At 45.9% G+C, this 70,519-nt stretch overlaps 3 protein-coding genes across 8 annotated transcripts in view; 2 read left to right on the top strand and 1 right to left on the bottom strand.

Annotated features, from left to right (window-relative positions):
* Positions 1-13,692: 13,692 nt before the first annotated feature.
* MYLK3 (myosin light chain kinase 3) lies at positions 13,693-49,510 on the top strand. The gene is made up of 13 exons (XM_008702668.2): positions 13,693-14,169; positions 20,258-20,348; positions 21,286-21,691; positions 25,565-26,040; positions 27,987-28,092; positions 28,581-28,674; positions 29,099-29,208; positions 30,138-30,279; positions 38,008-38,078; positions 45,827-45,955; positions 47,152-47,304; positions 48,224-48,356; positions 49,303-49,510. Exons 1-13 carry the CDS (start codon positions 13,693-13,695, stop codon positions 49,360-49,362), a joined length of 2,448 nt encoding a protein of 815 aa, XP_008700890.2. The 3' UTR covers positions 49,363-49,510.
* A 5,505-nt stretch (positions 49,511-55,015) lies between these two features.
* ORC6 (origin recognition complex subunit 6) lies at positions 55,016-62,502 on the bottom strand. 6 transcript variants are annotated; one of them, XR_571475.2, is made up of 7 exons: positions 60,585-61,397; positions 59,164-59,327; positions 58,854-58,943; positions 57,209-57,321; positions 56,681-56,749; positions 55,873-56,062; positions 55,016-55,490 (listed from the first exon to the last, which is right to left on the bottom strand). XR_571475.2 is itself a non-coding variant. In XM_008702669.2 (7 exons), the coding sequence occupies exons 2-7, from the start codon at positions 60,804-60,806 to the stop codon at positions 55,935-55,937; spliced, it is 786 nt and encodes a 261-aa protein (XP_008700891.1). In that variant the 5' UTR covers positions 60,807-60,820; positions 62,093-62,502; the 3' UTR covers positions 55,496-55,934. The 6 variants fall into 6 exon arrangements, 5 of the variants coding, with proteins under 5 accessions (XP_008700891.1, XP_008700893.1, XP_040489183.1 ...); XM_008702669.2 differs by lacking the exon at positions 55,016-55,490 and adding an exon at positions 62,093-62,502 and having other exon boundaries at positions 55,496-56,062; positions 60,585-60,820; XM_008702671.2 differs by lacking the exon at positions 55,016-55,490 and adding an exon at positions 62,093-62,502 and having other exon boundaries at positions 55,496-56,062; positions 60,585-60,714.
* A 119-nt stretch (positions 62,503-62,621) lies between these two features.
* Positions 62,622-70,519, top strand: part of VPS35 (VPS35 retromer complex component) — a 27,932-nt gene continuing 20,034 nt past the window's right edge. The window contains exons 1-3 of the mRNA XM_008702673.2: positions 62,622-62,726; positions 69,020-69,118; positions 70,352-70,448. Coding sequence (XP_008700895.1) covers positions 62,724-62,726; positions 69,020-69,118; positions 70,352-70,448 — 199 coding nt within the window. The 5' untranslated portion in view covers positions 62,622-62,723. The remainder of the gene's footprint in view (positions 62,727-69,019; positions 69,119-70,351; positions 70,449-70,519) is intronic.

Genomic DNA, 70,519 nt, shown 5'->3' with positions numbered 1-70,519 from the left:
CTTTTGCCTTAGGGTAGATGCCGTGTGCCTATACTTGCTGGGTGTGTGTGCAAGGGACTGGGGGATGACAGGGGGTGGTAGAGAAAAGCAGGTGGGTACAGTTGATCCACCATCAGAGCCTGCCCGGGTCCCCTCAGGCTGACTGGCTGCCCTCCTCTGCAGCCCTCATACCTCCGCTCTCTACGGTGTCCCTGACCTATTAACCCTCTGCCGTCAGCTTCCTGGCTGCCAGATATGCGCCCACTCTCTCATCCCAATATGAGATTCCCTTACTCTTTTCTCCCTCAGGTATGGGTTATTCCTTTGTGTACTTCTGTTCCTTTAATACAGAGTCAAGGCAGAGAGAACGTGTCTGGTTCACTAATAAAGGTCAAACCCCCCCCACACATTTACTGTTTGTTATCCCACAAGTAATATTTCCAGCAAAACTCCTCTATATTAATGAAATATTTCCATTAAAATGATTTGTCTTTCATGGCTTAAAAAAGTAAACTAGTAAGGTACAAAAACATGCTCCTCATAAAAATGCAAATACAAACGCATGTAGACTGAAAAGGGAACTTGGCTTTTCCCTTCTTCTTTTTCCCTAACTCAATTCTGCTCTTTGCCCCGGAACTAACTGCTATTAATAACTGGGTGTATATCCTCAACCATTGCTAATGGATTTACTATCTCTGTCTCTCATCTGGTTGTCAGGGTATTTATCTTTTTAATTTAGATAGGATCCAGTTTTATGTGGTGTTCTGTGAATTTTAACTTGACAGTGGATGTAGAACTATCATTCTTTCCCCTACTGGTTTACATTTAAGTAGTTTAGGGTTTTTCCTTTTGTAAAAAAACAAAATCTATTACGTCCTGCTTCACACTTTCTACCCAAATTGAGAAACCCTTGTCCTATCACAAAGAATCCCAGCATATTAAACTAAAAAACCTGATTGGATGAAATACAGCAAGTTGAACATATCATAATACATGACAACATTTGGAAGTGCAGTACTAAAACTTCTTTGTTAAACTTCATGTTATCCTATCCCAGCTAAATAATGGAACAGAACCAAATCACATTTATTTTGCTCATTGTCAAGCAGGCAAACGAGTTTGCATGGCGTCTCTCAAATATAGTAATAACAAACACCCAGATTCAAATGTTCTTGTTCCCCCTCTACTGTTCTCTCCTACTATTTCCTGCCTGTTTTTCCTAGTTTATTCTCCATGCTCTTGATTTACTTAGTTTATTCTCCATGTTCTTGATTTACTGGTCATTCTTTTTGCTGTAGGTCTTGAAATTGGAATCAGTTTACCTCAAGACGACCATCAGAGTGTGAATTTCCAGATGAATTCTATTTATAACAGTGTGTAGGAATATCTATTGGCAAAACTACACATTTTGGGGGCCCAGATCCCTATTCTGGAGAAAGATCATATTCTCCACTTTTGAAGAGCAGAAATCCTTTACATAGCTAGTTCTGGTAGGTCTTTATATTGTTCCATGCCAAATGGTTTTGAAAGTTCTATGTTTCGTTAGCACTGACTTTCCTTGGCTCTGTGGCAGAATTTACTTTTCTCCTCATTTTCGTATTTCTTCATCTGTAGAAGCCTGGTGTTCACCAACCTCCATCTGCAAGGTTGGGTCAGAACTCCAGCTTAGACCTCGCTTTTAAAAAAAGGACAGCAGTTACAATTCACTGAGCTCTAAACTGCATGAAGGCACCATTGTATGCATTTCACATTCATTATCCCATTTAATCCTTAATTAACACTAGGTTGAGAGAGGGTAAGTTGCTTGCTGAAGTCATACAGTAAGTGGTGGAAACTGGGCTTCAAACCTAGATCTGCCTCGCACACCAAAGCCTACGCTCTTACTCTCGAGGCTCCAACCCCCACTTCAGTGATGAATCTTCATGAGCCCGTGTGAAGGGAAACTTGAAGGCACTACCTACTAGATAGTGACTCATAGGCTAGATTATGGCCCCCCCCAAAGACATTCACACCCTAATTCTAGGAACCTATGACTGTTGCATTAGATGGCAAAAAAAAAAAAAAAAAAAAAGGACTTTGCAGATATGATTAAGTGAAGGACCTTGAGATGCAGAGATTATCTTGGGTTATCCAGATGGCCCTAAATGTAATCACATGTATCATCGTAAAAGGGAGGCAGGAGGACGCGCACAGAGGAGCAGATAAGGCAGTGAGATCATGGAGACAGAGACTGAGTATTGTGGCCATAAACCAAGAAATGCCAGCAGCTACTAGAAGCGGGAGCTTCCAGAGGATGCCCAGCCCTACCGACACCTCGGTGATACTGGTTTTGGACTTCTGACCTCCAGATCTGTGGGAGAATAAATTTCTGTTGTTCTGTTCTGTTGTTTAAAGTCACTAAATTTGTGGTAATTTGTTATGGCAGCCATAGGAAATCAGTGCAGTGATTTCGTGACCTCTCTGGGCCAGTTTCCTTATCTGCAAAATGAGGATATTAATGGTAATACCTAGAACTTGAAAAAACTAATGAATGTAAACTGTCTGGCAGGGTACCTGGTACAAGGTGAATGCTCGGCAGAGATTAGGTGTTACTATTACCAATGGGCTCTGATAGAACACCTGTAAGGTGCTTTGGAAGCGTATGGGAAGGAAGAGCAACTAACGCAGCCTCGAGTTCATATGAGGCACATATTTTCCAGTAAGGTTAACAAGACAGTGTAGAGGTAAAGAAGTTGAAATTAACTGAAAGTTAAAATATATGGCATTTACTGACCATAAAAAGATTCTCCACCCCCAGTTTCTAAGAATGACTGCAACCATCAGAGAAACACTTTTCAGGTAGTTACTCTTGCCCCTCGCAGGTGCCCCAGCAACTTTCTTATTTTTCTGGATCTGTTCCTGAATGGTCATTCCAGGACGCATTAATTAATGAATGAAACATAAGAATAAACACTGCAACTGGGAATTGGAAGTGTAAATGCAGTGGCCTGTCCGGGAATGTAATCCACAACCATCACACTTTGCTGTGCTGTCCACAGAGATGAACAGAGGGCGGGCTGTACTGATCGAAGGGCCTGGGTCCCCGGACTGCTACGGATTATTTCTCCCCGAGGGCTGTGCCGGAGCGGGGCTGGAGCGCTTGCCTCTGAGCTTGTCTCCATTTGTTCACCCCTCTCTGAGAGACGTCATCGCCGGCACTGTGGGTTGCTCTGGGCTGATGATGGAGGAGTTAGCAGCGTGGCCTGGAGTGGCTCTCGGTGGGCTGGAGCCAGCTGACACACGCCACTTAGGTTTCCAAGGAGCCAAGCTGTCCCCACTCACGCACGGCTGATGCACTTGTGGCTAAATGCGTTGCAGCCGGGGCCCGGTGCCAGATTCAGGGCAGGAAATAGAACGCCACCTCCATCACCAGGGAAACAATGGTCTGCGTGCCTGATTTAAGCCAGGGCCAACGAGAAAGCTCAAAGGGGACGGTCAGCAGAGGAAGGGAGGAAGGGAGACCAGAGGGCAGCTTGCAAGGATTTTGTCTTGGGTTATAACCGTTGACAAGCCACTTAACTGCCCACATATTTAAGTTTATCTGAGCATGAGATGGAGGCAACAATATTTACACATCTCACTGGGGACTTAGGAAAACAATATTTCTGACAGACCACTTGGGATCCATGGATGGAAGGTTCTATGTAAGTGCAGACGATAAATTTACTGTGTGTTTGTGCTTTTAGTGGGTGCCTTAGGGGCATGGAGACCCTCCAGAAAACACTTTTAGAATCTGACCAAAACCCACAAGCGACAACAAAAGCTAACAGTTTTAGGTGCATGGATTTGTCTTTGGTTTTGTGCAAGTTTGGGGAGCTGCATGTATGATTCAGACTTCGGAACCGTGTCCAAACTTACTGCTGTGATTAGTGCTTACAGGTCCTTCAGTCCTTTGAAAATGCTGTCGTTGGGGATTGTTCCCAAATGTGTGCCAACTTTTCTCTAAAAAAAAAAAAATCCCAAATTACTTTGACCGTGTAGTTTCTGAGTTGCGCGTGGAGTCTGGAACATTTGTTTCCAAGTCGCAATGGGCCAAAAATCTGTTTCGAAAACAGAGTGCGAAGATGACTTGTTGCTCTTCCCGCCTGGGGTTTGCTGTTTCTGAGGAATCCTTCCGAGTCTGCTATACCTCCTGCCTTCTGTCCATTTAAGGCTAAGCAATTGATCTCAGACCTCCGTATAAGGTTAATAAATGTTGTTTTCTATCGGCTAGGGACCCGAGGGAGTCTATTACCCTGTTCTTGGTTAATTAAACCTCTCTCTGGTGCATATTGTCTCTCTAGTAATTCCTGTGGGTCCACGTAAATGGTGACTATTATAGAAAAACAAACTTGTTTAATGACACAAATACACATTTAAAAATTTAGAATAATTATATAAAAGCAATATGGAAAACAAAGATCATCTACAATTCTCTCATGCAGAATTAACCATCCTGGCATATATGTATATTTCAAACAAACACGGATTCTAATGTGTGTACCTGCTGCTTTACGGCCTGCTTTTGGGGTGAGGTCTTCACCTGTTGGATCTGGGGAGAGCATCATAAATCCTTCGAGTCTCCTCTTGGGGCGGGGGTGGGGGGAGGTTCCTGCTTCTATTGCACGTTAGAGGCTGTCGGGGGAATGAGGACCTTAGAACTTCAGTCAGCCCTTGCTTTCAAAGACTTTCAAAGACTCGTTCTCTCAGAGGTCACTCCACTTCCTCAGCACTCCCGTGTTTTGGCAACAGCGTGCACCCCAGAACTAGTGAACACTTGCTGGTTTTAGCTTCTGTGTGGATGCTGATCCTGTGTCCTTGCAATCCACTTGCACCCTGCTGTCAGGGGCATTAGTACCCCCCCTTTTTTCCTGCTAGCAGAACCTGATTAAGGCATAACGTACATAAAATACAGAACACAAATCTTATAGCCTATTGAATACAGCAGACCTGTATGCACATATGCATACACCAATGCGACCACCACTCAGGATATAAAACATCTCCAAAATCCCCAAAGTGACTTTGTGTCCTCTCCGAGTCGGTACCTCCCGCCCCCGCCTAGGTAATTATCCCATACCTTTTTAAACACTAATTTAATCATGTTATTTCCTACCTAAAAACATTTCATAGGATTGTTGTCCCTATATCTTGCTGCTTTGGGTCTAAATGTCTCTGCCTGATCTTCTGGGTCCAGTGTCTTTGGGGTCCTGCCTGCCAAATCATTTGGGCCTCCATCGACACCTCCTGACCTGAGGCTAGTCTATGTGCTGTCGCTCCCGCCTGCCAGGCTGCATCTGGAGCTCTGTTCACTCTGAGTCCTTACGAGAACGGCTCTTTCTTTGGTCTCCCCAAATCTCACCCTTTCACCAAGGCTCAACTCAAGTCCCATTTCCTCCGAGAAATCTTCCCTCTTTGCCAAAATTTTTTTCCAATTTCTTTGCTTCCCTCTTACACCTGAATCAGTTAACGTCATGTGACTGAGTTTCTGCAGAGACCCGGGGCCATGGAGCCTTGCCACTATGCTGTTCCTCCTTAGGGTCCCTGATGAGCATTTCTGTCCTACAGGACAGTCTCCCAAAACCTCCTTTCTTTTCACTCCCATTCTCTTGCATCTTGGGGCTGCTCCAGGTCCCCACTCTTCAACCCCAGACGCTGCTCGGTATCTATCTCTCCCCTTTTTTCTTTTTCTGCTCTTGGTGCTTTGCTCCCTAGCTCAGCCAAATCCGCTCTTCCAGACCTCAGGTCTCACCTTACCACCCATCCTTCAGATCTGACACCGAAAATCCCGAAGCCAGGCTTTCCTCAGAGGGTAGGGCTATACTAAGAGGGGAGAATTTGAGCAGATGAAGAAGGAATTCTTTTTATCAGACATGGGAGGGCTGGAAACACTGATGTATCTTCCAATTTACCCCATTACGCCCACATCCTTTGAGTCTAGGACTTAATGACTATCTTACTTTCTCTGTTATTCCAAGGTGTTAACTTTGCTCCCGTCCAGACTTGCTGAGTTCCCACAACACAAGCAGGGCTCTGAGCTCACAGGGTTGGCACGGTCAAGGGGTTTAAATAAGATATTGCCGCTAATTGCTTAGCACAGGGTCTGCCTTTGGTAAGGCTCAGAAAAGTGAGCTATTATCAAAGGCCTGCAACCCCTTCTCTGATTCCTGTCAGTCAGGCCAGGTGAGTTAGGGTCCCAAAGTGATGTGGGTACGTGTGTGTGGTGGTGGTGGTGGTGGTGGGGTCCAGAAACCCTGCCCACTGCTGTGGACACAGGCCCTAGAGCTATAGAGCCAAGTCCAAGGTCCAGTTTGGCACAGACTCTGACCGTGAGAGCCTCAGCCTCTGCATGGGGAAAATGGGGACCATAATCCATCCACCTCAAATGAGTGTAAACGTAAGCACATGTTGAAGTATTTTGCAGGTGGTTGCATCTTACTGTGTGAGCTGGTAGAAGGGCCAGCAATGCAACGTGTTGGTATGAAACTGGTTGGCCTGATTCCAACTTGCATATATAATGTGTTTCTCAACTGGTAGTTGGCAAATGCAGCCCCCCAGAGACAGAGTCGGGTTCTAGACCGCAGATGTTTTAGCTAGACTCTTTTCAGTTGTAAGCTGACTCGGAGGCTGCCTGCCTGATGTATATACAGGGTCTTATGCTGACTTCGGAAAGTGGCTCAAACCTCAGTATACCTGTCTGCGAAGTGGGGATAATAGTCCCTTCCTCTTATAAGTGTTGAGGGGCAAAAGGTCATTATATAAAGTTGTAGCCCAGTGCCTGCCACAAAGATGTGCTCAATAAATATGAGTGCTTTTATCATTTCCTGATAAGTATTGCTCAATAAATGCCGAATGAATGAATGAGCAAATGAATGCGTGCTGGTCTGAATTTGGCTCCTGCACGCGCCTTTTGTTCTTCTCTGGTATTTTCAGGCCGGTACCTTGCTTAGGCAGGCAATAATTTGGACTAGGCATGGGGGAGAGGAATTGACCAAATAAAAGGACTTCAAGCCAGGGTAGGAAAGCTGACCACAGAGGACAGTGACATCCTGGGGACAAACCCACTGGCCACCCGAGAGCTTGCAGGGGACCCCTCAAGCACAGGCCAGGTTCCACACAGCTGTCATGTCCCTCTCTGCTTCTTCAGAGAGGCCAACTTGACTTTGGTTTTATCAGTTCCTGGATTCATCTTGGCAGGACTGTGGCTGTTGCTTTAGGATCTTTCTGGATAGCCAGGTGAGAAAAGTTGTAGATATTCTTCTATGAAAGACTAAGCATCTAATATTGCATCTGGGGGCCCGAGCCCCTCTGTCCCCTCCTCATTTCCCCAGACAACTGTCAGAGTTGAGTCTGTGAGGCAGAGGCTGATCTGACTAGACACACACACACACACACACACACACGCACACACACACGCACACACCCCTCATAAACCCACAGAATGGGGCAGGAGTTCCATGGCCACTCCGAGGGCGACAGTTTTTGCTATCTGGTCCTGTCTTTGCCACTGACTTACTATGTGACCTTCAGAAAGTCCCTTTCCCTCTCTGGGCTTCAAATTCTTTGTCTACAAAATGAGGGGGTTGACCCTTGTGGTCTCTGAGATCCCTCCTGTCTCTAAAAGTGGCAGGATTACGTGAGTTATAACCACGGGGTTGGAAGTCTGGCCCCATTGCTCTCTGTGCGGCCTTGGGTGAACTATGGAAGTTCTAGATTAATCCCCCTCTGTAAAATGGGGATGATAAGTAGTAATCTACCTTACAGGGAAGCAGTGAAGTTTAGTAAGATACCGCCGCTGAAAATGCTCAGCGCCAGGTCTGCCCGTGGTCACGCTCAGAAAAGGAAGCTAATGGTAAAAGCGTGCGTGCCCTTTCTCTGATTCCTGTGAATGAGGGCAAGTGAGTGGGGTCCGAAGGGATGGGTACGTGTAAGCATCTGTGTGTGTGTTTGCCCGGGTGTGCAGAGGGCCCAGCCTCCCACGGGGCACTCTGGGAAGATCTGGACAGAGAGCCTCCCTGCAGGCGGGGGCTGGGTTGGAGCTGGCACCTCACTGAGTAGGAGCTGTAGGTCACGTCTTCTCTCTCACTGCAACATGCTCCAGTCTTGGGGGCACAGTGTGTCTTTGTTGCTTCCTGAAGAGCTCTACTTGCAGAGGAATGGCTGGACCCTCCTAGCCTGGAGACAACCAACTAGGTTCCCAGCCAGGGTGCAAGCAGCCCCCGGGGAAGAAAAGCAGGGCCCCCAGCCCATTCTGGCTGATCGGGGCTTTCCTCTATCCCGGAGGGCTAGCTGAAGGCAGCAATTCGCCGCTCATCTCCTGGGCCCTTGCACTGTGATCCTGGGTTTTGAAATCAGGTCAGTTCTGCCCTAAGCCCCCTCCCTTCTATCCTCCCTCCTTGGACCACACGGTGTTTGTTTCACAACCGGACACTTCACGAAGTGATGCAGGAAGTAGGCCCCTGGGAAGCAGATACGGCCTCGCAAACCAGATAACTGAGCGAAGCCTCTGGATGCCTCTGGGGCCTGGGGCAGGGTCAGAGATAAGCGGAAATGCCAGGCTTATCACTGCTGCCTGAGTTCTAGAGAAATCAGCCTGGCCGGCCAGCCCACCTCATTCCCAGCACTCTGGGCGGTTGGGCATCTCCAGGCAGAGTAAACATCGAGCTGGCACCGTGGCCGCAGCCGCAGGATGAGGACTCTGTGCCCCACTCCGGCACTTCGCAGTCCCAGCGCCAGAGGCCAGCAGCGGGCGTCAGATTACATCCAGATATTTGCGGTAAGGGCGGCTCCAGGCCGGTCTGCTTTGAAGTAGGAGCCCTCGGGGACAATTGTTAGGGTCATGGGACTAAGGGAGCCTTGGTGACAATGACCCCCCAGACTTAGGTCCTCTTGCCCGGGGAAACACAGTCAGCAGGAAGCTTTGGTGGAGGGTACAGCCAGGGGATGGTCAGCGTGGGCCTCCCCCAGCTAAGGCAGGGTGTCAGGGGCAGACAAGGCCCCGTGGCTGCTAACCCCCAAGTCGTCTGTGCCGAACCCAGCGAGGCTTTCTGGGGTTCTGTTTCCCCTCTGCTTTCCTTTTCTGAATAAGCGCGGCTTGACGGAGGACAGGTGCGCGCTTCTTGAGTGCACATCCGCTGAGGGAGGTGGCCTGGGTGGGCCGGGTGCCTGGGGGACTGATTTAGGACAGGGGCAGTGCCTCCTTCCCCTCCTGCCCCCAGCCCACAACGAGATGGCTGCACACGCTGCTGTCCGCTTGGCTGACCGTTGGGGGCGGGGGACGGGGGCGCGGTGGTGAGTTCGAATGTCTCCTGCTTTCATGGACTAACCACGGACCAGGCCTGGTGCTAAGTGTTTCACTGACATGAGGACTCAGCCCGCGGTTAATGCGAGAGGTTGAGTAAGTTCCGTGTAGGCAGCGGGCCCCTCCTGTCCTTTTGCGTCAAGTAGAGAAGCATCCTTCCCTCCAGATACATGGCCTCCATCCTGCAGAAAATGGTCATATTGGATTCTGTTAGAACAAGACCCTCACCGCAGCATGCTGCGACACGTGTCATAAATACAGACCCCCTCACGCGTCGTACCCTGACCTCTGCAACACCTGCTCCCCGTCCTGCTTCCCAGCGGCAAACACCGGGGTCTTTCGGCTCTTTCTCCTGGTATTTGCCTCCACTTTGCTCCTCATCAGTTTGGTACATTCTCTGTGTGCTTCTTGAGAAGAGCAACGATTCAGCTTCGTTAGTCTCCCCGCCCCCCTCCCCCATCCTTACAACGTCATAGTTTTAACTCTGTAAAGCGTTGACCCCATTATGACATCATAGTGTGAAAAATATTATGCAAATACTCGTCACTGAAAAATCAATCATGCACTTTAATGTCCTTCTTTCAAAGAGTGTTTGCATTTTTTACACCTCCACAAGTCTTAAAATGCTTCCCGCTGTCCTCGAACAAAGGTGCCACGTCTTCAGATCTCTGACCTAGAATTCTACAGCCAGCCTGTGTTCCAGCCGCAGGCCGTTTTAAGGATGAGAAGTCTGATGTCATCCTGATTCTAGTTCCTTGTTATATGATTTTTTTTCTTTCACGTTTTGGGGAGATTTTGTAATCTTCTCTTTATCCCTGTGTTCTAAAATTACATAATGACTGTGCTATTTCTTTGATAAATTCCTTCCCTCTTTCATTTCTCCTCCTGAAACTCCAGTTAACTAGAAGTGGGCCCAGATCCATTGCCTGTTCTCTTATCTTTTCTTTCCCTGTGTAGGCATCTACTTTCTGGGATATTATCTTAACTTTCTTTTCTCATCTCCATATTGGATTTAAAAATTTTAACACTCATATAATTTCCAAGACCTCTCTTTTATTCTATACCTGTTCTTTTCCCGTAACACCTTCTTTTTTAATGGATGGAATAGCCTTTTGCGCTTTTCTTTGGCAACTCTTGAGAGCCTTTTTGAAACTTTCTTCTGTTTTTTGTTTTCTCTCTTTCCTCCACAGTTGTGTTTCTGTTTTGGGGGGGGCTCCCCTTTTCATCTTGGGAGCTTTGTTTGAATACCTAGCGATAATTTTTTATCTGTGCATATTTCAGAGTAAGGCACAAAAAACTGGGTGAGTGGTTGAGGCTTGTTGACTGACTGGCTGGCTTGTTGAGGGTGATGAGGTGAGGAGCTTGCAGGGATTGCCAATGCCAGTACATAGAACTGTTGTATTATGGACCATTGAGTTTCTCCAGAAATAGACCTCTGATCTCCAGGGAGGGTGGGGCCTCTCCTAGCCATGTTCATTCTGTGCAGGGGTGGGGAAGGAGGGGAGTCACTGCCTGGGAATGGACTCCTTAGCCTTGCATTTCTGCTCCCCTCTTATTCCACCTGGGGCCTCAGGGTCCACAGCGCCTCTGGGGTTGCACAGGGAAAACTGGCTGTCACCAGAAAGGCCGGGGAAGAGTCTTGGGTTCAGTGCACGCTGATCCCAGCCTATGGCAAAGAGAGGTCAGTCTGTGTTTTTCTGGGAGTGCATCAGCTGTCTTGTCACCCAGGAAAGATGAAGTGTCATTGGATTTGCTACTCTGTACCCATCCAGCATGACTGCCTCTTCTCAGGTCTGTGTTCACTTGACTCGAGGATGGAATGCCTCTCCTCTCCCCTGGGCGGGCGCCATGGACCAAAAAGAATTGCCCACAGTTCTTGCTGTGCCCTGTGCATCCGGCAGAGTTGGAGAGAAGCCATGCCTCGTTTCTCCTCTAGGCAGAGAAATGAAAGGGATTCAAAGCTGGTCCTCCTGGCTGCTCCTTTTCATCAAAGCAGCCTCAAGGATTTCACCTGCCGGCATATTCCGAGCTTTTTCCCAGAAGGTCCTGGAGCTTACTTCTGGGAATTGTGGAAGTGTCCTGCCGGGTACTTTTTTGTTCTGGGAAACCCCAGCTGCCGGCTCCTCCTTCCACAAGTCTCCCGAAACTCATTCCAGCCTCCTGCTCATCTGGGTCCCCCTTAGTTCATTCCTTCCGTACGGTCGTGTTGAATACCCACCACTGGCCAGGCATGTTGGTGCACCTGGGCACTGAGGCCAGCCCAAGGACAGTTACGGGCTCAGGGAACTCCAGGGAGGTTCTAGAACGGTGGAGGATGCAGTGGCCACGTTTCTACTCCACCAGCTGCCTTATAATCACTTGTTGCTTAAGGGAGACCTAGGGACAAATCCTTTTGTAATTTAAATAATTAGCTTTTGATATAGATATGTGTCTGGGACATTTGTTTTTCTTTGGGTTCAGCTGGACTTTCAAGATATGTGTCCAGGCTTGATTAAGCCCAGGCTCGGCTGCATGTAGGCTGCTTGGAAAGTCCCCGCAGCAGCTGCCTGTGGCTCGCACTGGTGGAAACTCTGTCCCCGAAGCTGGGTCTGTCTCTTTAGATTATCCATACCTGCTGTGGGACAGACATGGAGCTGGTGTTAGACCCGGAGATGTCTCTAGGCAGCCGCTTCCCAAAGTGTGGGTCCCACAGAGCAATATGAGACGCTGAGTGCGGGGAAGGAGTGATTCCCTGGTCAGGTGCTGGTTTCTTTCTGTGGCAGATGAGGTCCCGCTGAAGGGCGTCGTGAATCCCCAAGAGGAGTGGAGCACAGTGTTCCCCAAATTTCTTTTTCCCAGGAGAGTTTATTTGTGTGTATTTTAAATCACAGTCCTCTAAGAGACTAGTGTTCCTTTGAGCAGGCTCCAGACCATTCTGCCACTGACACCCAGGACTGTGCCCCCGGAAATGGGTCTGGATTCCTGCATGGACGGCTGAGGGCCGCTGCCCCAGTAGAGGGACGGGCAGTGAGGGGGTTTGCGGGCAAGCTGCCCTTGCGTGCACGAGTCACCTGTAGCTTAACATAGCAAAATGATCTAAAGGTGTTTTTAGACGTCAGCGTTCCAGGTCAAAGTTTCTTCTCATGATTGCTTTTATTCAGAAGGAGGAAGCTTAGCAGGAAACTAAAGACCCCCCTCCCTGGGGCCCGGCATTGGCTAAGCTGTGCTAGCCTCAGCAGGCCTGGCGCCGGGCGACCTTGGACACATTCCCTCCCCCTCAGTTTTCTCTCTAGGAGGGCCTGGAAGAAAATGGTGTCAGTCAGTGGCTCCCCAGCAGCCTAGGGAGTCTGTGGGCACCTCCTGGCACCCCACCTCAGGGTCAGCCTGAGCATCTCCTTTGTCTGCTTTCTTTCGTGAAGCTTCTCTAACAGTTCCATTTGAACCAAGGGTTTGAAGATCAAACGTTTGGAAACTACCAGAAACACAGGCACCCTTGCCCTCTAGGCAGCTGCTACGCCTGCTTCAGTGTAAAGAGATGGGGTGCCCGATGCCTGCGTGTGTGGTCAGTGCTGGAGGGGGGGGGGCGCAGCAGGAGCCCACTGGCAGATACGCCCCAGAGGGCTCTGTGAGGAAAATGACCTGAGGGATGGCACCTGGAAGGAAGCCTGAGCCGTTTTCCCTCACTTCTATTTTTAGGCACAAGCAGCTAGTGACTGAGGGCCCCTTGTGGGGAGGGAGCTGCAGATTCACCCCACAGGCAGCCCAAACACTTATTTGGGGCACCTGCAAAGTCGGGACACCAAACATTTGTTTTTAATTTGCAGAAGCATCACAATTTTTATCATGGCAAAAATCAGCACGGCCTCCCATTGATTCCTGGTCTTGCTTTTCCTCGTGAGTTCAGTGTGTTTGCGGCAGGCAGGACGCCGTGTGCTCCTCAGGGCTTTGGGCCGCTAAAGGTCTTATTCTGCCCTGGGATCCCTGAGGCCCCGTGTGAAGTCCAGTGTTCTGGTTCATTACCTAAGGGACCCCCTTTCTTCTAACCTTTTGTTTCAACTACTCAAACCCCTGCCTGCCTGGGGCAGATTCTTAAAATATTTGCCCATCAGCACCCTCTCAGAGAGGAATGTTAAATGCTGCCATGATGTCAAAAGGGCCCCAAGGAGAAGGGCCTTGCCAAACCCAGCCTGTCACTCATGGCCACCGTGGAGCGGGAGATAAGCAAAGGCGAAGGCTCAGAGAGAGAGCCTGGTCCCCGGGGCTCCCTAAACCACTCAGGCTCTCCCTGTGGGTCGGAGCTGCGGGGTGAGGCTGTTAGCTTTTGAGAACAATGAACTTCCAGGGACCGCTGCCCAAGTGAAAACCGGGAGTCTGTGCCTGTTCTGATTCCTCGTCCTTGTCAAGCCCACAGCAGGATGTCCGGAGCCTCCAAGGAGGGTCTGGAGACCAGGGGGCTGCCGGTGTCAGGCAAGGCCTGCTTAACCACCATGGACAAAAAGCTGAATGTGCTGAACGAGAAGATTGACAAACTCTTGCATTTCCAAGAAGATGTCACGGAGAAACTGCAGTGTGTGTACCAAGGGATGGGCCACCTGGAGCAAGGCCTGCACCGGCTGGAGGCCTCTCAGACTCTGGGCCCGGGTGGGGCTGACCACACACTTCCAGCTGCCTCACAGGCTGGGTGGCCGGAGGTCCTGGAGCTGGCGAGGGCTGTGCGGCAGGATACTGCCCAGCAAGGCACCAGGCTTGAAGCCCTATTCAGGATGGTAGTGGCCGTGGACAAGGCCATCGCTTTGGTGGGGGCCGTGTTCCAGAACTCGAAGGTGGTGGATTTCATCATGCAAGGGAGCGTCCCCTGGAGGAAAGGAAGCCTGGCTGACGGCCCTTTGGAGGTTGGTTCCTGCTTCCCCACCCCGGTACTCTGCTGGCTGAAAGGGAGACCCAGTGGTCCTGGTGGGGACACTAGCCAGACAGTTAGGATCAGGAGTGCTAGGAACCGTTGTTCCTTTCCTGTGTCACCTGTATGACCTGTTGACGGGGAAAAGGAGAGACTGAACCTGAAAGGTCATAGGTGGATTTCCAGACGGGTCACGGACCGGCTGCTCTCGCCAGTGAAAGGAAGAGGCAGTGCCTCGGTGAGGTCTGTGGGGCCTTGGGCAGCTTCAGAGCACCTACAAGTGGGGGTAAAGGGGCCATTAGGGAGAGGAAGACAGGGAAGTTTATTGGACATTCCAGTGACTTCTTTTTATTCTGTTGTACCTAGAGTAGGAAACAGGTGGGAGCCAGTTGACCCCAACAGAACCCCCTTTTAGAACCCTCCCCTTCCTGTCCCCAACCTTGCACTGGGTCCCAGAGTGGGTGGAGTGTGCAGCTGCTTGTTGGACGATGAGTGTTGACAGTGACCCCTGGGGGACACAGGCCATGAAGGAGCCGGAGCCTGGGGGTGGAGTGTGGCATTTCTGGGAGAGGCTGTTCCCAAGGATTGCATAATCAACCCCGCTGGCTAATGGAAGTTTGGCTGGGGGGGCGGGGGGTTGTTTGTGTGTGTGCTTGTGAGGTGTAGAGAGGCAACACTCTGTTTGGGAACAGCTAAGAGTCAGCCACTTAGCAACCCTCAGACGGCCCGGAGCCGCCATTTCAATCACTGTCGTTACCCACCAGCCTCTGGCAAGAGATCAGCTGTGCTCTGTGTCTGCTGCAGGGCTGCAGGAGTGTGCCTTCCCTCCTCATCCCCAGCCAGGCCAGAGCTCACCCTGCTGACCCCTTCCCCCACGCCTGCCCTGCAGCCTCTTCCAAAGTATGCCGCTCCCCCCAGCTCCCTGCTTTCTGCACCTCTCCTAGGGATCTGGCCTGCCCTGCCGGGGAGATGTAGCCTTCTGCTTTTTCACTGATAAGCAACCTCAACTTTATTTTTACTTAGTTATTTTTTTAGCGGGGGAGAGAGTGGGGTGGGGGAGGGACAGAGGGAGAGGGGGAGAGAGAATCTTTTTTTTTTTTTTTAAAGATTTTATTTATTTATTCGACAGAGATAGAGACAGCCAGCGAGAGAGGGAACACAAGCAGGGGAAGTGGGAGAGGAAGAAGCAGGCTCATAGCAGAAGAGCCTGATGTGGGGCTCGATCCCAGATCGCCGGGATCACGCCCTGAGCCGAAGGCAGACGCTTAACCGCTGTGCCACCCAGGCGCCCCGGGAGAGAGAATCTTAAGCAGGCTCCATACTCTGCACAGAGCCCACGTGTGGGACTTGAATTCACAACCCTGAAATCGTGACCTGGGCCAAAATCAAGAGTCAGGCTTCACTGACTGAGCCACGCAGGTGCCCCATCAACCTCAGCTTTAAAGAAGAAAATTACTCTAATAGATGCACATGGTCAAAAGCATTCATGGGGGGCGCCTGGGGGGCTCAGCCGGCTAAGCAGTTAAGCGTCTGCCTCATGTGGTATAAAGAGCATCGTGTCCCCCCTACTCCGGCCCCCGTCCCCATGCTGTCCCAGGTGCCAGTTTCCTGCAAAACCTCCCGTATCTATATATAGGTTTATCTATAAGCGTCACCTCTTGGTTTTAACTCAAATATTATTCCTGTTTTTCTGGCCTTGATTTTTTTTTTTTTTTTTACTTAATCTATTTTGCACATTGTTTCATATGTGTACATAGAAAACTTACTCGTTCTTAAAGTTACAGAGTGCTCCAGCTGGGGGACATGTCTTAATTTGTTAACCAGACCCCCATCATTGTCTGCTTATATTATTTCTCATTTTTAGCTATGAAAAATAATGGTGCAGTAAATATCCATAGAAGTGTGAGCTTATCTCTACGATCCACTCCTAGAAGAGCAAAGGTGAAGCCAAAGGGTAAAGTTGTGTACCTAAAGCCAAACTGACCTTCCAAGGAATTATTCCAATTTAATCTCCTGTCAGTAGCATATGGGAGAGCTTGTTGCCTCCCCTTTTGCTGACAAAGCATATTATCCAACTTTTTTACTCTTTGCGTGTGTGGTGATTGAAAACTGAGATCTTATTGTGCATTTAACACTTTGAAAATTTTTGCAAAATACAAACTTTTTTATGTGAAAATTTTCAAACATTTATAAAAATAGAGATTAGTATCACGAACACTGGGAACCCATCACTGGAGGCCAATGTTATTGTATCTATTCCCCACCGACTTTCCTCTCTTCTGGATTATTTTGAAGCCAGTCTGAGACACGGGATCATTTCCTCCATACACATTAGCATTTATAACTAGAAGATAAGGGGCTCTTTTAAAAAAATGTAATTATGATACCATTACCATGACTAAAAAGTAAACAGTAATTTAATATTACCAAAGTCAGTGTTCAAATTTTCCTAATCGCCTTATGCTTTTTTTCCTTACAGTTTGTTTATTTGAGTCTGATTATATGCCTCCTAGTGCTAATTCTTTTTCTTTAATTCATAAAAAACCGAAAACGCTTCATTATGGGAAATACCAAACATAACCAGAAGTAGATAGAATGATAAACCTCACTGTACTCTTAATTTGTATTTCCTTTATTGGAAGTTTAAGCATCTTTCACAGATTTAAAACCTTTTGTATTTTTCTGTGAACTGCCTGCTTGTGTCCTTTTTCTGCTTTTCTATTTCAGTTTTTTGTACGTATTGATTTGTAAGAGCTCTTCATATACTAGTGATGTTAGCCACCAAACATTTTGCAGATATTTGAGCATTTCTGCAGGGGGGAAATATAGAACATTCTCTTTTCTGAGTTCTTGCAACATTTCTTGTCTGTTCTATTCAAGTGGCACGTGACCGATCTCTCTTCTGGTCTTTGGGTTTAATATACCTGTTGGTAACCCTCTCCAGGTTTGGGTCTAGCCCCCCAAACAGACTGTCAGCTCCTTGTTGGTCCATGACACGAGGCCTCTACTTCCCGCTGTGGACCCTGGCCAGGGCGGGTCTCACAGGAGGTGTCAGAGAATGGGTATAATCGCCCCGTCTGTTGAACGCATTGTTGGTGCTGAAAGCAGAGACTTTCTGGAGACCCCCTTCAAGTTTCCTCAGAGGGTAGGGGGCATAGTAATGATTTGTGGAATCGAATTAGGCCCTAGCACTGGCTCCTAAATTTGAAAATTGTGCCAGGCCTGTGGAATTTAAGAAACAAACGAGCAAAGGAAAAAAAGAGAGAGAGAGAGACGAACCAAGAAACAAACTCCTAACTCTAGGTAACAAACTGCTGGTTACCAGAGGGGAGGTGGGTGGGGGATGGGGGAAATAAGTGACGGGGAAGAAGGAGTGCACTTGTCGTGATGAGCACCGGACGATGTGTGCGAGTGTTGAATCACTATACTGTTTTGTTTTGTTTGTTTATTTTTATTTTTTATTTTTTAAAAAGATTTTATTTATTTATTTGAGAGAGAGTAAGAGAGGGAGCACAAGTGGAAGAGAGGGGCAGAGGGAGAGGGACAAGCAGACTCCCCACCGAGCAGGGAGCCTGATGCAACAATCTGTCCCAGGACCCTGGGATCATGACCTGAGCCGAAGACAGCTGCTTAACCAACTGAGCCATCCAGGCGCCCCTTGAATCACTGTATTATACCCCTGAAACTAACATAACACTGTGTGTTAACTCTACTGGAATTAAAATTTTTTAAGAAGAGAGGAAAGAAAGAAAGAAAGAAAGAAAGAAAGAAAGAAAGAAAGAAAGAAAGAAAGAAAGAAAGAAAGAAAGAAAGGAAGAAAGGAAGAAAGGAAGGAAGAAAGAAAGAAAGAAAAGGAAAGAAGGAAAAAAGAAAGAAGAAAGAAAGAAAGAAAGAAAGAAAAAAATTGTGCCAGGACTTTGTGAAGGCCCTCCTTGGGTTTTCTGAAGTGCCCAGTGGGATTTCATTTTGGTTGTAACAATGAATCAGATTAATACTAAAATTTAGGTGCTCTCTCACGAAGGACAGGGTCAGGCTCAGCCAGGGCTGGGCCCAAATCATAGGCAAGCTGTTCAGAAGACACCAGTCCTCTAGAATGGTGTCGAGGGTCTCTTCTCCTTCCTCTGAATGCACGGGACAACACAGGGATCCGAAGGTTGAGCCCTGCAGACACGATGCCGCTGTGCGTGTTTGCCCGTGTGTGCGCGTGTGCTACCTGCACGCAGAGCAGAGGGAGGGAGAGGACACTCTGAGCCCAACAAGGTCTGCCAAAGGACAGTTTGTTCGAGTCCCTCTCTACTGGGGTGAAACAGGAGGCATCCCGTGATAATGCTTCCCGTTCCCCCAGCTACGGGGGTGGCAGGACAGAGTCTGCAGAAAGAGGTCAAGGGAGAGGTCTCTGCTGAGTAAGGGGATCCAGTCACATTGACGGTGCCGTGCTAATCAGGCTGCCAGCAGCTGGTGTGGTTTATTAAGTGCCTGGCCCATGCCAAGTGCAAGCCTAGGTGTCCGCATGTGTTGTGACCCTCAGGAGGACAAAGCGTGGTGTGCCGGAGCCCCAAAAGGATGAGCAGATAGTAGGATTGAGAGAAGTGGGTAGAGTGTAGGAAAAACAGTGGAAGCAACCCTTCTCCTCAGTGCCAGGGAGGCATTACAGAGTCGTGAGGACTGTGGTGCCCCAGGTAGCGGGAAAGGCATCAGCCGATCTTCGCCATGTGGGCTTAAAGTTGCCAGATCTTCAGATTTTTTTCAGGAGAATCTGGGATCCTAGAATTATTTCTAATCAGTTTTATTAAGGTATAATTTACATACAATAAATCGCACACACACAAAGTGGGTACATTTTAAGTACGCAGTTCAACAAATGCACGCACCCAAATCCACACCACCACGATCAGAATATAGAACAATCCTAAACCCTAAAAGGGAACTTAGAATTTTAATTTGAAGTGTTGATAACAAATTTAAAATGCTGTCCAGGCCAAACAAAATGTGTCTTGAGCTCATTTTGGCTTCCCGTTGGGGCCTCTATGGCCAAGGCAAGGGAAAGGCCTTCAGGGGTGAGTGCCTTGGGCCAGGGGTGAGTGTCTTGACCAGACCTGCTGCTGTGATAAGGACCAGGAGGAGCCTTAGGGGCCGTAGCAGTCAAAGTCTCAAAACCTCTAGAAGCACAGGGCGACCCAGCAAGGAGTCCGGTCCTGTAGAAATATTCACACTTAGAAATACTGAACATTCCTACCGTTTCAGGAGAAAGAGCCCTGGCCTGGTACAGACCACTCAGAGTTAAAGGAAGGGCTGCTGAGAGCTGCTCTGGGTCTTATGCAGTGGAGCCATCAGTCAGTCAGTTGGCTTATTGAAGACAGAGAGCTCCCTGTCTCAGGCAGGATAAAATCCCCAGAACTCCTGAGCACTTGCCATGCACTGGGCACCCTCGTCAGGACATCCCACAGATCGACTCCCCCGATCCTCTTACTAACTCTGTGAGAGACTGTTATTCTCCCCATTTCACAGATGAGGAAAGGGAGATACAGAGAAGTTAAGGATCTTGGCTGAGGGGTGAAGATGGGGTTTGAACCCAGCAGGTTCTGGCTCAAGAGTCAAGGAGAGGCTGTGCTTCTGGGCACACTACTGTACTATAAAGAGGTGAGGGTAGGGTGCACCCAGCTCCCCGGCAGGCATTATTAATTGATCATGGCACTCTTCCAACCCTCCTCCCTGTCCCTTGCCGCCCAGACAGGCATGGGTGAATCTGACTTTAGAATCCAAGCCAAGCCAACACTGTAATAGCCATGACTCACTGATCTGAACTGACACTTTAAATTCATTTTCCATCCCTCGTCTAAGTACTTTGAGGTCCGGTCTATTTAGAAGCCCCTGTCAGGTCTGCCCCTTGCGGCCAGTAGGATGGCGCACAGGAAGAACTTGGTGACTTTGGGTAAGCGTCTTTATCTGTAGACTGACAGTAGCAGTATCTACCCTCTAGTACTACTGTGAGACCAGGTAAAATAAATACTGCTACTTTAAGCACATGGTAGGTGCTCAACAAATGTTTGTGGTCCGAACAATGATGATGATTGTTCTTTCAGAACAAAGATCGAGTGGAAGAGAAAGGAGCAAAACCAAAGCATGAGCTGAGCACCAGAGCTGTGCAAGCCGAGATCAGGGGGCCCTGGGAAGGTGAGTGGGACCCCATTTGCTGTATTGCACACATAATGGTTTCGGAATAAAAATACCAATGCCACCACCAACAATGTGATCGCTAAAAAACTGTTGAAGCTTCTTTTTTTTTTTTTTCATTTTTCTTTGACCCTTTATGTATATACCCCTGTGTATTGCTGTTTCAAAGTCACTTGGACTAGCTCCTTTCTGTGTAAGTTATGCCACCAACTCGGATCTCAGGTCTCTGTCACTTTGCTTTAAAGCTTTACGGATTGCTTTTATTCAAGTTTCATTTTCTTTTACAATTTTGTGTAATATTGACATGGTTCTAAAGTCCAGTTGACAAAACCAGGGATAGTAAGAGAAGTCTAGCTTCTATCCTTGTTCCTTCCCTGCATATGGAACCATTTACTACATTTTTTGTCTTATCTTTCTTTGTGTCTTTAGACCATGTTATAAGTGGTTGTACACATGCACCTGCATGTGTGCACGCACACACACACACGCGCACACACACACGCGCATGCACACACGCGCACGCACACACGCGCACACACACATGCACACACACACGCGCATGCACACACGCGCGCACGCTCACACGCGCACACACACGCGCGTGCACACACACACACACACCCTTTCTAGACAAACAGAAGCACACCAGATGCACTTGTCTCCACCTGGCTCTCTAGCACTTACGGTGTATCCTGAGATCGCTCCACAGCCACATCTGGAGATATTCGCGTCTCGCTATTTTTTATGGCTGTGCAGTGCTCCTGCATGATGGGCCATGGTTTAGACAACCAGCCTCCTACCGATGGTCACCTGGGTTATTCCAGTCGGCCTATTAGAAACACGCCGTGCTGAACAGCCTTTGCATATCCTTTGCAATATCTCTAGGAGAGAGTTCTCCATATAGGAATGCATTTTTATGCTGCCTATTTTCCTGCAGAGAGCCAGAAGGTGAACCTGCCAGAGGGGACAGTGGAGAGGCTGACCCCCGTCAATGCTTCAGAGATAGGATCTGACCTCCCCACCCAGGTGGAGGCCCCGCCAGGGCAGGAAGAAGGAGTTCCTGGCCCAGCCCAAGTGCCCCCTGGCCTCCTGCCGCTGCCCACAGTGGCGGAAGCCAAAGCTCCTGGAGCCTCCGCTGAGAACCCTGGGACTGACCTGGAACTGTCTGCAGCATCCAACAGGGTCAGTGAGGCCCCCACCAGCCAGGAGGCTTTACCCGGTACAGAAAAAGGATCGTCATTTAATAGGCCTGACCCGCAGCCCTCAGAGGCAGGCATGAGGCTGACTCCAGGGCTGCCTGTCCAAGCCAAGGCAGCTCACGGAGGTGGAGAAACACCTCGGAGGTAAGGGGAGCTCCTCCCTGCTGGGCAAGGGAAGGAATTAACTGCAGCCCCTCAGCTGGAGCGTGGCCAAGGAACTAGCTGCTGGGGTCGAATGTCCACGGTCTGCAGTGCTGGCTAGCTTCATGAGCGGAAGACAGGAGAAGGCACAGGCACTGCTTTGGGGAATTGAGAGCACTGTTTCTCACCTGGTGCCCATCAGAATTACCTGAAAGGATTTTTAAAATACCAATGCCCAGAGTCTGATTTATTCAGTCTGGAGTGAGGCTCAGGTATCCTTCCCTCCCTCCCTCCCTCCCTCCTTCCTTCCCTCCTCCTTTCTTTCCTTCCTCCCTCCCTCCCTTCCTTCCCTCCCTCCCTCCCATCCTTCCCTCCCTCCCTCCCTCTCTTCTCTCTCTCTCTCTTTTTATACAAGCTCCTTGGGTGATTCCAGTGTGGAGCAGGGCTGAGAACCAGCAGCTCTCAGAGCAGTTGTACTAGCTACAAGCTGGGGCTCACTGCACAGCCCTAGGTGCTGGCATCGGCCAAGCATGTCACAGGCATCATCTCACCGTGTTCTCACAGCATCCCAGGGAGGCGAGTGTGGAAATGAGGAAACAGGCTGAGAGTGCCCAGGGCCACACAGCTAGGGATTCTCAAGTTGAAATCTGAAGCCAGGTTTTTGGACTCCAGAATCTACCCCTAACCACTGCACCATCCCGCCTCCTCAGGTCAGCATTTAATTAGGTCCCAAATACTAAGTTGGGGAGAGAAGGATGGAGATTCAGAGGGAGGTTGGTGTAGCCTGAGTCAATCCTGCGGGGCTTTCAGGACGATTATACGATTATTCGTGGGGTCCTGAAGGTGGGGTTGTGTCCTCAGGACACAGCCTCAGGACCAGCCCGTGGCCAGGGTGAGGACACGGTGCAGGATAACGAAGAGCTGCTGACTGCCAAGCTCTCCCTCGCCCTGTGTGCCCCAGCACTGCGGTGCATCCCGGCCCCCAGGGCGGCCCACTAAGTGTACGGTGCTCCCCTGTCTTAAGGGGGTCTGGTGCCCTCCTGCACCTGCCCTGGGTTGTCCTTATCTGTAGCAGAGCCCCATCCCTTCCCTAGGCTTGGTGCAGGGTGGGAAGCTGGTGTCTGTGTGCTATGGTGACTGGCAGAGCAGCCCAGATCATTTGTGTGCCTTTGTTCAGGAAGGAAATGAGAGCCTCTGGGAGATCTTAACCAGCTAAAAGGAGGGATTCCTGGCAGGCTTCCCTGGATCCTGGCCAGCGCTCTAAATATGGAATCTAGGGATGGGGTGGACTTTCCGTGAACTTGGTAGGGGCCCCCAAAAGACTCTGCACGGGGGGAAAGGTCTCTATGTCAGTTTCAGCCCTGAGCTGAATTTCAGGCACGCTAGACCTGCCATGCGGCTCAGGAAGCAGAGACATCACACCTGCCCTTCCTCAGCTAGCACATGAGTGTATTTTGAGAAAGTAAGTTTAAACTCAAGCATCCGCCCTGATGGGCCGCGGCTGCCTGTACGGGGTGCTGCGGCCCTGGCGGGAGTTGGAGGAACACGGTGCGGTAATTGCTCAGGAGCGCCTGCCCCGGGCGAGCCGTGCCGCGGGAGGGAAAGCCTTGGATCCTCAGCGTCATGGGAATGCATGGCAGTGCTTTGGGGTCATCCCGTGCCCTGCTCGGTGTGAAGACCAAGTGGGACAGCAGTGACTCTTGGCTTTATCAGCTCGCCACCTGACCACCTGGATACTCTTCCAGCAGCTGGCTCCCTGCGGTTCCCGTGTCCCTCCGTGGAGACAGGCCCGAGCCAGGCGTGGATGCCACCCTTCACACCCTCCCCTGTCATCACCAACCCGTACTCACTCCTCCCGGGGGGCACAGGGCTGGGGGGGCTTCGGCGGCCTCCTGCCCAAGGCTGCCTGTGGACAGGCTTGTACCAAGTCCGGTGATCCAGGAACAGGCACAGCTTTGAGAGGACGGCCTGCAGCTCAGGGAGGGCGCTGGGCCTTCAGCTGCTAGAGAAAAGCCTCCCCCTTTTTTTTACTATGGTAAAAAAACATAGCATTTACCAACTGAACCGTTTGTGAGTGCACAGTGCTGGAGTGTTAAGGATATTCAGGTCGTTGGGACACAGATCCCAGGACATTTCCACCTTGCAAATCTGAAACTCTGTAGCCACCGAATAACTCCCGTTTCCCCCACCGCCCAGATCCTGGCCGCCAGGCCACCTGCTGTCTCTGAGTTTGACTACCGTAGGCGCTGCGTCTACGTGGAATTATACAAATGGAATCCCTTTGTGACCGGCTTATTTCACTTAGCACAACGTCCTGGAGGCTCACCCAGGTAGCGGCATGTAACAGAATGTCCTTCCCCTTTAAGACCGAATAATCTTCCACCGTGTGGATTTTATACATTTTGCTGATCCATTCAGCCCTCGTCGGACACGTGGGCGCTTCCACATTTGGTTTTGTGAGTCATGCTGCTGTGAACGCAGGTGTACAAATACCTCTTTGAGACTCTGTTTTAAATTCTTTCGGATACGTTTTAAGAAGTGAAATTGCTGGGTCATGAGGTAGTTCTATTTTTAAAATTTTGAGGAACCACCATCCTGTTTTTCACAGCAGCTACACCCCCTTGGGCCTCATTTTGGGACCCCCGGGGCTTTCCCTCTTTGTGGACTCTCAGCCCTTCTGTGAGGTATCAACGTCTCTGTTTGACAGAAGAGGGAGCTGATGCTGGCCTTTGTCCAAAGTTGTCCAGCAGCATGGTCCAGAGCTAAGACCGGAGATGAGGCTGCTGGGCTCCCGCCCGAGACTCAGTCCATGCCAGACACTCACTTCCTCAGCCCCACCCAGTACACACAGACCCCAGCAGCGGGGCTGTGAAGAGCAGTCAGAACAGGGGCAGCTCTGAGAAGGAGGGTCGAACCCTTGGGGGTCATGGTTCCCAGGGTCAGGTCCTTCCCTCTGAACATCGTCAGGGCTCAGAGGGCCTTCCTGACCTCCAGCTGGGGTCCCAAACCCACCATCGCAAGGTCTGGGTAATGAAAATGGACGTGAAGTGGGCCCGGTGGCATTGCCTGTGTGCAATAGGGTCTGTCAGGAAGGGGAGCTGCTTCTCAGCTATGCAGACGTGCCCAGCACAGCCAGACCTATTTGTTCAAGAGGAATGAGAAGTCCAGTGTCTGTGAGCAGTTGCCTGATTTTTTTTTTTTTAAAGATTTTATTTATTTATTTATCTGGGAGGCAGAGAGCGTGTGCGGGGAGGGGCAAAGGGAGAGGGAGAGTATTTCAAGCAGACTCCCCACTGAGCGGGGGAGCCTCACATGGGGCTCGATCCCACAACCCTGAGGTCAACACCTGAGCTAAAATCAAGCATTGGATGTTTAACTGAGCCACCCAGGTGCCCCGCGGTTGCCTGATTTTAATAAAGCATGTCTGACCTGGGGTTTCCAGTGCGGTATTTGGCTTGGTTCACTGTTTCTCCTAGTAGGAGAGCCCAGGTCTCCGCCTCCAGGCCACAGTCCTCCTGGGGCAGAAGCAGGTTTCTAAGGCCTTCGGAGGCATCTGGTGCCCACAGTGTCCATCACAGGTTACCCCAGCCTTCCCTGGCCGCTCGTCCACTGGAATCCTGAGAGCAGATGGTACCATCTCCCTGAATCCGGCCTCTCCTGGGGTCCTATCTGCACAGAGGTGGTCAGGGGTTGGGGTCTGCTGGTTCTAAACACAAGCTACCTTACTATTACAGTAACCGCAAGGACCCTTTTTCTGGATGAGAAACTGAGGCCAATAGGTCATGATCATTGAGTGGACACAACAGGCGTTTGAACCCAGGTCTGTGGTGACTCGAAAGTCCTTGCTTTTAAGGCCGTATTTTCTCTCCGCCCCAGGATCTCCATCCACGTGCAGGAGACGGATACCCCCGGGGAGCTGCTTGTGACCCGAGGGGGCAGCCTCAGACCCACGCCCCCCGTGGAGGCTCCAGCGGCTGCCCACCCAGGTGAGCAGGACCCACCTGGGCCCACGCCCCAGACCCCACCTGGGCCCACGCCCCAGACCCCTGCAACCAAGTCAGAAAAACAGATCCCGAAAGGAGCCAGCAAGATTTCCGCCCTGCGGAAACGGAGCACCCATGAGGGAGCAAAGGCAGAGGAGAAGCTGGGGCCTGGGGCCGAGTCCACCACGGGACCAAGCGGGGCCAGGAGGGACAACGGAGACGATGCTGGAGCCCCGGGCGAGCAGCAGGACAAAGGCGTGGGAGCAGGAAACCCCGAGTCTCGGCAGGACTGCACAGCCGGGGGTGTGGGCAGAGCTGAAGCAGGAAGGAGGACGCCCCTTGGAGCTGAGGCGGGCAGCGTGGTTCTGGGTAAGTGAACCCATGGCTGGGTGCCCCAAGGTGTGTAGGTTTGGGGGCCTCCTCCTAGGCAGCCTTCCTGCAGCTTCCAGGGAGAAAGAAGGTGGGTCTGGGGGAGTCCGAGACCTGGAACAGTCTGCCAGTACCTGCTGGGGCTGGAGAGCAAGGCGTGGAGAAGCAGCGGGCTGAGTTGGGGGTGACTGTAGCAGGTGGGGAGGAAGGAGCCCGTGTGGCTCAACTGGGTGGACTTCTCAAAGCCACCAGCCTGCCTGAGCTCTCCACCATTGGTGTCGTTCTGGATTGAGCCAGAGAAGGCCCTGCTAAAAAGAGCATCTATTAACTGGTGTTAATATTGGCCACGCACCCAGTGAGTTCTCATCCCGGGGTACAGAGAGGTGTGGTGGGGCTGCTGACCTGCTTTCTGTCCCAGTGGTAGTGGGAGGCATCCTTGTGTTCTCGTGACCCAAATGCCCTCAACTCCTCTGGCGCTTAGGGTCACACTCTGCTTGGTCTGAGCCCTCATCCCATGTGGCGGGAGGAAGGCCACCTTGGCTGATTTCCTGCCCTGGAATTTCAGGAAGTCCCTGAGGAAAGGCTGTCTGTTCTGACAGGTCATACCCTGTCACAGTGACATCTCCAGCTGCTTCCTCTCCACCTGTATGACTCGGTCCACATGTGGACAAAGGCCTCCTTTCATTCCTGAAACGCCGCTGAAACCAGGCTGAGACTCCAGAGTCCTTTCAGAGGGGGGGTGGTGATAAAGCGAATGTGAGCTGAGGGCTCTGTGTGCCGAGGGCTCTGTGTGCCGAGCCCTGTGCCTCTGTGCCGGCGTTTTCCCTCACAGGCCTGTGCAGTGGGGATGAATGGAAACACGGGAGAGGTCAAGGGACACTCTCGGGGTCCCGGAGACAGTGACGGAGCCAGGATCTGCCCCTGACTGGCTGGCTCCAGAACCTTGCGTGCAAACCTCGTGGCTCTCTAGCCACTCACGTAGTGTGCAGCAAAGGAACCTTCGAGCCAAATTCTAGATTTGGAATCTCTGTGACACACACTCTGCTTCCAGGCTCTCCGAGCATCTCTAGGTCCCAGAAAAACAGCAGCAGCAGCAGCAGCCCATGCTCTTTACCTTTGCGGTCCAGGGCTCAGGGTTTGCCCTTGCAGATACAAAAAGGAGTGAGCAACATCATCTCAAGGCAAATTCAGACTTCTACTTGGGGAGCAAAAAGCTGCTCTTCTTAAGATGAACTCGGAGGACATAGCCATGTTTTCATGGCACTGGGTGTATGGTTGCAGAGGCATGAGAGCTGCCGGTGGAACACGCTGAGTGAACCATGACAAGCCCGGAAAAACCCAACCCAAGCCGCTGACTTCCCGCCACGGAGTTTCCCAGCCCTTAATACGCAAACCAGTTGAAGTCATTGTGTTTGGTGTTCTGATTTATTCCTCTCTCCATTTCATGCAGCATTTCTAGGTTCATACTACCTCCGAAGGGCAAGATTTTCCCCAAGAACTTAGACCATTTTTCTCTCCGCAAGTGCCACTGTCCCCTGTTTCCCCTGCAGGCCCACGGTCCACTGCCAGCCCACCCCCAGAAGCTGACCCGCTCCGGGCTGCCTCGTGGGCCGTTTGCCCTGTGAGGGGATCGGAGGCTGCACTGATCCTGCCTGGATCCCCCCTCAGCCTCAGTGAACACACTGGGTAGAACGTCTCCATCTTGCACAGAGCACCACTGTGCACGATGGGAGACTCGGGTTTGAGTACCGTCCGTCACTGACTCACTGTGTGCCGTTGGGCCCGTCACCTCACCTCTCTGAAAGTCAGCTTGGGCCTCTGCCATGCGGGTGACTCCGATGAGGTGATCCTTGAGAAGGGCGACAGGCTTGTCACTTGACCCAAGCGGGTGACCGGGAGGTGGGGGCTGCACGGGGGAGGCTCACGGGCTATTGTCTCCCACACAGATGACAGCCCAGCCCCACCCGCCCCCTTCGAGCACCGGGTGGTGAGCGTCAAGGAGACCTCGACCTCGGCAGGGTACACAGTGTGCCAGCATGACGTCCTGGGAGGGTAGGTGGGCTTCTGCCTTGATGTCGGGCAGGAGCGGGAGGGGTGGGGGCAGACACACCTGGAGACCTGAGCTGCTGGATTCTTCTCAGGGAGGGGCTAATCAGGAGCCAGGGCCGGCAGTGGGGTAGCGAGCACAGCGTGCTAGCCAGTGGGTAGCCCACAGAGAGTGGGTGAGTGCCCGAGAGCCCACACGGTAGGGGCGTGGGAACCACACCCCGGCGGTGTTAGGGCCGTCCGGGTGGTGTGGAGGGAGGGCGGTAGTCCCCTGGGCTGTAGCACAGACCACTTACGATAGGGTGAAGAAGGTCTTCTCAGGATAACCTGTGTGGTGTGGGGGTGATGACTGTCGTACCTCCAGGGTGCGGGGCGATCCCCATGGTGTGTGTGAACAGAGGGCGGGACCAGAAAGCCGGGGGTACGGGATGGCCCGCCTTGCATGGAGTGAGCCTCTTGGGCTCTCAGCCGGCCGCACCATCCTGTCTCGGCAGGGGCCGGTTCGGCCAGGTGCACAGGTGCACGGAGAAGTCCACAGGCCTCTCGCTGGCAGCCAAGATCATCAAAGTGAAGAGTGCCAAGGACCGGGTGAGGCAGCTGCCCTGGGCCAGCCAGTACCTTGGGCCACGCTCAGGGCTCCTATGCTTTCTTCTTGGCCCCCTGGCCCCATGCTGCCCCAGGCCCCGCATGCTGATCAGGAATAATCCTGCCACCTTCCCTGCCTCTTTTCCATGACTCCCGCACTCTGCTCAGCATATCACCTCACACCCTGGGCAGCAGGGTCCCTCTGGACCTCCAGGCTTCCTTCTTGGGCCTCAGGTTTCCTATCTGTGGAACAGGGGGATTGCAGTAAGGTCCCTTCTATTGTAAGAACCTGGTTTGGGTGGTGAGTTGGAGACCTGATGTGAGAGCAGGAAAGGAGGATGTGGGCATGCGTGTGTCTTGGGAGGCACAGCTGGCTCATCTTCCTGACCCATTTCTTGGAAACTCCTCTCCCGTCTGATGCTGCAAGGAGGATGTGAAGAACGAGGTCACCATCATGAACCAGCTCAGCCATGTGAACCTGATCCAGCTCTATGACGCCTTTGAGAGCAAGAACAGCTTTACCCTCGTCATGGAGTAGTGAGTGTCTTGGGAGGTGGAGCGGTGACTTCTCTGTGGGCCAGGACTCAGGACTAGGGCTTGGAGCCGTGGTTCTAGGCAAAACTCTCCCTTTCCCGTCCCCTCTCCGGGATATCCAAGGAATGTCATCACCTCCAATATGGAGCATGGAGGACAAAGCCATTTGTCATAAACCAGCAGTAAACCTGACTGACCTGTAGATATATGTCAGTTTGGCCTACACAATTTTTAATAATTGATTTAGGTGTTAATTGGAAATCGGGAAATTTTACATTGAAACGCAGATATCTTGCTTTTCCTAAAAATGTGAAAGATCTAGTAAAGCTGGACTTGCATTTCCAGCTGGAAATGGTGTGCTGGGGCTTCTACTGACCGACCTTTGTCGACAGGGCAACCAGTCTCCCAGCTGCCACAGTCCCCACCATTCCCAACTACCCCTGAAGTTGAGGTCCAGGCTCAGAGGCCATTTATTTTTGTGCTTGTGTTGCTGTTTTCCTTCTGGTAGGGTTTGTCATGTCAGGTCTCTACCAAGAGTGAAAAAACAAAAGATAGAGTAAGGACTGTATTTTATGAAAACTTTTGTCTCATCTCTGGTCTTTTTTGCCCATTTTGGGTCCTTGTCATGTAAGTACTAATTGGCCCCTGTAGGCAAATGAGTTTATAACCTTGACCCTGAATATCCAGAATGAGCCTGGATTATCAACACTGAAGATAATCCCCAGTCTTCCTTTTGGCTCATCAATTCCTTTTTACCACCCGCACTCTGAGCTGGGAACAGGCCAGAACAAAGATCTCCATAAAACCCCAGATGGCAGCGGCACCCTTAGGCTTACCTGGGTCGGCCTCTTCTGACTCTTGGTGATACGAGTGGACAAGTCCTCTGAGAGCCTTGCTTAGGCCAGCGCTTGCCTCTCTCTTTGCCCTGGCAGTGTGGATGGGGGTGAACTCTTTGACCGGATCACAGAGGAGAAGTACCAGCTGACCGAACTGGATGTGATCTTGTTCACCAAGCAGATCTGTGAGGGTGTGCATTACCTCCATCAACACTACATCCTGCACCTGGACCTCAAGGTCAGGCTCCACCTGGGCATGTTGGCGGGGGGGGGCAGGGTTCCTGAGCTTCTGCTGCCCTCTTACCTTAAAGAGCTCTCTCAGCAGACAATCCTGGCTTCCATTCCTGGCTCTCTGCCATCTCCTAGCTCTGGAGTAAATGAGTCGTGCTGGCTCTCTGAACCTCAGTTCTCTCCTCTGTAAAATGTGGTTAATTGTACGTCTTTCAGTGTTATTTGAAGATTAAATGATACAATGACCTTCTTTTCTTTAAAGATATCTTTAGAGAGAGACAAACCAAGAAATAGATTCTTAATTATGGAGAACGAACTGATGGTTGCCAGGGGGGAGGGGGGAGGGGGATGGGGTAAATAGGTGATGGGGATTAAGGAGTAGACTTGTAATGAGCACTGGATGTTGGATCTAAGTGTTGAATCACTAAATTGTATACCTGAAACTAATATTACACTAGATGCCAAGTAGCTGGAATTTAAATTAAAAACGTAAAACTTAAAAAAAATTAAGATCAGTTTAAAAAATTAAAATAGAAACATAACAAATATAGACAATATAGAAATGTATAAAATACACAGTGAAAATTCTTCCCATCCAGTCTGTGCTAAGCAGTCCTCTCTATTCGCTGTTTGGCATGATACACAAACACAAAGGTGATCATGTCACACATCCTGGTTTTAAACTCACCTTTCATAAGTTAATAGTACATCGTAGACATCTCTCATTCTCTTTAAGGGCCATGTGGTATTCCATCAGATGAGTGCGTTGCACTCTCTTGTTTGCTAGGATTGTCGTAAGCGTGTCATGCACTGGGTGCAGTGCCGGGCTGGTAGTCAGCCCTTGATACATGATGGCTGTTTCTGTGGTTTCCCACTCTGCTGGGCCAAAAGGAGGGTGTTTCTCTACCACTCCTTTTAGGAATTTCAGTGGCTCCCCGCAGAAGATGGGAGGTAGGTTGGCCAGACCTTCGTGGGTGTGGTGATTGCTTCTTCTATCTTTTCTGGTTGACATCAGACTGTAAGGTTGGAGTACTGAGGAAAATGATGGCGATGGCAGGGAATTGGCCTCAGGCTCCCTTGATCACTAGAGCTAATTCCAGAGCTGCTGGATGAGCTGCTCTGTGAGGTTGGCAGTTAGGGGGAGCTCAGGCTTCTGCTCCGTGGTTCTGGGTCAAAAAGACCAGCCTTTGGGGCAACCGTTGTGTCTCTGCATCAGGAGATGGTCATTGCGAAGGCCCATTTCCCAGCCAGGAACAGGGCTTGTGTTGGTTCAGTCCCTTCCTGGCCATGGGATCTTGTGTAAGTGCCTTGATCTTACTGATAGATCTGCATAAGCTCATCAATTGTAAAATGGGGAATAATAGTATCTACCTCTCAGGGGTTGGTATGGATTAATAACAGGAAGAAGGTGGGGCACCTGGGTGGCTCAGCTGGTTAATTACCTGCCTTCTGCTCAGGTCCTGGGATAGAGTTCTGCATCAGGCTCCTTCCTCAGTGAGGTCTGCCTGCTGCTCCCCGTGCTTGTGCTCTCTCTCTCACTCTTGCTCTTTCTGTCGAATAAGTAAATGAAATGTTTTAAAAAATTCTTCAGATGTTTATTTTTTAAAAAGATTTATTTATTTATTTGAGAGAGAGAGAGCACAAGTAGGCAGAGCAGTAGCAGAGGGAGAGGGAGAAGCAGGCTCCCCACTGAGCAGGGAGCCCAACGTGGGGCTCCAACCCAAGACCCTGGGATCATGACCTGAGCCAAAGGCAGACGCTTAACAGACTCAGCCACCCAGGCGCCCTCAGATGTTAAAACAAACAAAACAAAACAAAACAAAACAAAACAAACAAGAAAAAGACCAAAAAACACAAAAAGCATGGAGAAAGAGCTGCAGAGCTGCGTCTAATACAATAACCACAAGTCCATATGTGTCTATTAAACACTTGAAATGTAGCTAGTGTGACTGAGGAACTGAATTTTAAATCTTATTAATTTTAATTTATTTAAATTTAAAAGCTCACCCTCTAGGTATTAGTATACTTTTAAGTATATTTGGAATGACTTCAATATGTGAATTTACTTTTCAGCTATAAATTTCATGAAATCTAAATACATCTAAAGTATTTCTGATGAAAATTTAGTACCTGAATTGAGACGTGCTGTAAATACAAAACACACAGCAGATTTCTAAGTCTTAATATGAAAAAAGAATGGAAAATAGCTCATCAATATCTTTCATGTTGATAACCTATTGAAATGATAAAATATTGGGCATATTGGGTTAAAGAAAATACGTTATTGGAGTTAAGTTTTAGAAAATATTTTCAGATGAATGAAAATGAGAACACAACATACTAGAACTTACGGGATACATCTAAGGCAGGAGGAAATCTGTAGCTACAAACACTGATATTAAAGAAGAAGAAATATCTTTTTTTTTTTTTTAAAGATTTTATTTATTTATTTGACAGAGATAGAGACAGCCAGCGAGAGAGGGAACACAGCAGGGGGAGTGGGAGAGGAAGAAGCAGGCTCATAGCGGAGGAGCCTGATGTGGGGCTCGATCCCACAACGCCAGGATCACGCCCTGAGCCGAAGGCAGACGCTTAACCACTGTGCCACCCAGGCGCCCCGAAGAAGAAATATCTTGAATCAGTAATCTAACATCCCACCTTAAGAAATGAAACAAAGAAGAGTAAGTTAAACTCAAAATAGCAGAAGAAAAGAAATAATAAAGAGTAGAGCAGAAATAAATGAAACAGAGAATAGATAAACAATAATTGAGAATATCAAAGAAACCAAAAGTTGGTTCTTTGGAAAGATCAATAAATCGTCAAATCTGTAGCTATATTGGCCAAGATAAAAAAAGAAAATACTCAAATTACTAAAATCAAGATTGAAAGAAAGGACATCACTACCAGCCTTACAGAAAGAGAAAAGGATTATAAGGGAGTACTATGAAAATTGTATGCCAGCAAGTTAGATAATTTAGATAAAATGAACAAATTCCTAAGAAGACACAACCACTGAAAACTAACTCAAGAAGAAACAGAAAATCTGAATTGACCTGTAACAAGGGATGGAATCAGTATCAAAAATTAGCCACAGAGAAGAGCCGAGGCCCATGTGGCTTCACTGGTGAATCCTACCAATTTAAAGAAGATTTAATTTAAAGAGGAATTAACACCAATTATTCACAAACTCTTCCAAAAAATAGAAGATAAGGGGGCACTTCCTAACTCATTTTATGAAGCCAGTGTCATCTTCTTTTTTTAAAAGATTTTATTTTCAAGTAATCTCTACACTCAGTGTGGGGCTCGAACTCACAACCCTGAGATCAAGAGTCACACACTGTACCTACTGAGCCAGCTAGGCACCCTGAGGCCAGTCTCATTTTGATACCCAAACTGGACAAAAACATCACAAGAAAACTATAGACCAATATCCCTTATGAATATAGATACAAAAATCCTCCATAAAATATCAATAAACTAAACACAACAACATATAAGAAGGATCATACACAAGACAAAATGGGATTTATCCTAAAAATGCAAGGTTGGCTCAACATGAAAATCAATCAGTGTAATATGCCATATCAATAGAATATAGGACAAAATCACATGATCATTTTAATAGATGCAGAAAACGATTTGACAATTTCAGACAACTTTTCATGATGAAAACACTAGACACAGTAGGTATAGAAGGGAGCTTCTGCAACCTGATAAAGGCCATCTATGGAAAACCCACAGCTAACATTATACTTAATAGTAGAAGGTTAAATGCTCTCCCCTTAAGATCAGGGACAAAACAAGGATGTCTGCTCTTGCCACTACTATTAAGCATTGTACTTGAGGTTCTAACCAGGACAATTAGGCAAGAAAAGAAATAAAAGGCATACAGATTGGAAAGGCAGAAGTAAAACTGCCTCTATTCTCAGACATGATCTGGCATAGAGAAAATCCTAAGGAAGGTGGAGGAAAACTATTAGAACAAATGAATCAGTTCAGCAAGGTTAAAAGATATAAGACAAATGTATAATTATCAATTGTATTTCTATATCTAGCAATCAATAATCTGTAAATAAAATTAAGAAAAAGATTCCACATTAGTCCTCCCTTTATCACTGGTTTCATTTTTCATGGTTTCAGTCACCTGTGGTTGACCGCAGTCCAGAAACAGGTGATCCTCCTTCTGATGTGTGGTTAGAAGGTCAACAGCAGCTGAACACTACATCATAATGCCTATGTCATTCACCTCACTTCTCATCACATAGGCAATTTGTCATCTCTTGTCATCACAAGTAGAAGGCTGAGTATAGTAGAATAAGATATTTTGAGAAAGAGACCACATTCACATAATTTTTATTATAGTGTATTTTTATAATTGTTTTGTTTTGTTATTAGTTGTTAATCTCTTACTCTGCCTAATTTATAGGTTATTTATAAGTTTATCATAGGTATGTATATAAAGAAACGTAACATATATGAGATTCGGTGCTATGGTTTTAAACATCCACTGGGGGTCTTGGAATGTATCCTGCATGAAGAACGGTGGACTACTGAAATATTGAAAAGAATAAAATACATTGGAATAAGTTTAACAGATGAAGTGCAAGACTTATGTTCTTAAAACCATAGAAAATTTAGAAGAATTTAAAGAAGACCTATAAGTGGAAAAACATCCCATGGTCATGGATTGGAAGACTTAATTTTGTTAAGATGACAATAGTTGATCTACAAATTGAACATAGTCGCTATCAAAATTGCAGCTGGCTCTTTGCAGAAATTAATGCACCGATCCTAAAATCCAGATGGGAATTTAAGGGATGCAGAATAGCAAAAACAATCTTGAGAAAGAAGAGCAAAGCTGAAGGATGCACATTTGCCAATTTCAAAATTTACAGCTAAGCTGCAGAAACCAAAACAATGAGTTATGTGTGTGAGGATGAATAGATAGCTTGATGGCATACAACCGAGAGTCCAAAGCCAAGCCCTTATATTTGTGGTCAATTGATTTTTTGATAACTGTGCCATGACAATCCAATGAGGAAAGGATAATCTTTTCAATGGACACCATGCCTGATGGTCCACATGCAAAAAATACACTTATACTATACACAAAAAAATGGATTTGACTTAAATGTAAAACCTAAAATTATAAAATTCTTAGAAGAAAACATAGGGGTAAATCTTTGTGACCTTGGCTTATTAGGCAGTGATTTCTTAGAAATGACTCAAAAGAAAAAGCTAGAAAAGAAAAATAGATAAATTAGACTTTATCAAAATTAAAAACCTTTATGCTTCAAAGGATATCGTCATGAAAGTGCAATGACAGCCCACACAATGGAAGAAATATTTCCAAACAATAAGGGACTTGTATCTCTAATATGTAAAGAAATCTTACAACTCAATAATAATTGAAAGAGAAATTTTAGGACGGGCAGAAGATTTGAATAAACATTTATCCAATAAACATATACAAATGGACAATAAGCACATGAAAAGATTCACAACATCATGAGTCATTAGAGAAATACGCATCAAAACTACAGTGAGATACTGTTTCACACCCATTAGACTAAGCTAAAATAAAAAATAAAAATGACAGTAAGAAATGTTGGCTACGATGTGGAGAAATTGGAACTCTCATACGTTGCCGATGAGATTGTAAAATCGTGCATCCACTTTAGAAAACAGTTTGGCAGTTCCTAAAATGTTAAGTGCCAAGTTACCGCATGACCCAGTAATTTTACCTCTAGGTATGTACTCACGACTATCGAAAACATAAGTCAACACCGAAACTTGTACATAAATGTTCTTAGCAGCGTTATGCATAATAGCTCCAAAGTGAAAACACCCTGAATATTCACTAACGGATGAATACATACACAAATAGAGTATGGCCACACAATGGAATATTATTCAGCTCTGAAAAGGAAGGAGGGAGGTACTGATACATACTACAGTATGGATGAACTTCAGGAACATTATGCTAGGGGCGCCTGGGTGGCACAGCGGTTAAGCGTCTGCCTTCGGCTCAGGGCGTGATCCTGGTGTTGTGGGATCGAGCCCCACATCAGGCTCCTCCGCTATGAGCCTGCTTCTTCCTCTCCCACTCCCCCTGCTTGTGTTCCCTCTCTCGCTGGCTGTCTCTATCTCTGTTGAATAAATAAATAAAAAATCTTAAAAAAAAAAACATTATGCTAAATGAAAGAAGCCAGGTGCAAAAGGCCAGTGTTTGTATGATTTGTTTATATGAAATGTCCAGAGCAGGCAAATCCGAAGAGACAGAAAATATGTTAGTGGTTACAAGATTCAGGGGCAGGAGAGAATGGAGAGTGACTGCAGAAGGGGATGAGTTGTGTTTTTTTTGGGAAGAGATAAAAATGTACTAAAATTAGATAGTGGTGATCATTACATAAGTCTCTGACTATACTAAAACCCATGGAATTGTACACTTTAAAATGATGGATTTTATGATATCATCCTACTTATTTATATTTATTATCTATATTTCAATAATTTATAAAAATTAGGTTCATTTATTTCTTTTGATTTTTTTACTGTGACAGCTAGAAAATTTTTAAATTATATATGTAGTTCACATTATAGTTCTATGGGACAGTGTTATTCTAGACCTTATAAAGAAGACATGGAGACTTTAAATCACCATCCTCCTGCTCCTAGCTGAGCAATTGCATGACTCCATTGTAACATAAATAAATGTTACAATAAAACCTTCTGTTGGGAGAAATAGTACCTGACATTTGCTTTGAAAGCTGTACAGTGTTTTCATGCATGTTATGTGATTTGATCCTCATAGCTTCCCAGGAGGAAGGCAGGAAGTGGTTATTATTCCCATTTTACAGATGGAGACACTGAGGTTTCAGGAATGGGAAGGGACTCATCTAGGGACACAGACCCACACAATAGACCCCTAGACCTCAGGCACTTGGCCTCGGGTCTCCAGGGCTGTTCTACTAAGAATCCTCCACGTGCACCCCCCCACCCCATCCACATTTGTTTTGCACGAGCAGCAACCATCGTTCCAGGCTCCCTCTGAGCCTCAGAGCTGATCTGAAGGACTTGAGAGGAGAAGCATGTCAAGACCACCGCCTCCATCCCATGGGTCACAGCTATCACCACCTAATGGGAGACTGGCATTGAGCAGCGCTGATCTCCTCGAAGACTACTGAGGCTTTGCTTCCCACCCCTGAGATTCTGTGACGTAATTGGTCAGGGTTGGAGCCTGGACCCTGGGGCTTTTGAGAAATCCCCTAATCATTCTAATGTGCAGTCAGGGTTTGGAACCATGACCTCAAGCCAACAGTCTCAGACAAGCAGCTTGTGGGCCAAGTCTGTATCACAGAGGCGTTCTGTTTAAGTCCCACACATGGACGTATGTTTAAGTTTGAGTCGTCAATATTTAAAAGCATGGAATTTTCACATAAAAACCTGTACTCTGGCCTCTCTTGAGCCACTGCGCCTGCATTCCTGCGTGGTGACCAGCGGCTGGAACTGCATTACACAGGGCAGAAGTCCCCCAGTTCCCTACAGTCCAAACCACTCCTTCTTGTCTCACGCCAGCCCACTTTGTCTTCCTGATCTAAATATCCCTGTAGGACTGTCCTGACCCATTCATTCTCTTGGAGGTTGGGCAACTGAGGCCTACTGACATATGTGTGGGGGTTGCACACCTTCTGGGCTGCTGGTTGAGCTAAGCAGACCTCTCTTTCTTTCCCAGCCGGAGAACATACTGTGTGTCAATCAGACAGGACATCAAATTAAAATCATTGACTTCGGGCTGGCCAGAAGGTAAGGGGTTGTATTTTGGGAAGCACTTTGACCAAGCTCCCGGGGGACTGCCTGTGGCTCTTTTGGAGGTGGTCACCCACAGTTCAGCCCATTTTTGAGTTTTGGGCCTGATGCAGAAAGCTCTCTCACTGAGAGGAGGGTAGCCTTTGATGGTACAGATAGGCCTTGTTACTACCCCCGGGGGGGGGGGTGGCTTCATGCTTTGGACTCTGTTTCTCCTTAAAAGGCTTTAGGATTAATTGTATTTCAAACCCCCTGTCTGAGCGGAGAGGGTGTGATGCTTAAAGGAGAACCACTGTGGGGCGGGGGGGGGGGTGTCCTCAGATCAATTCTATTCATCCCCCCGACCTGGAGCCAGGCTGTGCTGAGCTGTGTGAGGTAGCCAGCACCATCCCTGCCCTCTGGGAAGTGAGAAGTTTAAATAGGAAGGAGTATATGTACCAGTATAGGGTGGTGTCAGGCTGTGTGTTTCTGGGCCTCTCAATACTGGGTTAAATCTTGGAAAAATGATGGTCAAATGAAATGCCTGCTGGCGTGGGGCAGTTTTGAAGGTTAAATGGAATAATACATCAACAATCAGACCTATCCTGGGGGGGTGGTTAGGTTCTCAAATTTGACTGCATAAAGTAAACATATGACTTTAAAAATATCTTCAAGTCCCTTAAAATGCCTGAAGCCTAATGAAGGATAGTTTATCCATAGATAGTTTTACAATCCTGTCCCGTCACATGTATGATGAATGTTCTGGCCCCTGGCACGCACACCAGTGGTGTGGGTTCTTAGCAATGGCAGTAGCAGACCCTGGGCATTGGGGAGGGCTGTCCCCCAAACCTTCAAGCTTCCATGGTCTACAAACATGGGGGAGTTGTATGCCCATCCTCCAGGCTTCCTCCAGAATTCTGTTTCCAGCAAGAATGACATTTCTCTGGGAATCATGTGTTTTCTAGGTAGGTCTCCACACTAGAGCTGAGTTTTCAACTCTTCAAATTTTCTCTCACCCTGGTGGTCATTTACCACAAAGAAGTTGTTTTTGTCACTTTAAAAGCCTAATGGTGCCCTCTGCTCCATCCACAAGGGGAAGAAAGCAAAGCTTTGTGCCTGTGGAGACAGAGCCACTTGCCCGAGCTCAGCCTCGAGGGTCCAGACCTACCTCCAAGAAGTAGCAGTCAAAGCCACACTGGCGGTCTTCCCAGATCCCTCTCCCACTGGGTTACTTACCTCTTCGTAGGGGGGAAAGATGCGTTTCCAATGCCCCCGTGATGGCTGCGAGGCCAAGGGGGATGTCATGAGAGTAATAGCAGAGGGAAGTTCATATAATCGTATTGTACCTTCAGGCTCCCCATTCCACAGTGTACTGTTTTTCATGAACAATACACCCAAGGCCCCAACCCAAATGCTTCAAAATCACATTCAATCCATCATGTAAAAAATTGCATAATATTTTCCTAAATATTGTCTCATAAAGTCGGCATGCATCCCGTACACCTGCATGTCTTCCACGCTAGAGCAATGTCTCTGAATCTGTTTTTATTATCCTTGCCTGCCTCCCAAAGAGCCTTTTTAAGCATTTCTTTCCTAATCACCAGGCCCCCTCCTCATGAAACTGAATGCTGCAGTTGTCCTTTGTATCTGTTTATGTACCATGGCCCTTTGGAGAGCCGCAAAGCATTGTAATAGCTAAGACTTTGTTGCCCTTCCAAGAGCCAACACTGTCTTCACTGAGAATGCACGCCTCCCAAATGCGAATGTAGTACCCTCCAACTGCCAGATGTCCACGTGCCAGATGCGTACTTACAGGGACAAACTGTGAATTCAGAGCAGGGATTGACCAGCTGAGGCTCCTGGATTCTGGGAAGGCTTCTCTGAGCAGCTGGAAGGGAAGGGTGGACAGGGTATTGTTATCTGTGGGCAGTAGTATGCTGGTAAATGTTTATCAGCGCCGGGGGCTGGATGGGGATGGGGTTCGACTTGCAGCCTTTGCTAATTTCAGCTGAGTTCAACACGACGTCACTGAATGCAGACTGGGAGGAGATGCGCACAATCGATTCTCATGTAACCGTGAGAATCAGCTCCAGCACATGGAGGGGGAGAGTGGGGGTGGTGGGGGTGTGTGGATTTGGGGGTTGGCATAGGATGTACACGTCGTCTCTTGGGGAAGGCAGGAGCTGGGGTGGGACTGGGGGAGGAAGTTACAGTGAAGATGGGGGCGTTAATAGGGAGTCCTGAATGTTAGAACATTATTCATAGGCCACTGAGTTACCTGGTAGGGAGGTGAAAAGGGCTGTGGGCCAGCTTATCAAACATTAGTCAAATTTGTTAACCTGGTCAAAGGCTCTGATGACAATAATTTTGCTGATGGCCCAGAGGCGGAGGGCAAGTTCAAGAAAATAAACACGGGGAACCACATTGAAGAGAAGGCCACCCACGTGAAACTGCTGGGCACTGGGGACGTGCAGGTGTCTGGAACACGTGATACTCAGGAACCCGCGCTCAGCAGAGCTGGGCTGACAGAGGCATGGGCTCCAGCTGGGACGTAAAAGGAAAACATCAAAAACATCCTCAGCAGTCCGGCGAACTGGCCGTCGGGCAAAAGGATCATTTGGCAAATTGGGTTTTGCCAGATTGGCCTGCTTCCTGGGAAGCATGTCCTCCTAAGAGGAAGAATCTGTGGGGGAATGTGCAGGTTAAGAGAGCCTATTTTATGAGCCAAAAGAATTAAGTGTTTGTAAAGAAGGAGGAAAAGCCGATTTTCCCCTATAACACAAACGGTAGAAAGTAAAGTGGTATTTCTATTAGAAATGGAGCTATTAGAGGGTGCTGAGATTTTTAGCGGGGGGATGGCCCCGGTCACATAGGCGGTGGGGGGAGGTGGGTGGCACACATAGATCTTCAGAGGCCATGACATCTAGCAAGAGGGGCCAGCGTTACACCAGGCTGAGCAGTGAGACCCATCAGTGGGTCTAAGTAGGGACCTCTCAAGGGTCAAGGATGGGGATGGGATGGGAAGTATCTTATTGAAGTTTGGTCTCCAGAATGTTGGGTGCAGGGTTAGGCTTCCTGACTGCCAGTCCGGTGCTCAGATTGGAATCCAAGCCTGTTTCATCAGATCCTCTGGCAGGGCAAGGGGAGGTGCCCGCCCCAGGCTCCATGAGGCTGTGACCTCATCTGTGACCCTATGGTCACAGAGGGCCTGATGCTAGGAATTTGGAGAGGGGGTCTTGGTGGATATTTTGACATAGCTTTGGGGTTAGTTACTGCCACAGTACTGCTGTGTAACAAACCACCCCGAATTGCAGAGGCTTAAAACTCATTTATTCTCATCCACGCATTTGCGAGTCAGCTGGGGGAGTGGTATCCTGGACCCAACTCAGAACAGCTCATGATAAGGAACCTTGTAAACAGTTGTTAAAACACACCATTAATTTAAAATTAAATGGTATAAACTTACAATTAAAGAACTTACATTAAAAACAAAGATCACATTTTCAAATGCTCCCAATTCCTCATTATTTTACTACATTTCCGTACTCCTGAGATTATTCGTGCCTGTTTTATCTGTCCAGTGGAAAGACCATGGAATGGGGCGCTATGGCGCGTCTCTTCCCAGCTCTGCATTCAGTGGCTTCATGATGGTAGTTTCAAATCAGCTATGGTGAAATCAGTATTTAGACCACTGAAAATGGCAAATGCCGCAAATCAGGACTTTTTTTTTTTAAAGATTTTATTTATTTATTCAACAGAGAGAGAGACAGCCAGCGAGAGAGGGAACACAAGCAGGGGGAGTGGGAGAGGAAGAAGCAGGCTCATAGTAGAGGAGCCTGATGTGGGGCTCGATCCCAGAACGCTGGGATCACGCCCTGAGCCGAAGGCAGACGCTTAACCGCTGTGCCACCCAGGCGCCCCAGGACTTTTTTTTTTTTTAATCAGAAAGCTGGTTGTTAAATATTTACGCATGCACCACAGGCTGGGAATTGCTGATTGCCAATCCCTGAGCTGACACGGGCTTGGATCTAAGATGCAGATCGGTGAGGACAGGTCTGCCCCATGTGTCTCTCATTCTGTCTTCATGCTGACTGCCGAGGAGCCAGAGGGCAAGCTTTTACAGCCTAGCTTGGAGGGGCCCCGCGGTCACTGCCCCCCGCAGCTCACGTGGCCAAGCCCAGCGTCAGTGGGGTATACTGCCCCTAGTGGCGTGAGCTGCAAAGTCACTTGCTACAGGACGTGGCTATGGGGCAAGATGAAGCAGGGAGAACAATAACGAGCCTCTGGGAAAGTGGCTTCCAGGTTCTGAGAGGCTGGGTCTTCTCTCCTCTCTTTTTTCTTCCCTCCTTGTTTAAGGGGGATGGAGGTAGGTTTCAGATCTTTTATGGTGAAACACGAAACCTGCATTTTAAAAGTGAAAGTAGACATTGAAAAAGTGCATTTATATCACAAAGCACTGACCGCATCACAGTTGCAAATATATTTGCTGGAATGCGTGTATCTACACTAGTACTCAAACTGGTTTTCCTTTCTACACAAATATTAACATAGATACTTTGTACATTTTCAAAGGAAAGCAGCACACTATTTTACAACAAAACCAAAATTAAGATCTTCAACAAGGCTCTGAATCCATTTACTTAGCAAAGGTTCTTTTCCCCCCACACAATGAATCAAATACTGTATTGTGCTCTTCTTCTTATCGGCCCTGAGGTGCTGGAAGGTGCCGTGGCAATTCCCTGGGCACTTGTCCAGAGCGTAGTTGGGGTGCTTGTTGTCTAGGGGAAAGCTGTCCCTTTCAGCTCAGCTCCTTGGCCCTGAGTCAGTCGCCACAGTCGGGGAGTAGCTTGTAGCCAGAGGAGGGTTCCTGCTCTCTTCCTTGCTTCCCGCTCAACAGGCTACCAAGATGATCCTTGCAGCTCTTTCACTGGGTGGACGTGGGCTGTGTTGGCCCAGGCCTGCATTTATCTGGCTCTCAGTAAATTTGGAAGAGAAAGCTCTTTGATAAGTCACCTGCCCGATTTAAGGGAAGCAGGCCACATAGGCGGAGTATTCATTTTATTCTCAATTGCCTTATCTGTAGATGGGGACTGTGATCTTACGGACTTCATGGGGCTGTTGTAAGAATGAGAAGAGATTACATATGTGTAAAACTTTTAGCCTGGCAAATAGGAAGTACCCATTCTATTTTATAAATTAATGCTTTATTTATTTTTTAGAACAATCTTAGGTTCGCAGTGAAATTTCACTGTGGGGGAGGGGAAGGTGCAGAGATTTCCCATAGACCCCTTGCCCCAGTCATGCCTCCCCAACCAGGGTAGTACAGGGTAATACAGTTGTTCCCACTGATGAACTTACATTGACATATTATCTCTCAAAGTCCATACTTTACCATTCACTCTTGGTGTTGGACGTTCTATGGGTTTGGACAAATGTGTAATAACATGTATCCATCATTATGGTACCATACAGAATATTTTCAAGCCCTGCAAATCCTCTGTTCTTCACCTATTTATCTCTCCCTTCCTCTCCCCACCCCAACCCCTGGCAACCACTGATCTTTTTATGTCTCGTTTATGTTTTGCCTTTTCTGGAATGACCTATAGTTGGAACCATACAGTACGTGGCCTATTCAGACCAACTTCTTTCCCCTAGTACTGTGGACTTGTTTCTTCTCCGTCTTTCCATGGCTTGATAATTCATTTCTTCTTCTTCTTTTTTTTTTTAAAGATTTTATTTATTTATTCGACAGAGATAGAGACAGCCAGCGAGAGAGGGAACACAAGCAGGGGAAGTGGGAGAGGAAGAAGCAGGCTCACAGCGGAGGAGCCTGATGTGGGGCTCGATCCCAGAACACCGGGATCACGCCCTGAGCTGAAGGCAGACGCTTAACCGCTGTGCCACCCAGGCGCCCCGACAATTCATTTCTTCTTAGCACTGAATACGATTCCATTGTCTGGATGGACCACAGTTTATTTGCCCACTCACCTACCAAAGGACGTCTTGGTTGTTGCCCATTACATTTTAGCTAGAGACTTTCTAAACAACTAACAATTCTAAAAACCACCTGTGGCCATTCCCGTTCCCACTCAGCCATCAACTCTCTTCCTAACCTTTGTTAATCTTCCTGTCCAGAACCTTTTTTTTTTTTTTTTAAGATTTTATTTACTGGGGCACCTGGGTGGCTCAGTTGGTTGGGTGTCTGCCTTTGGCTCAGGTCATGATCCCAGGGGCCTGGGATTGAGCCCTGCGTGCTCCCTGCTCATGGGGAGTCTGCTTCCCCTCTGCCTCTCCCCCTCCCCTGCTCATGCTCTCTCTCACTCTGAGAGCCTTTCTTTCTCTCTAATAAATCAATAGAATCTTTTCTTTAAGAAAAGATGCCTCTAAATTTTCTTTAAGAAAAGATTCTATTGATTTATTTGAGAGAGAGAGAGAGGGAGCACGAGCAGGGGAAGGGCCAGAGGAAGAAGCAGACTCCCCGCTGAGCAGGGAACCTGACACAGGACTCAATCCCAGGCCCCTGGGATCACCGCCTGAGCTAAAGGCAGACACTTAACCAACTGAGCCACCCAGGAGCCCCAGAACCTTTTTTTCTAATTCTTATTCTTTTTGTAATTGTGTAAAATACACATAACATAAAATTTACCATCTTAACCATTTTTTAATTTAATTCAGTAGTGTTAAATATATACATAATTTCTAGAACTCTTTTCATCTTCCAAACTTGAACTCTATACCCGTTAAGCAATAACTGGTCACTTTCCTCCTGCTTCCAGCTCCTGGAAACCACCATTCTACCCTCTGTCTCTGACTTTGACCACTCTCCACCTTACCGAAGTGGAACCATACAGTATTTGTCTTTTTGTGACTGGTTTCTTTCACTTAGCATAACGTCCTGGAGGTTCACCCATATTGCAGCGTGTGTCAGAACTGCCTTATATTGTCGGGCTGAATAATATTCCACTGTATGTATCGACCACATTTTACTGATGCAGTCGTCCATCGATAGATGCTGCCTTGGGTTACTTCCTCCATTTAGCTATTATGAATGATGCTGCTATGCGTACGGGTGTATAAATATCTCCTCAAGATTCTGCTTTCAGTTTTTTTGGATATATACCCAGAAGTGGGATTGCTGGATCATATGGTAGTTCTATTTTTAATTTTTTTGAGCAACTGCCATACTGTTCTCCTTAGCAACTGCCCCACTTTACATTCCCACCAGCAAAGGTTCCAGTTTCTCTACATCCTAGCCAGCTCTTGCTATTTTCTGGTCTTTGGTTGGTTGGTTGTTTTATCGTAGTCATGATGTGCAGTGGTATCTCATTGTGGTTTTGATTTGTATTTTCCTGAGGATTAGTGATATTGAGTATATTTGCTTTTTCTGATTCTTACTGTCATCTCTCCAACCAACTGCTCACACCACAAGAGCAGACCTCCACAGACAGCTGCTCTCCGATTTGTGTTTGTCCAAGTGGCTGCATGCCGAATAAGATAAATGGATCTTCTCTCCTTTCCACATTGCAGCTGCATGGAGGAAGAGGGCTGTGGTTTTCTGATTCTCCCTAGTGACTTAGGAAAGTCTACAGTTGGGGCTGAGGGTATGATGATTACCCAGTAAGCCACATGTGGTGGGATGTGAGGTCCAGACAACTGGGCAGACAGGAAGGGTTGGGAAGGTCTAGCTCCTACCTGGAATTAGTCCCAGCCTCCACGTCTTCTCTCAGGGCTCACTCTCATGGTTCTCTGCACCCCCTCTTCCCCAGGTACAAGCCTCGGGAGAAGCTGAAGGTGAACTTCGGCACTCCAGAGTTCCTGGCCCCGGAAGTTGTCAACTATGAATTCGTGTCCTTCCCTACGGACATGTGGAGTGTGGGAGTCATTACCTACATGCTGTGAGTGCCCACGAGCCTGGCTCCCAGTGAGAATAGGGGCCATCTGTCTTAGTTTGGGTATCCTTAGAAGCAGCAAAATTTGAGCGTGAGTCGTTGATTTGAGAGGTGTTCCCAGGAAACACCAACAGAGGAGTAGAGAAGTGAGTTGGTGGAAATCACCAGTCAAGCATGTGTTATTCAGCCACCTACCATGGTGGGCAACTGGAGTTTAGTCCTGCGGGCATGTCTGGGATCCATGGTGAAGCAGCCCTTCACAGTTATTCCGTCTGAGGCGGAGGGAGTCAGGGTATCGATACACCACCTCTTATCAGTTATTGCTCGTGAGCTCATGCTGACGGCACTGGTTGCCTGAAACTTCTGGGTGATAAAGCAGCTTCCACCGGAGGGCAAGCTCTCCAGCAAGGAAGTGCAGGTGCTTCAGTGCAAGTGGGGCTGGAGGAGAGCGGTAAGGAGGAGACGGACGGGCAGGACGCTGGCTGCTGCACCGTCTCACCTTGTCCCTCCCGCCCTGCCCTGTGTTCTCTGGACTGAGGAAGCAGGGTTACGGTGGACCGAGAGGTGCTCTTACCCTGACGGAGCATTCTCACCTCTCTGTGACTTCCCCTGGCTTTTCCCTCAGGGGCCCAATAAGTCATGCTTTGCTCCCAGACTTACCATTACGGTACAACTGCTACCGTGTGTCCCCACACTTTGTGTGTGTGTGTGTTGCATGGGGGGGGGGAGGTTGAGGTCCGAGGCCAGCCAGTTCGAGTGTCCTGTCTCTCTGCCCACACTCTAGAGGGGCCTCATGAAGCCAGTCTCCCTTTGGCCCCTGAGGCCAGGGTAGTCTCTAATCCAGCCAGGCTGAGTCAGAGACACGCTAAGGTAATTTTAAATTAAGTCGATATGTCCCTGATACATGGACGTGTTGGACGGGGTCTCAATTCATTCCTTACTTCAGGCTAAAAGGAAAATAGGTGAGCGTGATTGGGGATTCACGCAAACACTCTTCATGCCTCTACATTTTCAGTCCTGCCACTTCTTCCCCTAACAGGACACACTGGCCTATCTCCTGTGGAGAAGTAATGGGGGTGCTTTTCTTTTGAACCCTCTTGGTTCTGGTTAGTGTCGCTGGAACCTTGGAAGACCTCTATCCTGTTGTTGCATGTTGGCCCATATGGCTTCTACAGACTGACGGTCCTTTCTCTCCTCTGTAGACTCAGTGGTTTGTCCCCATTTCTAGGGGAAACAGATGCAGAGACCATGAATTTCATCGTGAACTGTAGCTGGGATTTTGACGCTGACGCCTTTGAAGGGCTGTCGGAGGAGGCCAAGGACTTTATTTCCCGCCTGCTCGTCAAAGAGAAGAGGTACCCTTCATTGCTCGTCATTCTCAAACCAATCTGATGGGGACCACGCATCTGGGCGCTGTGAAGATCCGGCTGGTGCTGGGTTTCCTCTGGGCCAATTCTGTCCAAGATTTCTTAGTCTGCTACTTCTTCGGAGCCAAAAAAGTAGCAGGGAAAGAATAAACAACTAGGAGCATAAAATCTAGACAGAGTTTTAGAAAGGACCTCATGTATAAATTAGTCCTACTACCAAGTTATCACTTTTAGTAGGTTAATGTTGAAAAAAAGTTGACATATGCAGATGTTATTCCCCAGAACAAAGGCCGGAAAACCTCGTTTGTTGCTAATGAAGGCCTACTTAGTTTTCAGCAGCCATATTAAAGTCATGGGTGGACCATGCGGTTTTCGGATACTCCTCACACATAAAGAAAGAATTGCAAACAACCCAGGGTGAGGCCCGAGAGTCTGGGCTCTGAGACAGCCCCCAGTTCTCTGGCCTTTACTATTTTGTTCTTTCTGATTGTGAAATGTTACGAGAGGAAAAGTATTTGTAGTTCAGGTGAGCAAAATGGACATTTTTCCCTGGAAGGAGAGACAAGCTGCTTCGAGGCTCATGTTCGTTTACCTCTTACGAGCAATTCCAGGCCCAGCTGGCCTTCCTGCTCCCTGCCTCGAGACCCCAGCTCTCTCTGGAAGAGATGGTTGATCATCGGGATACAGTCTCTCTGTGGAGGGAGGGGGCATTTTGCTGATGACTTTCTTGTACTTCTAAGGAGGGGAATTTTCGACATGAGGAGTTCCTTTTTAGTACGTGGCGTGAATCTCCCCAAATGATTAATCCGTCCCACTGACTCAGGCTTCCTACCCAGCTGAACCATTTTCTGGACAACCAGAAAATGCAGCCCTCACTAAAAGTTTCAACTTCTCTTTGATTTCACAGCTGCCGAATGAGTGCCACGCAGTGCCTGAAACATGAGTGGTTGAATAATTTGCCTGCCAAAGCTTCAAAATCCAAAGTTCGTCTCAAATCCCAATTACTGCTGCAGAAATATATGGCTCAGAGGAAATGGAAGGTACCCAGTTTTTCTTAGAAAAGGCAGCATTTGTCTTTTTAATGTGTCCTTTGAAAGAAGCGTAGCTACGTTTTTACTTACATTTTCATTCTAAATAGAAAGATTATTTAGGAGGAAAAAAGCGTCTTATGTCAAAACCTGTTATCTTGATTAAAAACGCCACTGACCAAAACCAACTGGCATCAAAGTGGCATTAAGTTCATACGCAGGTGGACGTTTGTAATGACAGAACGAAGTCTGAGCCTATGTTCTCAATGACAATAGCAGTGCATGCTTGGAACTTACTGCCGGCAGCTGGAGATCTCATTCCTCCATGTTTCCTGAAGAGGGGCTGGGAAAACCCTATTAGGTTTTAAAAGCTTCATAATTTTGTTTACAGACAGAACTCTTTGGTACCACGGACATAAAATCTGTCTCAGAAACATCTGTCCTCCAGGAAAGTGGCTTTCTGGCATTTTGGTATCAGCTCAGCTCCTCACTAAAAACAAAAACTAAAGCCTTTACCTAGAGAGCCAGTTTACAAATACACGTATACATACACGTATGAAATACAACATCCCAGCGCTTGCTAAACAGTGTGATGCGCTCAGGTATTTTCTGCTCTGTGGTATTTGTTTTCGTTCAAAGGAGTGCTGGCCATAAGCCACAATCTGACTCCATGACCCGCTGGTGCGTGGTGAATCACAATCCGAAAAACAGTATTCCAGTGGGCTCCAATTTGCACGTGAAAAGGGCAGGATAACGTATTTTCTCACTTCATACTTGCTCCAGAATGCCCCAAAGTGGGTGTTTTACTAGAAGTTTGCCACACATTTGTTTTCTCCATTAGGTTCTCAGTTTTGAACAAACCCAAGTGGTTAAACTTGTTTAAGTCCTTTTATTGTTTCTTCCTAAAGCAACTGGTCTAAAAATATATTTTTTCTTTTTTTCTCTCCTTAACATCAAGAAACATTTCTACGTGGTGACCGCTGCCAACAGGCTAAGGAAATTTCCAACTTGTCCCTAATTCTCAACTCTGCTGCTCCCATGGGCCCAGAAATTACTGAGACTGGTGATGAAGGGATGACTCAAGATTTTTAATAATCCAGTCTTGTACCAACATTGATTCCACTTATTTTGTAAAGAAAGGTTATGGCTGTTGCCTTCCTTGTGGATGAAAAGTGGCTGTAAGGAAAGCGACCTACCAACTTTTTTTCCGCCTTATAAGATCATACTAAGTTGAAATGCCGTGTTTACTTTTCAAGTATACCTACTTTTGGTGATGAGTGTAGGCATGCTTTAGGTAGGTAGGAAGCTTCTATCTTGTGTATGTCAAATTTAAAGTCTAAACTTACTCTGATTGAAGAACTTAGTAGACTATTACACAGGGCATGTTATTCAGTGTTATTCCCTCCAGTACAAAGAATTCTTAGAATTTCGATCTGCTCAAGTGGGAGCTGACATTTTACGGTACTGTCCCGCTCTTACGGAAACCAATGTGGATTTAGGGCAATGACCCCCAAACTTGTTTTAACTTGTGCTCCCTTTTGAGAATCAAACCATGCATCCTTCAATATTCTTTGAAACTTCAAAATATACCACCTATCCTGGCTAAATCAGAACAATGATTATTTTGAATGTGCTTTTTAAATCTGCACACACCTCCACCCTTTCCTGACCGGCCCTGTCCTGGCATTGGTAGTTTCGTTCCTGACCTCCCTTCCTCACTGATGACCTGACGGTCTAGCAAGTCTGGAACTGATACGCAATATGTAAAGGAGAGATAAGAGTGTGATGATGTCCAGCTTTCTGAGAGAAACACAAGTGGCACATCGTGAGACCATACACGGCTCTGCTACTGCTTTATTAAGGATATACCACTTCCAATATTGTCATTTAACTTACAAAATGATTAACAAGAAGTACTTTATTATTTGTGCTTGCTTCTAACCTGATTTTCGTGCTATCCCCGTGAACTTCTCGTGTCAGCAGTTTTAATTACTTTTAGCTTCGTTTTTTGTTTTTTAATTTTTGTTTTTAATTAACCGTGCAACAATTTCACAGCCTTTCAGGACTTTTGTTCAAATAAAGACCCTGCTTTTCTTGGCAGAGGACGTGCCCGTGGGGAGGGTGGCGAGGTGAATCCTGCTGCTTCAGTTCTTAAGTTGTAACTTTTCTCCGGAAGGCTAACCTTGTCGAGAACTGAGATTGTTCAGTACCAGCATATCGAGGCCTGCTCCAGGCTGGCCAGCTAGTGGACGAACATCCGAAGAGATAGCTGCTGAAAATGTCCCTTTCCTGGGAGAGTGCAGTGATTTGGTAAAATGCCTTATTTCAGAACAAGTTACTTCTCTGAAAAGGTTTTATGAGGGCAGCCTCCAGAAGGAGCCAGAGGTTACCTCATAATTCTGTCAGGTACTGTGATTCTTACCTCCTGTGGGACGTCAGACTCTTGGGGCTGCTATGACTCTTCTCCCCAGAAAAACGTAGTTAGCTACCTTGATCTAAGAGTAGCACGGACAGAAATATTATATGCGCCATATACGAAACTTTAAAATTTCTAATATCTTCTCTAAAAAAAAACCCTGGGGAGATTAATTTTAATAATTTAACACAGTAAGATCAAAAACACTTCAATTTGTAATCAACATAAAAATTATGAATGAGATATTTTATATTTTTTCTTTTCACACAAAATCTCCAAAATCTGGTATGTATTTTACACTTAAAATACATTTCAGTGCAGATACGAGGTTGTCATCAGACATGCTTAGTTTGTATTTAGATCTCATGAAACTTACTATGGAAAAATATACTCACATACTCATGTTGTTTGAAACACCTCAATAGTTTTCTAATAATTAGGTATCCATTTTTACATTTAACTTAAATAAAAACAGGAATTCAGTCCTACAGTTGCATTAGCCACATTTTAAGTGCTTAATAGCCGCACGTGGTTAGTGGCTTCGACACTGGACGGGGCGGATATAGCGAGAATCCTTTACCTACCAGATTTTATTCTCCCCCCCCCCCCCCCCCGTATGCTGTTATTCTTTACCTAGAGCCCCCTCAGGAGGGCTTTGTTTAGGTCAAGCCCACACAAGTGAGAGGTAATGTGATTTTAGCCTCCCTTCCCTGAAATTCAAGGGAACTTCTAAAGCTTTAAATTTTTGGATATTTTCAGTTCTGCACTTTGCTGGTATTTTTATATTGTAACTGTGCTGGTATCAACTATTTCTAATGGGTTTTCCATTTGAATGAATAGTCATTGGAAATTGCTGGGCAGAGAAACTCTAAAAGGCAGTCAGGACCCACTTTTTTCACCTGTTAGATTGGTGTGCTTGCAGGGAAAATGGAATTCTTCCACTTTCGATGGGTATTTATCCAAATAAAAGTCACACCCACACTTTCACCCAGCAATTTCATTTCTAGAAATGTATCCTTCAGCAGTACTTGAACACGTGGAGATTTATGCAAAATGTTTACTGTAACACTGTTGCTAATGGCTGAATGAAAACCACCTCATATGCCTATCATACTGATATGAATTTAGTTAAATAAATTTTGTCACATCCATAAAGGAAAACACCTTGTAGCTGTTAAACATAGATCTAGATGTACTGACGCCATCTTTTATTACAGGAAAATGATAGAACATATATATAGCATCATCACATTTGTGGAGAGACATATACACGCATTAAAATTTTCAAGGATATGCAAGAAACTTAGCATTGGGGTGTGGAGTGTGGGTGATGGGGATAAGGGGGAATTCCACTTTTCACTTTATAACTTCCTGAATAATTTGAATTTTTTTTTTTTTTACAATGAGCATGTATTGCTTTTATAATCACAAATTAGCAATGCAATGTCAAGTGTGGGCCTTATTTTGACCTTGATTTGAGCAAACAAACAATACAAGGATAGAGACATCCAGGAAATAAAACGCTAACTTGCATATTTAATAATACATAGAATTTCAGGGACGCCTGGGTGGCGCAGTCAATGAAGTGTCCGACTCTTGGTTTTGGCTCAGGTCATGTCTCAGGGTCCTGGAATCGAGCTCTGCGTCAGGCTTCATGCTCAGCACAGAGTCTGCTTGAGAGTCTCTCTCCCTCTCCCTCTGCCCCTCCTGCTCGTGCTCTCTCTCTAAAATAAATAAATAAATCTTTAAAAAATAATACATAGAATTTCTATTAATTTTGTGAGTTATGATAATGGCAATGTGGTTATAATGTAGGTTAAATGACTTCAGGGAAAATGGATACAGTTAAGCAAATGTGGCAAAATCTTTGCTAACTATTGGGTCTGAGTGATCGGTACAGGGTTTCATTATACTGTTCTATACATTTGAAAATTTTCATGATAAAGTTTTTTAAATCAGCTAAATGAACACCATGAGGAGGTGTTAAAGAACTGAGCTTCCACAGTCTTTACAGTAGTACTGAAACATACTCACAAGGCAGTAAGCATCCGTCACTGGGAATGTAAATATGTTGGAAAATTGTTGTCAAAAGAATCGCTTTAAGGCAATCCCCACCCACCACCCCAATTAACTTAAGAAATAACCACATAAAAAATAACTATGTTCCAGGTAATCAAAATAATTACCATCACCTGCTTTTAAGGCATAAAGGGGGAAAAAAGTTACAAACAGAACTTCTGTTTACTCTCATGAAATCAACAGTGAAAAGGCAATTTAAGAAGTGGGAGAAAATATTTGCAAATCATGTATCTGCTAAGAGGTTATTATCTAGACTATATAAAGAATTCCTACAACTCAGCAACAAAAAAATAAACAACCTGATTCAAAAATAGGCAAAAGACTTGGATAGACATTTTTCTATAGATGATAAACATGGCCAGCAGCACATGAACAAATGCTCATTAATCATTACAGAAATGCAAATAAAGACCACAATGAGAAAAAACCAGAAAATATAAAGTGTTCAGAAAATAAGTGTTGGCGAACACGCGGAGAAGTTGAACTCTTGTGTACTGTTGGTGGGAATATAATAGAGCGTAGCCACTATGGCAAACAGTATGATGGTTCCTCAAAAACTGAAAAATAGCATTAGCACATGATCCAGCAACCCCGCTTAGATGGAGTCTATATCCATCCAAAGAACTGAAAGCAGCGTCTCAAAGAGACATTATACACCCATGTGCATAGCAGCATTACTTAGAATAGCTAAAAGGTGGAAGCAACCCGAGTGCCCACTTACAGATGAATGGATAAACAAAATGTGGCGTATCTATACGATGGACTACCATTCAGCCTTAAAAAGGAAGGAAATTCTGACACATGCTATAAGAATGAACCTCGAGGAATAATGCTAAGTGAAATAAGCTGCTCACAAAAAGACATAACCCAATACGAGGTACCTATCTAGAATAGACAAATTCAGGGGCGCCTGGGTGGCTCAGTCGTTAAGGGTCTGCCTTTGGCTCAGGTCATGATCCCAGGGTTCTGGGATCGAGCCCCGCATCGGGCTCCCTGCTCGGTGGGAAGCCTGCTTCTCCCTCTCCCACTCCCCCTGCTTGTGTTCCCTCTCTTGCTGTGTCTCTGTCAAATAAATAAAATCTTAAAAAAAATAATACCCAAATTCAGACATAAACAGTATGGTAATTGCCAGGGGCTAGGGGAGGGAGGTACAGAGAGTTGTTTAATGGCTGCAGTCAGCCATGCAAGATGAAAGAGCTCTGGAGGTTGGTTGCATAACAATACAAATGTACGTAACACTACTGAACTGTACACTTAAAAATGGTTAAGATGGTAAATTTTATGTTAGGTGCATTTTACAATAGTAAAAAAAAAAGTGAATGTGCCTAATTTTACTTGGTAATGAGTAGATTGCTTTTGACTCAAAGCCAGAAATCTAAATCCTGCCACCAAATAAGAAAATTATACACTTTCTTAAAATAAATGAGGGAAAGGGGCGCCTGGGTGTCTCAGTTGGTTAAGCGTCCGACTCTGATTTCAGCTCAGGTCATGATCTTGGGGTTGTGGGACTGAGCCCCATGAATGCAGGGCTCCGCAAAGAGGGTGCTTGTCCTTCTCTCTCAGCTCCTGCTCCCCCCCCGCTTGTACTCTTTCTCAAATAAATGAAACCTTCATAAATAAATGAGGAAAAAACTCACTTATCCATTTTAGATCAAAGTAATAACAAGAGCCACTGTTCAGTGAATGCCTTCTAAGTGCCAGGTACTTTAGAAATACTACTTTAAACCTTACAAGGTAGAAAATATCTCTATAAATGAGGAAACTGAGGCTCTTTACGATCTTAAAATTTCCATAGGGTAGAAGTCGCACAGTCAGAATTTAAATGCACTGTAATTGCATTCAAAACTCATGTTCATTCCCCTCTACCATAGGGCTTGCTGGACATTAGGCCTGCATTGGGATCATTAACTGTGACACTTCTTTCACCTTAGCTGCTTAGAGTCTAGAATTAAAAAGGTGAGGGGATGAAGGGAAATCACTCTTTCAGCGCTCCAGCTCTCTGCAGCAGGGATTATGCAGCCACTGGTATTACTGATACCATTCTGAACAGGTTTTTAAAATTTGGATGTAGTCTCTTTATTATATTCTTATGGAAATATTTAATTAGACCATGTATTCTTGATTTTAGTTAAGATCATACCTGGCATGATGCCTCAGAGCCCCTAGCAACTTATCTTCCACAAAGGTCCGAACCTATAGTATTTAATAGGTTACATTTTTCGGTATGTGCATGTCAAAGAAAATAACACTTAGTCCGTCTGACTTTTTAATATGCTGCTAATGTGTAATTCATTACGTTGAGACCTTTATATGTGAATTTCTCTCTATATTTTAACATTTGCTAAATACTTACTTATACCAGGTATTGTGCTAAATGTTTTACATGTATTAGCTCAGATGCAACTCCAAATTATTCTATGAAGTAGACATCATTTTTAGTCCTCCTTATAGATGAGGCAGAATGAAGTTAATTAATTTGCTCAAGGTTTGACAGGTAGTAGTAAGTGGCTGAGCAGGGTCTTAAACTCAGGAAGTCTGATTTGAGAGTTTGTCGTCTGGTGAGCAGTATAGTTCAGCATATGGCTTTTTTCTACTAGAGTAGACAAGTTTTGTCACAGCAATGACTCTCCCAAACTGATGACAAGGGCAACCTGAATGCACATAAAAATAACATTTATTAACTTAGGCCATACCATATATTGATTTAGTCAAAATAAGAAACTTACACAAAAACCCAAGTAAAATCTTTAAGACTCCATTCAGCCTGAATTTTATATCCTGGATAGGACAGGAAACTGTCTTTTGCTTAAAACAAAAGAGCAAATGGCTCCAATTCCATTTTGTAGGAATGCAGACCTGTGGGGAGCCAAGGCCATGCCAACCAGGCACTGTGCCTGACCTAATGAATTTGTTGCCATGTCACCAGCCAGCCTGCCGCCAAGAGCTCAGCCCCAGTACTGGCTTCTTTGCTATTAAGGCAACAGTCTTAGGATCCTTGTTATAAAAGTTCAAACAAAATTCCAAAGCTCTCACATCTTCATTGAGGCGGCAGGTGTACTGTTAGTTCGCAAACCAAGGTAGTCTAGAAGCTGAAATCACTCTGTTGTAGCCTTTTGTGCTTTGGCAGCATTTTCCAAAATTCTCCTTTTCCATTCTTCATAATCCTGTGTCAGATCGTCATCTTTCTGCAGTTTATGTGAGCTTTCTACTACCTTCTCTGTTTCTGTGAGAGAAAATTTTCAACAGTTTTCAAAATTCTTATACTGACAAGTAAACAAGTAAACTTGTTTGACGTATCTAATTAGTTAATTAAAACTGGGGACTATCAAGCTGAAATGAGAAGTGGAAACAGCAGCTAACATATCAGTAGTTTGCTCTCGTACTCCAAGCACTCCACGCCGTGCTGTAAGTAGTCAGCATTTACCCAGCACTTATCTTGTGCTTCAAGGCACTGTGCTAATCACTTCAATAGCATTATCTCATTTAACCCTCACCACAATTCTATGAAGAGTGTGCTAATATTAATCACAACTCTATAGATTAGGAAATTGAGGCTTACGGAAATTAAGTGACTTTCCTAAAGTTACGGAGCCAGTGGGTGGTAAAGCAGGATTTGAACCTAAGCAGTTTGGCTTCAGATGTGTTCTTACTTACCTAGTGTTTCTGTTAACTTCTGTAAACGACTGCTTGGAAAACTGGTCTTATCAAATAATTGTCCAGATTTAGGTAAAACCTGACTCTTGTCAGGCAAGTAGCACAGGACTACTTACTGCACTAAACCCACTGTACACTAACCCCATTGCACTAATTTCAAAGTTTGTCCAGAGGTAGTACGCCTTACCCTTTGCTAAAGGTTCCGCCATTGTCTTCTTTTTCTTCTGTGGTGGAGTAGCTAAATCTCCAGCCTCTACTTAAGAAAAAAAACATGTGTCACCGGGGCTAAATTTTTGTCTATCCTCAATTTTAGTAGTTGGGCTTATTTTGGATCACACACAAAAAATTAGATACCTTCATTGACCAAATACAAGGAAAAGAAGGCAAATGATCTTGCCCTTCTCTTCCTTGGTTTCTCTTGTCAGACTTAAGAATCTTTTCTCTTCTAGTTTATGTATATGGAGGCTGCCATTTAACACTGGAGCTCGTGAACGGAGAATCTATTTTTCAGGCATGGAGTCATACAATCACAGGTGTTTTAAAGGTTATTAAGACTTTATTTGAAAAACAAAAAAATTTCTCACTCAAAACTTACCTGGTCCACATTAAATACGGAATTCAGAAAGCAGCCATTTTCCAAGTTTGAAAATTTAGACTTTTACCAGCTGGTTTACATTTTCAAATGACATTCTTGAAACATGGAATGAATACTCACTATCAGCCTGCTGCCCAATCTTCTCTAATTGTTTGCATAGTCGATCAAATATGGCTTTTTTTACACCAGATGTGGCTACCATTTTATTTTTATCCACCTTTAGCTTTAGAATCCTACAAAAGAATTTGACAAGTTGCTGTTTTTAAGACCAATATAGTTATCTTCTCTGGCCAACCAGATTATTAACTTATTTCCTTTCCACCCATGCTTTATGAAGAGTTCCCAACTGTTTAGTTTTCCCTTTATTCCAAACATATAGTATTAGCTATAACTATGTAAATTTGCCTTTTAAAGCTATTTATCTAGTTGTCTATTGGACGGAGTCAAAATATACATGAGATCTGTTATGTAATATAAGGGGTGCATAGAAGACATTTGCTCTAGTGCTTCATGCCTCAAAGAATTCTTTCTTGGTGAATCTCAGATGTTACTGATTTGCCGAATGATAATCATAGCATGTTTAAATATTCAGCTTACTTTAACCCATATGCTTACATTTATACTACAGGAATGTAAACCACTTTCCCCTCCCCAAACCCCATCTAATTACACTCCACAACTACTACTAATAGAATATACAAAACAGACTTATTTAGGATAACAGATCTAGTCGAACCTTTCTTTGCTCAGTGTAATTTGGTTTCAAAAGTGGGGTTACTTGTCAATATTGTTTTTTCCAATAGCAGCCATACTCCTTCTCTATATACACATATCTTTGTTGAATCAAAGGGACATTTTCTGTGAATGCCAACTAATCACTCCTAGGTATGTGGCTAATAGAGTTAAACAACTACATTTTATTTTATTTTATTTCTTTAAAGATTTTACTTATTTACTTGACAGAGAGAAAGAGAGCGCGAGCGCACAAGCAGGGGGAGTGGCAGGCAGGGGGAGAGGGAGAAGCAGAGAGCCGGATGCGGGGCTCAATCCCAGGATCCTGGAATTGTAACCTGAGCTGAAGGCAGATGCTTAACTGTCTGAACCTCCCAGGCACCCCTACATTTATTTTACAAGGAGTTTTCCAGCAAGATAAAACAAGACAACTTTGGACAAAAATAACAATTATTAATATTTCCAAGGTAACATTTCGGTATGCAGAAAGATAACCCAAATTTTAAGATCCAGATGTAAAAACTTATCAATGGTGTTTTGTAAATTATTTGAAAAACAGTTGCACTCTGTACTTTAAAAAAATATACGACTGGAAAAATCGCAAACCAGTTTCAATGACAGATTTCATCACTTATAAAAGGTGGAGCCTGAGGGTGCCTGGTTGTCTCAGACGAAGAGCATGTGACTCTTGATGGGGGTTGTGAGTTCAAGCCTTATGTTGGGTGTACAGATTACTAAAAAAAATAAAAAACTTAGAAAAAAAAAAAAAAAAAGGTGGATCCTGAAAACAGAATACCCCGCATATATATATACAGCTGCCATTTGGCAAGCAGACTTCTGGCAATAGGGGTTCCAAATTGTCAGCTATATTGTGGGATAAACAGAATCTGGTCACTTGGCCACTATTTCTAATATTATTTATATGGGAAAATATGCTCTGAGTTAAAATAAACTGTAATTAGAAGTCCTCCTTGGGAATGAGAAATCTATTTGTAAATTGTGGACTTTTCTCCATGTTAAACGGCACACTTACTTGCATGCTGAAAGTAATGCAGCAGTGGTGAAAAGCGGCCTGGATAAGTCGAGATCCAACTGCTGTGTTTGTGGAAGACTGGATTCATAGCTAAGAGAAAGCAGTGTTTGCAGAATTATTTGTTAAAAAAATATTACTTCAAAGAGACTGAAAATGTAAATCAGAATTTATAAGCTATTTAAATGTATGAGATAATGCATTATGGCACCTTACCATATTAGTTACTTTTTAAGACTGAAACTAGGACATTAGATAATTCTGCTTTATGCATCAGTATAAATTTTCAATTAAGGTTCTTTATGCTTCATACCTTTGCAATATCTTTGAAGCCATGTTCACTGCTTCTGTACAGCTAAACTGTACAGCTAGGTCTCTTATTCCAATATTTGATTTCAGGCCCAGTAAACACTCAAAAGATTTAAGACAGCTCTGATACATCTTCTTGTTCAAACCAGAAAGTTTAATTAAATAAGCCTTTGAAAGAAAAAAATGCATATCATAAAATTTATATCATAAAAATTCATATATCATAAAATTAAATCATAAAAATTATAATCATAATCATTCTATATACTGGTGCCCTTAAAAACTTTAGTAAGTCAACTTTTCAAAATTAATTAATTCTGTGGCAAGTGGCTCTATCTAAACGTTTAGCTTCATTCAGTCAAAAGTCAGTAACCATGTCAGGCAGAGTTGAGTACTGTTCTCAAGGGGCTCACACTAGACAGTCATGCATAAGCACAGATCATTTAAAGAACAATAAATGTTACTACAGCCAAACTGAATAAAAACACAGGAGTCACATACATGGTCATCTGTTTTTCAATGAAAATGCCAATGTGCAATTCACTGGGAAAAGGAAGGAGGGAAGCAGTGGGAGTAGAGGTGGGAAGCACGAGTGTGTGGAGGAGGTAAAGGGAGAGGGAAACTGTGAGACAGGAAGATCAAAAACTGAGGAAAAGCAACACTGTCTGGGAGAGTCAAGGAAGGCTTCATAAAGGATGTAACAGCAAGGCAGAGTCATGTAAGACAAATAGGATCTTGTCAGAAAAGAAACGCAGGTAAAAAAAAGTTGCATTTACAAAGCTCTAAGTCATTGAAGGGCGTGGTCTCTGTAAAGTAAATAGTGTAGCTTGAGGTTAGTGTTCAAGAGAAGCCGGAGACTTCGACAGTATTGGGAAGCCGACCCACTGGGAGCTAATGGTGGTTTTGATGCCATCATTTAATGAGTGTATCATTATGTGATATGCACGGTTAAGTGTGTTACATATAGTATATGGTTTAATCCTCACAATCTATTGAAATGGATATTCTTATCCCCACTTTATGAATGAGGAAACGAAGCTCACAGAGCCAGTAACTGGTGTTACTGAGATCTGGTCTCAACATCTAACTCTTCCTGACTCCTCGCTTGTGCTCTCAACCACTGTGATACTAGAAGAAAAACACACATTCGTTTTAAAGCATGCACTTAGGGAGGATGCGAACAGTGGCATGAAAGATGGTCTTGAGTAAAGAAAGAGGTGGCCAAGGAAACTAGATAGTAAAGGGAATTTTCTGCAACTCGACAAAAATGATTTTAAAGCTCATCTAAAATAATCATATATGACAATAGCCAAGAAAACTCTAAAACACAAGCGTTTTGAGTCTAGTCCCAACCAGAAATTAAAATGTACAATTAAGTTTCAATGTTTCAGAGGATTATTTAGACATTCAATGGGACCTACTTACTCTGTCCAATGGACACTTCATACAGGAAGCCGCAAGGTCCAGGCACATGACTGCATTGCTGGTTTCCGTGGTATGTGCAGACAGGCCATTACAGTTCACCTGGGACAGTCGCAAGTACTCCTCTGCTTTCCTGGTTATAAGAGCAACATGCTCACTAAAACTCTTTTCCAGAAGGTCACCCAACACTTTGGTCAACGATGAATACAGCAGGGTGGATTTCATTCTGGTCCTAACTCCTATGCACGTTTATGTGGGGGTGGGAAGGAAAGGCACATCTTTTGGGGATGTGGGACAATGTTTTGTAAGACAGAACCAGCCCTGATTTCAGACTCCCCTGTACTCAAGTACTTTTAAGCAAAAGTAAGTTCTTCAATTTCTTAAAAAACACCTGTTTTCATCCTTCCATTACTGGGACAAACATAACTGTCAGAGACGCTGGCGGTTACACGAGGGTTCCTTCTTTTTACCCCTTCTTTTTACCTCTAAATCAGTGGTACTCAAACTTTAATGTACACGACCATCACCTTGGGGCTTGTGAAAACAGCTGGCTGGGTCCTATCCTCAGAGTTTCTGATCAGTAGGCCTGAAGTGGGACCCAAGAATTTGCATTTTTATGGAATGCCAAAACGATAGTGATGTGGCTGGTCCAGAAACCACACTTCGAGAACGGCTCTTCTAAATGATTACGGAGTTCAGGAGGTCTTCATGCAACTCTTTCAAGAAGTGCTTTCGTGGGGCGCCTGGGTGGCACAGTGGTTAAGATCGAGCCCCACATCAGGCTCCTCCACTATGAGCCCGCTTCTTCCTCTCCCACTCCCCCTGCTGTGTTCCCTCTCTCGCTGGCTGTCTCTATCTCTGTCGAATAAATAAATAAAATCTTAAAAAAAAAAAAGTGCTTTCGTTACCTTCCCTCACTTAACTGAGCAGCAAGGCATCGGGCCTAGTCTTGCTCTGCACACTCCAGCCACAACAGCTTTATTTCTAACCCTGGATTATGCAAAGGGCTTACGCGCCAGCTGTTGTCTCCGCTTGGGCCGCTCTTCCCACAGCTTCCCATGGCACTTCCATAGATCTAGGATGTTGTTGTTTTTAATAAGTAGCCGCCAGGGCGCGCCCTGTGCTCCCCCCTCCTTCGATTCGGCACATTACCCAGTCTCCTTTACCTCCTAGCTCTTGCCCTCACAGTGACCCCCAAGAGGTCTGCACCCCGCCTGTGTGGTGCACCGCTGTAAACACACCCTCAGGAAGTATCTGCGGAACGACCCAAGTTCGACTTTCCCCGTCCCACCACCGTGCATCCCACAGAGCCAGTTGCTCCCCAGGACGTCAATCGCCCCCTACAATCGCCCCCTCTTGCCCGTTCATATAAACCCACTGCTGGGAAGTCCCTGGGATAGGGCCTAATCCCACGGCCCCAGCGTGCCCCTCTCATTCGGTGCTGCCGCCCGTCACGCGGGCCTCGCCGGAGGAGAGTCCAAGGCCGCAGAGGCGTGCGCCGCCAGACCGACCTCAGCACATCTGGCTCGGCGATACCCAAGCGAGCCGCTAAACGCCGGATCAGCCCCGACTCCATTGCGCGGAGAACGACTCGCGCGAACCGCGGCCACACGACGAAACCCGCGCGCAAACGCCGCGCCTGCCAGTGAGGGCCAGGTCCCACCCCTCGGACGCATCTGGATTGGCTGGGACGGGAAGTCCAGACCGCTCCACCAATCAAGCCTAGTCTTCCTTTTGCTCATGCGCATCGTGACTGCACGCTCCTGGGCAGGTGAACTTGGACCGTCGGCTTCCCCTCCTTCCATCTCTCCAGTCTTGACAAATTCCTCAAACGATGCTTTTACTTCCTGCCGGCTTCTTCCTGCCGCCGAGAGATACCCTGCTACTCTGCACCTTCCCGCCCTCTCTCACACACTGTGGAGAGACTGGTTGGCACCCAGGTCCGTCAGTCCACGGATAAGTGGCAAGAGCCAATAAACACGCGAGAGTTGAGGTCCTAGAAGCGGGCCAATCGAGGAGCCGCCTGCGGGGTGCGGGGGCGGGGCTAAAGAGGGCGGGGTTTGAGGAGGCCGCAGCGTCACCTGACCGCGGGAGGCTCCGCGCGGGGTGGGTGCCGCTTGCTGCAGGCTTAGGGGAGTCGCCATGGTGAGTGTTGAGGGGCGGCGGGCCCTGGGCCGACCCTTCTCCCAACCCCTGCGCTCTCCCACCGCTCTGGAGCCTTGCGGGCGGAGTGGGTGCCCCACAGCCCGATCAGGGCTAAGACCAGCCGGGCTTGGCCTGCGGGATGAGGACAGGCCGGGGAAGGCCGCAGGCGGGCTGATCCAAGATCGGGGTGGGCGGCGGCTCCAGATCGCGGCGGTTGCCCAGGAATGGGATGGCCTTTCTGAGGGGGTGTCTCGGCCTGGAGGCTCTGAAGTCCGTGAAGGCCTGCCGCCGCCTCAGAGCGGAGTCGGCCGCCGCCGCGCCTTGAGGGGACGGGTCCGAGCGTCAGGCTGGGTCGGGGGCGTGCGGAGGGCCTGAGACTCGGGTGGTGTCGGGACCCGCCCAGAGGTTGCTCTCTCGCTGGCGTGCGTTTCCACCTTTGTGCCTGATAGTGCTCTGTTGGCCCCACGCCCTTTCCTGTGCGAGATATACCTACTGGAGGGTCCAGATGGTGCCCTGGTCTTTTCCGGCCTCATAGCCCCCTTCCACTGCGGTGTTTGTCAGCGAATTCTAGGGACTCGCTTACGCGGATTTCCTGGAAGGACTCGTGCTGATATCCATTAATTCTGACAGAGAGAAAGGAGACTTTTCGTTTCCTTTAATGTTTGTTCATTGGACACCCTGGCTCTCTTACATATCTCCCCATTGATGAAATCCAAGTATTTTATTTGCTGGAAGTAGGCATTCGTTCTTGTGAGTGTGTCTTCTTGATGGCAGCAAATCGTGGTGTGGCTGTTGGCTTGTAAACTTGAACTTCCTCAAAATGTGAATCCATGTGCCTAGTTTCCACAAAGGCAAGTTGTCGCTTGCATTTCGTTAGCTTTTGACATAGTCTGCACTGTATAAATAATGTTTTTGAATGCTGGCGTGCTGTATGGCAATTTTAATTATCTCATTATTCACTTCATGTAGACAGGTTTCTATAAATATGTAAGCCTGGAAACAGACTTCACTTTAAATGTGTTAATGCTGGAAAGTAGGATTAAATGTTCGACATGTACTACTTTCATATACTATATTGCCATACAAGATGATTTTGTTTATTTCTCAGAATTTTTACTATCGGAAAGTGATTTAAGGTCAGTGTAAAATTTTAACTAGGGTTTATCTCTTTCTCTACATTTATGGATTGATATTTACAGTGTTTTATAATGGAAAGCAAATAATTGGGGATCTGTTATACACTTCAGTTCTGTGCTGGATGAACCGGTTTGGCGCAATGAGCAGGACACACAGTCCCGTCGTCATGAACATTTTTGAGAAAGAAAACTTGGGTATCAGTCTTGTCACAGTCATTGTTTCTGTGACTTGGGCAAGTCATTCAGTCTTCTATGAGTCTCATTTTTGTACCTGAAAACGACTGTTGGCTTCTCTGGCTCTTCCCAGTCCTAAAATTCTGGGATCCAATTCAATTCATCAAGCATCTTGTATGCCTTCTAGTATCATGGACTGTGCTGGGCACTGGAAACAAACATAGTCCTTGCTGTCAGATAGCTTAAGAGTCTAATGGGGGAGATATGCTTGTGGAACTTAATGTAATACAGTCTGAGGATTGCTTTATTAGCACTGTCAACTCAGTGTTGTGGGGTCATGGAGGGAGAGTTCTGCCCAGGGGGTTTGAAAAAGATTACAGAAAGTAATATGTGAACTGATACAGTGAGGAAGGAAATTCTCCAGGTGCAGGGGCGCCTGGGTGGCTCAATCAGTTAAGCATCTGCCTTTGGTTCAGGTCATGATCCCGTAGTCCTGGGATCCAGCCCTGAGTTGGGCTCCCTGCTCAGTGGGGAGTCTGCTTGTCCCTCTTCCCCTACCCTTGCTTGTGTGTGAGTGCACGCACTCTCTCTCTCTCTCTCAAATAAATAAATAAATATTTAAAAAGAAAAGAATACTCCAGGTGGAGAAGAAAAAGTGTTGCCAATAGTTGAAGCTGGGAGAAGTGAATACTCATGGTGTGTACCAGCATAGAATTCCTGGGGAAATGTATTGGTAAATGCAGTTGGAACCAATGTAGTGTTCAAATTATATTTTGAAGTTCCCAAGCCCTTATCATCCTTAATCCTCCCTACTTCAGTTGTAATTTTGTGCCTTATAATTTTAAAAATAGTACTTTCATTAAATATGATGAAATTCTATATCTTTGAGATTGGTTATTTTTGTTTTATAGTTATTTACATTGTGTTGTTAGATTACATCTGCAGCATATCAGTGAAGAGATGGATCATCATATAAGTTGCTAGGATGGGTGGAGATAATTGCTTATATCTAAGGGGGTGTAATAATAATGGTAACACTATAAAGTGCTTATTACTAAGTCCTAGACATGTTCTGAACTGTATCTGTGTCATTTCATTTATTCCTCATAATAGCAATAGAAGAGGAAACGAATGCACATTGTTTGAACGGAGAGTAGTTTTATAAGTGATCTGTTCAGGGTGAATCACTTTCTCTGAACCTTACAATTATATAGACTTAGGAGGACTCTTTGGCCTGGATCTCAAGCTAAAGTGAGCCTATTACAAATGTTAATTTGATCCTGATTCTTCAGTGTTTCCATTTTTCTCTCATCCAGGTAACTGATAAGTACAAAGTCGTTTATAAATGGAGAACTACTGCCATAAGTGAGGAGACATTGATTGCCTGGCTTGTGTTTAATGAGAGCATGCTCATAACAGTTCTTACTGTTGATGCTCTGTGTGACACTTCCCGGGAAGGACATCAAGACATTCCCTTAGAATAGCCACATAATGGCTACATGTATATAATAACTACATTGTCTTGGGAGTAATATCTAAAAATAACATTTCTTTATTATAGCTTTAGTTCTTCATTTGTAGCCTACCTTGTAATAAGTCTGTAATTTTCTATATTTTGTATTTGTTTCTATTTTAAACCCAGTTGATACAAAATAGAATTCTGCTAAAGTTTTGTTTATAGATCACTGAATTTATTGGATTCTCTACAAATATTTTTAGAATTGTTTGTAGTCTCTTTGTTTTTGTTTTTGTTGTTTGTTTTTTAGATTTTATTTATTTGCCGAGAGAGAGAGGGAGAGAGCACAAGCAGGGGGAGCAGCAGGCAGAGAGAGAAGTAGGCTCCCCACTGATCAAGGAGCCCGATGCGGGACTCGATCCCAGAGTCCTGGGATCGTGACCTGAGCTGAAGGCAGATGCTTAACCAACTGAGCCACCCAGGCATCCCTGTAGTCTCTTTGTAACCACAGTTTTATTTGCTGTATTAATGTTACTATATACAGTAGCTAAAAGGTGGAGGCAACCCAAGTATCCCATCAATAGAATAGATAAACAAAATATGGTATACAGATACGATGGAATATTATTCAGGCTTAAAAAAGAAAGGAAATTCTGACAAATGCTACAACATGGATGAACCTTGAAGACATTATGCTAATTTGAAATGGCCAGACACAAAACCGTATGATTCTACTCATATGAGGTACCTAGAGAGGTCAGACTCTGAGAGAAAGTAAAATGGTGGTTGCCTGGGGTAGCAGTAGAGAATGGGGGCTTATCATCTTATGGGTACAGAGTTTCCTTTGGGAACAATGAAAGGATACTGGAGATAGTTGGTGGTGATGACCGTACAACAGTGTGGATGTACTCAATGTCACTGAACTGCACATTTACAAATGGTTAAAATGGCAAATTATATGTTGTATATATTTTACCACAATAAAAAAGTAATTACAAAAATTTCCTGATGTATCAATATTTATCTCTAAGTTGGTCATCCGAACTTAATGAAATCCATTGATTCTAATAATTGTTAAATCTATTGCATCTAGAGATAAAGAGCCAAAAAAATCCAAACCATAGCTTGGTGTCACTGAAGTTCTCCGAGGACTACCCCAGGATGGCTAGTGAATATCATTAAGTCAGAATCTTCAGATGCTGGTTGTTGTCTTTGCTTCTGAGACCAATATTTTACACTAATAGTTCTGCTGTATAAATTAAGGTTACCTTTAAGTTTAGTTTAAAAGACATAACTTTTTCTTTGAAATTTGTATATGCTTGTGAAGTGTGGTCATAGGGAAGCACAGGTTACTAGATTTGCTATAGGAAAAAATAGAGATGCTTGACATTTTGTATTATTAATTTTTTTTCTCTCTCCAAAATCAGACCAAGAAAAAGTTTTCCATTTTGATAAGTGATTCTAATTAAAAAATGGGTTTTATGTGGTTTTTGTTAATCTCAAATTCAGTGCTGTTTTGATTGTCGTAGATAACAACAGGCGAGATTTAACTTTTATGTTTATATGTAAGTCTTTGCCTTCCTCCTTTCCATCTCATTGTGTAAAAGGCATTTTACCCTTAGTCATTTTTTTGTTGAGATTCATATAACGTAAGAGTAGCCATTTTATTTCTTTTTAAGATTTATTTATTTATTTTAGAGGGGTTGGAGAACCAGTGGGGGAGGGGCAGAGGGAAAGAGAGAATCCTCAGACTCCCCACTGAGCATGGAGCCCAACTCAGGGCTCAATCCCAGGACCCTGATATCGTGACCTGAACTGAAATCAAGAGCTGACTGCTCAACCCAGACGCCCCAATAGTAACCATTTTATTTATTTATTTATTTATGATTTTATTTATGATTTTATTTATTTATTTGACAGAGTGAGAGAGCACAAGCAGGGGGAACAGTAGAGGTAGAGGGAGAAGTAGGCTCCCCGCCGAGCAGGGAGCCAGATGCGGGACTCAATTCCAGGACCCTGGGATCGTGACCTGAGCTGGAGGCAGATGCATAACTGACTGAGCCACCCAGGCGCCCCAAGATGAAGCATTTTAAAGTGAACAGTTCAGTGGCATTTAGTACATTTGCAGTGTTACACAACCACCATTTCTGTCCAGTACCAAAACATTTTTATCACTTCCAAAGGAAAACCTGTACTCATTTAAGTAGCTATTCCCCCACTCTCCCTTCTGGTAATCACAAGTCTCCTTTCTGTTTCTGTGGATGATTTGCCTGTTCTGGATATTTCATGTGGACTCAGAAAATACATCGTCTTTTGTGTCTGGCTTCTTTCACTTAGCATAATGTTTTTTAGTTTCATTCATGTCACATATATCGCTACTTCGTTCCTTTTTATGATTGAATAGTATTCCAGTATACGTATTTATATATGTGTATATACCACAACTTAACCTTTCGTCTGTTGATTTTTTTTCTAAGATTTTATTTATTTGAGAGAGGAAGAGAGAGAATAAATAGGGGGAGGGGAGAGAGAAGCAGACTCCTGCTGAGCCGGGAGCCTGATGCAGGGCCCGATCCCAGGACCCTGAGATCATGACCTGAGCTGAAGGTAGAGACTTAACTAATTGAGCCACCCAGGCACCACAATCTGTTGATTCTTTAGCCATTTTTTATTAAATATATTACCTAAACATTCTAAAACCAGCTCATTCATTCATACAGTGAACATATATGAAGCATCTATTATGTGTCAGGCAGTGTTGGGTCCCTAGGACATCAAAGTGGCCATCATTTATAATTACAGTAGAATGCACGCTGCAGTAGAGGTGTAAACACAGTGTTTTACATGTAAAGGATGGAGTGGTTAATTCTGTTTGACCGGTAGATCTAATTAATTTTGCAAGTGGGGTTTTGCTGGTAAGAAAGAGAAGAGTATCTAGATATATTTTGTCCATTATGGCTGTAGATTTCTTTTTAAAATGATAAGGTAGGTACTTGAGGAGAGTACTCCTTACGGTCTCCTATCAGTCACTAATAATAATTTCAGCTATTTTATTTCTGTGTTCTTTAGTCTCTTGTTACATATTGCCTGAGAAGGTCAGTGTTTCATAAACTGGTTTCTTGATCTAAGACTAGAGTAAAATGTAGACGAGAGGTAGTATAGAGAAAAAGGCTTTTAGAGATTTGGGTGAGACTGTACCTATCATAAGGATTAAATTGGTTGTATGGGTATATTCTGTGGTTGGATTCAAACTAACACCACATGTTTTTTGAGGCCAACCTGCTACAAGAATGTTGACTCAGTTTCTGAGAGAGTAGAGATTCTCTATACATTACTGTTCCTTCAGCATTAGTATGCTATTAACCTGGGTGACTGGGTATAGCTCTCGGTTCAGTAGTTGTCAAAAATAGATAAAGGAGCCTTTTATGAAAGCCGTGGAAAAGGGCTATGGCTAGAACTCCAGAAGTAACAGATTTTTAGAAGAGAGTGCTAATGAGACATTAATGGAAGTATTTTTTATTTTTCAGCCTACAACACAGCAGTCACCTCAGGATGAGCAGGAAAAGCTCTTGGATGAAGCCATACAGGCTGTGAAGGTCCAGTCATTCCAGATGAAGAGATGCCTGGTAAGAATGTCACCATGGGAGGGAGAATTGCAGTCTGTGTGTTTTGTAAGGACGTGTAGCACCCCTGCTTCCGCTAAACGTGATCTTCGGTGTCTTCCGGCATACATCTTCCACCTCACCTCCCTCAGGCACACTGCATGGAACAGTTCGGCAGAGAGCCCTGTTTGCTTGCGTCTGCATTTATGGTTTGGGATTGTCTGTCTTCCCTACCAGAATGGAAGCTCCCTGAGGACAAGAGCCCCTACCTTCTCTCACTGTACCAATATCTGACCTCAGTTACTGGTCTCATTGGTTCTATACCTCAAACCTGAGGAGTACTTGACATATAATGGGTGCTTAATAAATATTTGTTGAACGAACATATTTAAATGCCTTTCATTATTCGGCTTTTTTTCTGTCAAGTCTTTTGTTTCCATCCTGAATAGATAGATATTTTTTGCAGCAACAGGCTTGAAAATTATACTTCCATCAATTTCTGTGTTTTCATATTCTAAAAGACAGGGTAGGAAATAATCTGTGTGTAAACTATAGATTCTCTGCATTAAAATTTAAGAAATGGAACCGAATAGGCTGGGACTTCAAGTTATAAGTTGCTCTGATGATGGTATCTTACCTTTGTAAAGTGTCGCACAATTTCTAAAGCTTAGTAATATGCTGTTTTCACCAATTATATGTGTTGTATTTTTTCCTTGCAAAAAAAATGTCTTGGAATGGAGAAAATGGGTGGATATGGAGCTTGATTATTGCTTGCTTCTTTCTTTTTCTGAGTATGAATATGGTTTCCTGTATTTAAAGGCATTGTCTGCATGTATGTGTTCAGTGCGACACATGGGCATTGTGAGGAGGAAAGCATACTTACAGGGATGGTTATTTCAGACACCTATGACAAAGCCATTGTCAGGATAGTAGCTTGCTTTAAAAGAATTAATATGCCAGTTCTCTTGATTGCAGGTAAATGTGCGTTAATGGAGCTACTTTTATAGTCACTGGGGGTTGAAAAGATTAGAGTTATGCCAGGAAGTTTATCGTCGTAGTTACATAAGACTTTCTAAGCTTTGCAGTCTGGTTGAGGAGCCATGAATCTTTTTCTCTCAGTAGAGAGAAGGCAAGGTGAAACTAAACCTGATTGTTATGTGATGAAAATAATTTAAGTGCTATATACTGTGTAACAAATCCAAGGTAAATGTTTATTTACATTAAACATTCCCATCAATTCTCTTGGTATTTCCGTAGGACAAAAACAAGCTTATGGATGCTCTGAAACATGCTTCTAATATGCTTGGTGAACTCCGGACTTCTATGTTATCACCAAAGAGCTACTATGAACTTTGTATCTTTTGAATGTTGAAGACTGATCATGTTGATCATACTTTTTTCTTGATAAGGCCATATTTTGTTTTT

This window comes from Ursus maritimus, unplaced genomic scaffold (genome assembly GCF_017311325.1).
Source record: "Ursus maritimus isolate PB19 unplaced genomic scaffold, ASM1731132v1 scaffold_19, whole genome shotgun sequence".
NCBI classification, from domain to species: Eukaryota; Metazoa; Chordata; class Mammalia; order Carnivora; family Ursidae; genus Ursus; species Ursus maritimus.
This window is presented reverse-complemented; position numbering and strand designations above follow the sequence as displayed.

Bases quoted from the DNA above. Each gene is read 5' to 3' on its own strand.
- MYLK3 (XM_008702668.2), top strand. From the start codon at position 13,693: ATGTCCGGAGCCTCCAAGGAGGGTCTGGAGACCAGGGGGCTGCCGGTG. The intron at 28,093-28,580 runs GTAGGTGGGCTT...CTGTCTCGGCAG, and splicing joins CAGCATGACGTCCTGGGAGG to GGGCCGGTTCGGCCAGGTGC. The intron at 30,280-38,007 runs GTCAGGCTCCAC...TTTCTTTCCCAG, and splicing joins TCCTGCACCTGGACCTCAAG to CCGGAGAACATACTGTGTGT.
- ORC6 (XM_008702669.2), bottom strand. From the start codon at position 60,806: ATGAAATCCACCCTGCTGTATTCATCGTTGACCAAAGTGTTGGGTGAC. The intron at 58,944-59,163 runs GTATGAAGCATA...GCTTTCTCTTAG, and splicing joins GCTTCAAAGATATTGCAAAG to CTATGAATCCAGTCTTCCAC. The intron at 56,063-56,680 runs GTAAGGCGTACT...TTTCTCTCACAG, and splicing joins GGCGGAACCTTTAGCAAAGG to AAACAGAGAAGGTAGTAGAA.